The following is a 70,982-nucleotide window of genomic DNA, read 5'->3' on the forward strand; positions in this document are numbered from 1 at the left end:
AGAAAGAGAGAGAGAGAGAGAGAGAGAGAGAGAGAGAGAGAGAGAGGGAGAGAGTGAATGTGTCTGGGATCCAATACAAACACACCTTCACAGTCGGCGGGGAACAGACCTTGGTGAAGCTGAGGTGCTGGGAGGAAATGATGCAATGGTCTTAATTGACAACCTTGGTTAGTTAAATAGTCCTCCCTGTCTCCTCAGTTCTCCACATCCACTACTCGTGGTCTTATTGTCTCACCACGCTGCCTCCCTACACCAGTGGGATATAGCTTGACACTGCTAACTACAGCTGCACAACTGTTCAAGGATCACTGGCCCGGCCGGTTTCACAGCTGAGAGTAAGGTAAAAAAAAAAATAAAAAAAAATAAGGCTGCATGATTTTGAACCAATTAGTATTGTGTTTAGCTCATGTGTAAATGAGATATTGAATGTATGAACTTTGAGCGATAGAGAGACAGTCAAGTATGCACTTATCATATGCAGTCAGTGTCTGTGTCACTTTGTGGTGTAACAGTATTTATTTGTCTTTTCTGTCCAAAAATGTACTTTTTGGGGGACGTGTAGTCTGAAAGTGACACTTTGGACATTGCTAATAGTTTTCTTCACTAATGAGTTCAATATTTTGCAGTTTTTCATTTTAACAATGTTGATTGTCTGTGTTCATTGCAGAATGAAAGTTGCCATAGTGATCATTTGTCTGATGGGGGCTGTTTGTGCAAATCCAGTGAGTGCCCTTTCCTGTTTCATGTGAAAAATAGCAAATTCAAAGTAAATGTATGCAACATTCTAAGGTGATGGATGGATAATGGAATCGATATAATGTTTCAAACTGAGCATGGACCTTCAGCACATTCACATAATATGTCCTCCACATGTGGCTCTCTTTTGACAGATTTTGCACGGAGTTCAAGTTGTCTTGGACCCAAGCGAATCAGAATTAAACACAGTGAGTCATCTTATCAAAACATGCAATCAAACGCAATCTGCACTTTGAGTGGGGCGGGCACCTGGGGTGTGGGCTCTTGAAATCTCCACACAGACAGAAGTCTATTAACTGGAATCAACTTGTCTGCCCCCCTGCTCCTCCTACACGTCCCTATTTCAGCAGGAAAAGCTGGAGATTGGTGTAATTCATATGTGTGCCAAACCTCAGGTTTTGTTAGCATTTGTGGTCAGTCTTCACTGTATACACCCATATAGAACAGATTACATACTAGGTTAGCTTGTTTGGGCAATGGTGGGCTTGTTTAGATTCCAAATGAGCACAATGATTGTTGATGTTGGCATTAAGGTTTTCATTAAATGCACTGCGGTTTCTCCCATTTTTTCTGTATTTTCAGACTCAAAGTTTGTCTGCCTCTGAATCATCAGATCAAAGCGACACTTCAGAACTTCAGGTGGGTTGAATGGAGGGGGTATAAGTAGACATGTCGCCAAGGGCGAATAAACAAAAGAACAACCATAACAATTAGAAGAGTTATGAAAAATAAATGTAAAAAATATATATATTTTGTTGTAGAGCTCTGAAGAAAACACATCTGAGGTCACCTCGGAGGACCAAGTAAGGCACAGCAAAAAAAAAACATGATGATCTAAAAATGCAGCAGGACCATTCATGACAGTCATCTGTACTTTGATACAATGAAATGCCTAATCTGTGTTTTTGGTTTCAGACTTCAGAATCTGAGTCTGTGTCTGAGTCTGAATCATTGGAGACCAACTCAGAGGATGAGGTGGGTACACACCAATACACATTCAACAGCTCCACTCTTGTTTCTAATTTTGTCAAATCAAATCAACTCAAATCAAATTAAACATTTCCCCAAGGAAAAATGACATGTTCAGGTGTATTCCTACTGTATTGGTTCCCCACCAACAGAGTTCTGAAGAAAGCCAGAGCAAATCAATTGAGGACAGGGTAAGATCAATAACGTTTTTAGAGTTCAACAAACCCATAAAGTCCACATAATTAACCAAACAAACGAGTAGTGTTCAATTCACATGCAACACCGACGTGTGATGTAAGATTAGTTATCATTATTTGCTTATTACTCATCGTGTACAAAATGTGGTCATTGTTCATGGTGTCCGGAATATTTCTAAAGGCTTTCCTTTATCGTAAGTGTCAGTGTTTTTCCCACTATGTTTCAACAGTCTGCATCAGATGTCAAGGGTGTAACCAGAGACAACAGTCTGGGAAGTGAGGAGAATGTTCGGAAGGTGAGACATGGTTACTCTTGTTGCGTTTGTCATCAGAAATAACAATATCTCGTTTGTCTTTTTATACCTACCCCTATGAAGTAGGCCTATCATGACGTAACTTGTATAAAAAGCATGACCCTATCCAGTGTCTTTGCTACGCTTATTATGATGATTCCTGTTAGGCCTATATGATCATTGACTGTTTAGCAGTTAGCCTATAAGGAATGAATATTGCCCTTCTTCTAATTTATGGCTGTTTGAGACTTGATAGGTATGTTTTACCTGTCTATTCTACCTATTCTAAATGTTTTCCTGACGGGAACCCCATTTCAGTTTAAAGCACATTAATTGATCGTATCCATGTCCAGGCTTGGCTCAGGGTCTTCGCCAATGTCATCCGTGTCCAGAGCGCCGAGGACAACAGTAGCAGTGCTGAGGACAAAGTTCAGACTACCACCTCCGCGACGCCGACTTTGCCTAGCGAGACCAGTCACAGCGAGAGCAGCGAGAGCAGCGATACCACCGCTGGTGACAGCAGTGAGACCAGTGAGACCAGTGAGACCAGCGACAGCAGCGACACTAGCGAGAGCACAGAAAGCGACGCCAGCGACAGCGGAGAGAGACAGCAGATGAGAGACTGCCAGCAGGAGGGCCACAGTGACAGCATGGCCTGCAGCAGTGAAGAGTACCCGTTCCAGGACATCGGCGATGACGACCACCACCCAGTGGGCCACCTGGTGGAGTCAGAAGAGGAGCACAGGGAGTTCAGTTTACGGAGATGAGCACAGGGAGTTCAGTTTACGGAGATGAGCGACCTGTCACGGATGTCTCTGAATTGTACACTGTGCTTGAGATGCGTCACAAATACTTTCGGTGCAAAACTGTAAAGATGCATCACACATAGGTGCAAAACTGCAACGAGACGTAGCTCCTTCTTGTAATGTGTTGACTTTGGTAGTGTTGTGTTGACCTCAGTTAACTGCTGATCAGCTTTCACAAAAGTTAAAATAATCGTAGCCTATAGATAATAAATTTCCAGCTTTTTTAGAAAGCATTGCATTTTGCAATGTGATATGGATTTTTTTTCTAAAGTAGGCTACTTATGCATTTTTCAGCTATTAGGCTAATTGTCAATTTATTGCACTATTATATCATATTAAATTAATATTATATTAACTCAATTTATTTATTACTCAAGAATGGATGACATTCAATGTTACTAATCTAGCCTATCAATCAATGATGGAAAATTATTTGAAATGATTAATGAATCAATTGCCTGTCATTACTTATTTTTATAGACTTGCATTTAATTAGTGTCACAATTGTCCCTGCATAGTATCTGTTTTATTTATTGTATTCATTTAGTTCCTTTTGTACTTTTATCTGTCTTAACTAGCCTACAGTTATTGTGTAATTTTGTCTAATTTGTATAGTCTCATTTATTTGTGTCTTTCTTATGTAAGAACTATGTGCTGAATTGTTAGAGGTGGTGGAGGAGGTGTTACATAAATAAAATTATTATTATTATTCATATTATTACTCGTCCTTGAATTGAATTCTAAGAATATGAAGTCGGTGAGTCGACCACATTATCCATCGGCCGGTTAGCTCAGTTGGTTAGAGCGTGGTGCTAATAACGCCAAGGTCGCGGGTTCGATCCCCGTACTGGCCAATATCTTTTCGTAAAGTAAATTATAAATTGAATCAGCAACACATGCGAAAGTCTGGTGGATGGATAATTACTGTTAATTAATCGGAAAATGCGTCAATTGTTGCGAAACCGGCAACTTTGCAAAGCACTGTTTATGTAGTTAGACAGATAAACTAGAGTAGAGAGCTGGAGGCCATAGTTCAATTTCTGACGTCCCGTTTAGAAATGTGGTTTAAGAAAATGTCACACATGCATTGTGCGTGCGTCAAACTGGAGTATCCTGTTGCGTGATATGTGAATTTACGCACGTTACGCACTTCGGTGTTCCTTGATGAGTCCGGAAAAGTGGTCAATGCGCATGTGCAAACAAATGACGGCTACTCTGGTATAACATAATATATCATACAGAGATAATTATCCAAAGTCTAAATTGTTAGGGAAAGGATTGAGGGAATGAAAATCCCAATTGATGCTACTGTGTTTATAGAACAGCCAAAGAGTTATGAATTTACCCGACTTTTAAAGTCCGCCTTTTTGGGGAAGTCCCAAGGAAATCCCCTTCAATAGGGTATTATACATCAGTTGACCTCTTCGTTAGTTACGCTTTTCCCATGAACGTTAAACTCTGTCGAAGCAAGCCGAACTGGATCAAATAATGGAATACTGAACTATAACCTGTCCTGCCATCTCGTCCAGAAAACCCTTCACCCTCGGACATTATCGCTTGCAATGGATAGCGTAAATGTGAAAAACGATTCGTTAAAAGCCAAAATCCGGAGCTGTAACACATTGAACACTTTCTACCACGAAACGCGACAGGAGATCGACACTTTGAGTAAGCAGATCTACAAGAAGGACAATTTAATTGCAGATCTCAGAGCGAGATTGGGAAAATATGAGAGGATCAGTATATATGTCGAGGGAAACGACCCGGTTATGATTGGGCCATCCAAGTCCTTGCTTGAAAGTTTATGCAAAGAAATCTGCAAACTGAAACAACAATGGAACGAGGCAGAGCAGAACGCCTCTCGAGAAGCAGAATTGAGTCAACAAGTAAGTTTTTATTTAAGGCCTAATTTAGGCTAAGTGTCAGAATTGTAAATAAAAATATTAAATTCGTGCATGGCACTCAAAAAAATCTGTATGTACAATGTAACTCAATGTATTAATTTAGTCAATGATAGCTTTATCGTTTATCCAGGGAGTTTATTCCAAAACCTGCTGTTAAATACAGTAAAGCTAGCCCTTTTCAGGACTGAAAAGGGCTACAGTAAAGCATTCAATTAAATTCAGGCTAGAGATCATTTCATTATAGCAGTGAAATCGTAGCCAGAATACACATAGATGGGTGATGATAGCATCCAGACCACTGAGCTAGGCAGAGTGAGGCTTTAAGCTTGAAATATAATGAAATGTAAAGTGAACTAGAATGGTGATATTTCACATGGGGAATTTCAAATGCTTGTGTCAGAGACAAATGGCATGATTCATGACTTATGTCATGCTCATAGTCATAAATGTGTCACAAACTAAACTGGGCTCTGAGTATCTAAGTGCAGTAAGGTATTTCACATGTAACTTGCATAATGACCCCCCCCTACCCCCTTTTTTGTGTGAAATTGAACCATTTGATAAAATGTTGATGCCTCTAAACCACCACACCAGTACAGTGGGCGTTGTTACAGCAGTAACAGCTAACCTTACTTTTTCCATCTCAGAGTAACTGCGTGGGCGCAGGTGGCAGTGTTGCTATTCTGCTCTTTAAGACAGTCGCTTTGCAAATGCTCTGTTTTGGCAACAACCACGCACACATTGCTTTTTTGAAACCCTGTGTGTGAATTCCCACAGATGATCGCAGCAAACTTAGTAGAAAATGCTGCAGCACAGAAGCCAATGTAGGCCAACAAGATGACAACAATCTCAAATTCGCCACGGCCCCTCAAACGACTCTCTCTTTCTGCAGGAGATCCAGAGGTTGAAACAGCAGCTGAGCCAGACCGAGAGGGAGCTGGAGAGTGTCACCCGACAGCCGGACCACGAGAAGGACCAGGAGATCCACAGGCTCCGGTCGGCGTTGGAGGAGAAGGACCGCGTGCAGGCCACCAGGGCGGTGCTGTGTAACTCTCTGGCCGAGGAGGCGGACCAGCTGCGGGCGCAGCTCGGCGCCACGGTCCGGGTGTGCCAGGAGCTGCTGGGCAGGCTGGAGAGAGAGAACAAGGGAGGCGTGGTGGAGGAGGAACAGAAGCAGCAGAGGGCAAAAGAGGTGTGTTATAACGCTGTGACGGCAGAGTCCGTCTCAAGGGATGTTTCAGGACATCACACGGGGACTTGTCCAAGATGTGTACTGATATAGTAGTAACTTTGCTCTGTTGCAGCCTTTGCTATGAAAAGGATTAAAGTTAATGTAGGTAGCCTATGCTCTCTCTGTTTACTGTAAATACATTTGGTAGCCTAAGCAGGAACCAAACCAAACCCCAAAAATCCAAAACCAAGATTGGAAGGCTCTTCTAGCCCTGGAAATGTCCCTTCTTTCCACCCTCTGCTTATCAGCCGAGTTGTCAGATTACTGTCTATTAGAGTCCTCCTGGAAGATGGAGTTTTAATTTTGAGTTCTTATTCCCTTTTCCCATCAGAGGACCGGCTCCTCGGACGCGCTGGTCAGCGAACTGCGGGAGGAGAACCGCCAGCTGAAGCAGAGAGTGGCCTATGTAAGCAGAAACACCCTGCGTTTGAACTCTGACCCCTGTTTACGCGCAATGAATGAACCTTTACACGCTGCGCTGCCAGGATGATACCCTGGCATTGTTTTCATTGATAACATGAATTGACCAGGAAAATCGATGGCCCCCACCAGTTATTTTTCAGACATTCTTTTTGATTTGGGTGTCCTAACATATGTTAGCATGACAGTAGAAGGCAGACAGACACACACACACACACACACACACACAGAAAGAGCAGAATCTGACGCAATGCAAATAACTAAACAATCACTCGCTTCCTCTTTCTCCTAGGTTGAAGCTCTCAATGCCAAATGGCAGAAGTATGACTCGAGCAGGGAAGAGTACGTGAGGGGATTGTGTCAGAGGCTGAAGGAGTCAAGTGACCTGGCTCCTTCCAGCCCTAGTGCAGGTGTAGGGCCTAAGCCTCGGCAAGGGCCTGCAGATAGATTAGGCTTGGCGCCCGGTTTGGCCTCACCCAGGAGCGGGTTGCTCCAGCAGGAGATCACCAGGCTCAACGGCCTACTGGAGGAGAAGATGACAGACTGCGGGAGGCTGGGAAGAGAACTGGAGGAGACAAGGAGACGAGACCAGGAACGTATTCAAACGCTGGAGCAACAGGTCAGTTTCATATCATATCAAGACGTCTCCATCTCATCCCCCTTTCTGCCTCTCTCTCTCTCTCTTCCTCTCCTCCTTCTTTTCACCACAGTCAGTCTGCCATGCCTGTCTTGACCAAACCCTTCCTGTCCATGAAGTTGAACTTGCTCTCTCTCTCTCTTTATCTCTCTCTCTTTCTCTCTCTCTCTCTCTCTCAGGTTCTTATCTATACAGAGGACTTCAAGTCGGAGCGCGCAGACAGGGAGAGAGCGCAGGGCAGGATCCAGGATCTGAGGGAGGAGCTGTCCCGTCTACAGCAACAGCTGCACACACAGGTGAGGCCTCGTCCCACCTGTGACCAGATCTCACGGTGCCTGGATAGGTGTTAAACATATCAGCTAAGCCTGGCATATGATATAGCGGTCTGATAACTGGCCCGATTGCTCGGTAAATAGCGTAGCATACATGCCACCATGCTTGACCCCGAGATATTGGATGTGAATGAGAAAGACGTGGAAAATGTATGTGAAAGGGCAACAGTTATTTGCAGTCTAATCGTGGTTCCATTCTTTTACAGGGCGGCGGTCAAGAAGTGGCGCCCAAGTGCCGGGTGCACATCAGACACAGGGTCTCACCTCGGCGACACACGGACGCAGTCGAACCGTTGCTGAGGACCGGCGCCGACCCGCCCGTCGCTAAGCGCCAGAGCAACCAACCGGCTGCGGCGGCGTTGTTGGCCCCCGCCTGGACTCAGAGCCAGGGCCTGTCAGAACTACAATGCCCACGATGCCTCACTACGTTTGACGACGCGCAGGCAACAGAGTACCTAAACCACTGTGAGGAGTGTGCCAGGCTATAAGAGGTACAAGACAATGATCACTTCCTCCTGAACAATTACTGCTTCCTGACTGACAATGACTGAGCACTGAAGAAAAGCACTACACACCGCAGCCCAGTTTGGTATTGGGAGCTGATTTGTTTTGGACTTTAATGCACAGTCAAATGAATTTGGAATCAAAACTGACTGTGGGATTATTTGGATTTTAACTGCTTGGATAGCATGGGAAGGCTTTGGCCAAGCTGTACGAATGTCTGTCTATGGTAGATGTGAATTAGCAAGTAATACTGCATGGGTGTGTTTTGCGTGTGGGAAAGTTGATGGCGGTTTGGGTGGACAGGATGGATAGGCGATTTGGATGTCAATGCAATTTTTGAATGTCATATACCTCAATTCAATATTCTCTCCATCAAATTATAAACATGTTGCACTTTCCTAACATGTTTGCCAAAGTTAATCCTTTTAATGCACAGATTTTCAATTTATTAATTTGAAATATGTAAGCTTCTGGTCAAAGACTTAATTCTTAATATGGTGCTATTGTTTTGACATATTTTACACTTTTTGTGTCTCTGTAAATTATCTATTCTCAGTTGTACCTATAGATTATTAACTATTTGTTAGGCTGTATGCCACAGAAAATATATCACAGTATTATATATCTAATATATTTATTCCCTCCCTGTGAGTCATTTCAGAAATATTAGAGTGAAGCAACTGAAATGTACACCCCCAGCATATATTATTTTGGGTTGTTCTTAATCATGGCAACCAAGACAGGATGTTTCCTACTTCCTGTTGAGACAGCCCATGGGGGTCACCAAGGCTCAGAACACAAAAGGATGGATTTTTTTCAGATTTGAATGAACAATGAACTGACAAATGCCTTTTTATTTTTAGTCTCTTCTCTAAGAAATATCACGATGTCACAAGTTGTTACTCTAAAGCATATTTTTGTAATAAAAGCATATTGGTTTGCCTAGATCACATGGTGTCACAGTGTTTTGTGAAACAAGATTGCATCTTGGCCTGAGGGAGGCTGTTTTGGGTTTTAGTAGAAAGGAGGTAACTGCCGGTCACATACTGGTTTGGCGTGGAGAGAAGGACGTTGTGTAATAGCTGAATGACGAGGTCAGCGGTAGAAACCCACTTGAAACCCAGGTACCTTAAGTGTGTGTGTGTGTGTGCTTGTGTATTCCAGTGGCAGAGAGAGACCACGCGCCTCTGACCGTAGACAAACCATTGAGGCTCAGCGTGTGTGTGTGTGTGTGTGTGCGCGCGCGCGTGCGTGTGCATGGTGGAAACCCCCTTCCCAGAGTAGCCTGAATGGGCATGCTGTACTGTGACTGCCACATTCCCAGCTGTCCTGTGTGGCTGAAGTGAACACTGCCAAGGAGACTAAAAAGACCAGCAGCCACTCTCTAGCTCTGGTTACATTCTGCCTCCCAACAGCTGGTTTGGGATCGGCTGTCTCTTGTCAGTGTCCTCAACTGAATCATTTTGAGCGAAAGAGCACAACAGATCCAGGACCAGTTGTTGTGGTTTTAGTTGTTGTACCGCAGGGAGCTGGACATCCCCTGTTAAAAATGAAGTAGGCGGTTATTTAAAGGGGGAGTACGAAGCACTAAAGGTCTTTGTGTTTGTTTGTGTTTGTGTGTGTGTGTTTGGGTGTGTGCGTATGCACATTTCCGTCACTCATTGCTTTCTGACAGGCATGTGCACGTATGTAATGTGGGCTACATAGGCCCCCAGTGTTTCTGCAACAATAGAAACAATAGAATCCTTCTGGTTTTCAACTGTTTGCTTTGATTGTTCTCTCCTCTCAAAAGGGAATTTCTAAACCAGAGATTCCAAACATGTGTTTTTTTTACCCCGTACTCTGTCTTGACTAAAGGAACCATGGAGAGCAGGCCAACTGATTTGCAGAGTACCGTATGGTCTTGGAATGCTACTCTTGCCTCGTACCTTGGATGGGATCCACTTACAGGAAATGAGCGCCTTTTTACAAGAAAATACCTCTGCGTCTTAAACTGTGTCATGGGACTGGTAGGTGAAAGAGAAACCTTCAGAGGTGTAAAAGTCCTTAGATCAGCCATGTCACAGTTTCAGGATGACATGGGGACTGCGTGCTAACCTACTCGTACGCAGATCGGGGGAAGGTATTTGCCGCCGGACCAGCTCTCAAGCGTCTCTCCCAAGACATTTGCATGGGCTATAGGTTCAGCGTGTCCCCCTAAAACAAGACACAGCTTGTGGCTAAGTATGTAGGGCAATCATAGTCTGATAGTCACATTAGCTGTAGTGAAGTCACACACACACACACACACACACACACACACACACACACACACACACACACACACACACAGTCTTGAATAAAGTCATGGGTGGGCTGCCAGGGATTCCCCCCTCAAATGCTTATAAACACACACACCTCCACAATCTCAAATGTGAACACTACATATATGAACAAACAAACACACACACACACACACACACACACCACCCACCTTTTTACAGGGTGGAAACAATTAGGTCACAGATCCCTATATTTCACTCAGAGGGACCTTTTCTGAGAAACAATGGCCGCCTAAATGAGCAGAACCATGTAGGCCTAGTCAAATGACGGCGGCTGAACAGCCCCTGCTGGCGCCAGTTGGTTTCCGTGATGAGGTGTCTCTTAGATCTGTCCCCCTGTCATGTACTTCACAGATTGGGAAACCTTCTCTGTTCTGAGGGCCCCACACTCATCCAGACATAGGCTACACACACACAGAATGGATAGATTTGGCCTTTAATCTCGTGTGTATCCGAACAGAGCGGGAATTTCCCAAACGTCCACGCAGGGAATTCCCGAAGCGCAGACGCTCTCTCTGGGTTCAATTGAAAGAGGAGCTCGAATCTAGACTCAAGAGCTGTAGATCATTATTAGATGAAGTTTATGAAGGAGGGGTGGGGGGGGGGGGTTATCACCAACCGCTTTTATTAGTCTTTTTGATAAGCAAGGGCCGGGGCTATTGGCTTGGAGTGGATTTACCAGGCAGTCACAAAACCCCATTGTGGATTCTGGTGGAAGCTGGGGTTTCCCCCCCCTCCCCGCTCTGTAGAAGTGTATGTGTTCCTTTGGCGCTTCAGGGGCTTGGCAATGAAAATATCCCCCACTACTGATTACAAGCTGCAGGCAGCCATCTAAGAGCTCTGATCCCCCGCTAATAACCCTATTGGTACCGGGCCCCTGTCATTGCCCGGGCCCGGCCCTGCATGAACGCGGGACTGGGAGGTAAAGTATCGTGGTGCTTTCCTGCCTCAAGTCTCCACTGGGCTCGGGACAGAGGTGATACCAGTGAGGGTTGTACATGGGGAAATGCCACACGTTTAAGTGGCGTGAATAAACACCTCAGTAATGCTATCAGGGAGAATATTGAAAGGGAGCTCTGCAAAGGAATTCAGACAGCCTTTGTTCATTAGAAAGGGACCTGCCGCTGTAGATAACTAGCTACTGTAGCTAGTCATTTCACAGAGGTGGGAAATGTCAAACAGGAATACTGTATCCCATATTGTGGTTGCCCTCTCGGTTTCCGACGAGAACGACACTGTCTGTGTAGAGTGCAGGTGGTCCTTTCCAGCGTGTCCACTTAGTCATCTGGAAGCCTCGTCAAAAGCACAGAACCTCCCTCTCTGCACCGCCGCTGACTGATAGCGAGCACGCCACACCGACCCGACACTGAGGCCCATTCAATACAGAAATCAACCCTGACTCATTTCAGCTGCGGTGTCTCACACCATCCATACTTTTTTAACTCTCTGTGTATGATGGGGTGAGAAAATCCCACCCGTCTTGCATTGACCATTGTAAAATTCCAGAGGCAAGACGTGTCTCCTTGAGCAGTAACAGGAACCATGCAACAGGGGAGAATACAGTCAGTCAGATTTACAGTCATTGAAACACACTTCCCCCTCAAGTAGCTACTACATACGTAAGTGTAGTCCTACAGTCTAGCTTTAAGGGATATACAAAGGATGTATGTATGGATCAATGAATCAACATAAAAATGAATGGCTGAATGGATGTTAAACAAGGCAGACACCACAACAATCACATGACCGAACTACAGTATTTTACTAAGTGACACTGGCCAAATCATGAAGTTATCAGGGTAGGCTACTTTATTTTAAATCTGTTACCTGGGACCACCTTCTGCCACTGTAGGCCTTAAAGTTAGAGCCCATGCTTCTTCTCAGTGCACTGTGAGAAGAGAACTTAAAGCATAGCCTACATTAAAGTGTCAGTTGGTGGAAGTGTACACTAGTGTGTGACCTCATTTCTGTGTGACTGACTGAGCGGATGTGGAGTTACCCACAAAGTACAACTGGGAGCAAATATGACGCCTCGTCTGTCAGGTAGTTGGGCCTTGTATAGAAATGAAGTCACGATCATGTGCTTGTATATTCAAAGTAGTAGGGACATTTTTACGTTTCTTATTACCTGTTAAAAAAAAAAAAAAAAAAAAAGAGAGAGAGAGAAACCACCCAATGGACAAGTTTCCCCCTTGAGAACTGCCTTTTGTTCATTCAACCTCGCTCGTGTGTCATGTGACATCAAGAGCTGTTGCTCAACCGCGAGGCAAGGCCCTTTCTGGCAGGATGTGGGAAAAAAGAAAGAAAAAAAAAAAAAAAGTATAAAAAATGACAGATAGCCCCCAAAAAGTTCCCTCTCTGTAGGTGTCGTACCTAAATTGGCAAGGGAATGGTCTGTGAATGGCACGCGGTTCGCCATACCATATCTTCCTAAGGCCCCCTACGTGCAAAACCGCATATAGTTGCTCCCACAGACTTACAGAATGACATTTGGGCATTTAGGCTAAAAGTGTCAGTTGCACAACCACAGCTATTGTGCTCAATCGCCTCAGTCAAGAACTTGGCTCAACATCAACCCCTTATGTCAACGACGACACAACAGGCATTTATTAGCCTATCTAGCAACTCTAATTCTAAATAAAACAAAAACATACATAAACTTTAGTCTTACTTTAACCGGTTCACCCTCACGGGGGAGGTTACTCTCTAGGCTGTCTCCAGCCAGGCTGTCTCCCCTACCGGGTCAGAGGAGCCTATGATGAGACATGCAACTACCGGGGGCAAATACCTACTCCGATAAACAAGACACTCCTTTCAGGGGGACTTATGAGAACCTCGGGGACCCAAGGAGAATGTCATATAACACCACTACGGATTGATCAGAGACTTACAGCCAATGGGTGGTATTCCAAGAAGTCGTGTGACCTAAAGGTACAATGACTCACCTTCCCACGACTCAGCAGAGGCAGGAGGACAGCGCCTGGTGAGGCTGCAGTGATGTCATCAAGCTGACACGCGCTCTCAGAACGCATCCCGTAAACGTTACTCACCTGGGACACTTGGCCACGGTGAATATGCTGATATCCCGTGGAATATGCTAATATCCAATTGTGCTCACACTCGCCACATGGCGTGATGATGCTCCTCTCACTCAGCATCCAAGCCAGCTATGGAATAAGCCACCCCACATGTGTCAACTGTACATCAACATAAGATAGTCTGGTGAATCAGAGAGCTGGAAAGGAAAGAAGGTTTGACACAAGGCACGCATCCTGCCATTCTACTGTATTCCATCTTTCAAAAAAGAAAGACAAGATTTTAATATTATTACTTAACAATATGTTAAAAAGTAGCCAGTCTGGCTTCAGTGTTAATACAATATACACTCTATAACAGATTGATAGTGTGAGTATTGTTCTTTTTTCAATTCTGAACGTTTTCTGATACAAGCTGGCTACAAGTCAAAAAAGAAAAAAAAAAGAAGAAAAAAAAAAAGAAGAAAAAAAGAAACTGTAACTGGTACACTTACTCAACGGTGTTTTAAATGAAACAAAATAAAAAATAAAAAAGAATAATGTTTGTCAAGTATCAAGCCTTCGTCTCAATGAAGTTAAGAGCATTTGGGGCAGTTGGGACAGGGGCTGGGGGAGTGGGGCAGACCAAGCCCTTTCTCTTGTCACTTATCTGAACGGGAGGCCGTGCTAGGAGCTAGGGGGCGGGGGTGGGGGGTAACAGGGGGATTGTAAGCCACAATAACTGAATTAAAGGCTTTTTTAAATTCATCATCTCTTTTTTTATCTGCATTTTTCCCCCCACTCATTGTCTGGGGTTTTTTGTGTGTCGAAGGTTTCCATCCAAAACATTTTCAAGCATCTTTTGACTACTGGTTAAGCCAAGGAAAAAAAAAAAACAAACAGAAAAGAACAGCTGAAAACAAGTTTTCAGAACATGGCTTGAAGTCAAGAGAACCGCCCCACTCACAGACTAAAAGCACACAAGCGCGCGCGATAAATAAAAAATAAATTCAGATAGAAAGAAGTTGTGATATTTTTTTCTTTTTTGTCGGTGGTGTTCATTTCATATGACTCTTTTTTATTTTTTTCGTCTCAGGGGTTCTGCGATAGGAGGACCAGTCCAAAAACGGGGTTTGTTGTGGAACCACACAGCAACAAGAACGAGGCGAGGCGGCGCGGGGTGGGCGCGGTCCGGGCGCGGTGGGAGAGACGAGAGGCGGGAGGGTTGGGGGGGGGGGGGGGGCGGGAGGGGCGACAGTTGTTGGCGTAGAGGCGGGGGAGGGAGAAGGGGGTGGCGGTGCTGATTTCTTCCTGCTTCCGGGTCGTGGTCTCTTGGCCCCCGCTCCGGGGAACCTCAGTGGGCGGCGAACGTGGCTTTCTTCAAGCTAAAGTTGGACCAGTTGATGGACAGCCGCTGTCGCGTCTGACGGGCAGAATCCAAGCAGAACCTGCAGAGGGGGATGAAGGAGACCGGTCGGTTTTAGGATGGATCTTTTTGTTTCAAGGACGGCTAGCGCGGGAAAGCATTCCGTTGTCCTATATGAACTCGGGTGTCTGTGAATGCTGTTGTTCCGGTATATATTTTTGCGATTTGATATTTGAATCTATGGAGTCAACTGAAAGGCGTTTCTAATGAAACTTGCACCTACCTTTTGAAGTACTCCACCTCCCTCTCTGTCTCGTCCATGTCCGTACTGTCCAGGTCAATGTCTTTGGGCAGGAACACGTCATCTAAAACAGGAAGAACATGTGTTTAAAAAGAGATTCAAGTTGTTTTTCTTTCTTTTTTCCCGTTCTGGTTTTGAGACAGTTGATTAATATGAACGTGAGACAACAACATGGATCGGGGTAACTTTGCTGACAAGCTTAAACACTGACCAATGGAGTTGTTTGTTTTGTCCCCCTTCTTCTTCTTGTTCTTCTTGGCCTTGGCCTTGGGCTGTGGAGACTCTGCGCTGGGGGGCTTCCCGTTCTGCTGGGGCTGTTCCGTGTGGGGCGCCGGGGGCAGGGCCTGGACCGGGGGGGGCGGAGAGGGGTATGAACCGAGCGCCTCCTTAGCTTGGCTCACCTGCTGCTGCTGGTGCTGCAGCTGCCTCTTCCCGACTGCGCCATTGATCCTCTCCTCCCTCCTGAACTCAGGGGGGGTCTGGACCGGGTCATCGGCGGGCCGGGGCCGGGCTGCTTTGGTGTCTGATGCGGCGGGGGTGTTGGCGACGTTGGCGGTGCCGTTAGCCATCTTGGTCGCCAGGTCGGATCCCTTGAGGGTGCTCTCGGCGGGGGTTCTCTTGACCACGGAGTCGCTGGCGGCCGGTCTGCAAGGCTGCTGTTGTTGTTGTTGTTGTTGTTTGGGCTTGGCTTTGTTGTTGACCTCCGCTTGGAGAGCGGAGGTGCCGTTGTGTAGGGGGGGCAGGGCTGCGTGGTTGGGGGCGGGGGCACTGGCGCCGTAGGCCTTCTCCACGGTGCTCTTTGGGCTGTGCTGCGAGAAGGGATGGGGAGGAGGAGGAGGAGCGGGGAGCGGATTCTGGACGAGGCGCCCGTTGATGGGTGGCCGCGGGGGGGCGGGGTCCAGGCGGGGCTCCTTGTGACCCGGGAGGCGCATGAGGCTGTGGAGCAGCTGGGACTTCCCGTTCTGGAGGTTCTCCAGGACGTTCTGGGCCGTCTGCTTGAGGGGCCGGGGGTTGTTCTGCGGGGGCGGCGGCGGCAGCGGGGGGGCGGCGGCGGCGTCCTTGGCCCGCTCCTTCCTCTTCTTCTTGGCGGCGCGGAGGTGCTGCAGCTCCTGCAGCCGGAGGAGCTCCCTCTGGAGCTGCGCCTCCTCCTCCTCCTCCTGCAGCCGCCGCCGCCGCTCCTCCGCCAGCTGCTGCTCCTCGCGCTCGCGGGCCTCCGCCTCCAGCCTCGCCTTCTCCTCCATCTGAGAGAGAGAGAGAGAGAGAGAGAGAGAGAGAGAGAGACACACACACACACACACACACAGTTTAGCCTCACAAAGTAAAGTTTGTCGAGGGTAAGAACATGAGTCAGGCGCGGGTCCGCGGTGGTGTAGCGGGTTCTGGTGTAGATGTCTGCCGGAAACCGGGGGGTTGCACGCTGGTCTCTCCAGATCCTAATCCTAAATTCCCCCCCCCCCCCCCCCCCCCCAACACACACACACACACTTCTCCTCGCCTTTTTCTGTTTGTGCCGGGCCCGCTTGGCGGCCTTGGAGCTGGAGGCGGGCTTGCTGTCGGCGCTGTTGATGAACTGGAGCAGGTCCTCCACCCGCCGGTGGTCCTCCACGCCGCCGTCGCGCTCCGCCACGGGCTGCTGCTCCTCCCGCTTGGGCTGCTCCTCCTTGCGCTTGGTGAGGCGCAGGCGCAGCTTCTCCCGCATCTCGGCGTAGTTGCGACTGGTGGGGGCCGCCGGGGGCTGGGTTAGAAATTCAGATTAGGGTCGGATTACGGCACCAATCATGGTCTAGCAAAGCTCTGTTGGAAGGAGCGGATACTGATGGTCATACAGCTGTGGACATGGTGGATACTGACACCGATCAAGTCAGTGTGTGTGTGTGTGTGTGTGTATCTCTCTCTGTCTTACCCCGCCGTGACCAAAGAACTCGCAGTAGCAGCAGTCGCAGTACTTCCCCTCCTTCTGGTTGGTGGATGTGGAGGTGGAGGAGCTATGCTCCGAGCAGCTGTCCTCATCCTGGCTCTCCTCGCCGTCGTACGCCGGGTGCTCGTACGCCCCGCTGCCGTCGCACCGGTGGCCCTCGCAGTCCGGGTCACTGAGGAGGGGGGGGGGGCAAAGGGCAAACCGTGGCGGTCAACTTTTCGTGCTGGACCCCACATTTAAATCCCTTGATTGAACGGGCCCAGATTTCTCAGGCAGAAATTAAGCCTTTGAATTTACCCACAACCTTTATTCCTCCAATCCTTGATGATAATTTTACAAAAAAACAAGCTACATGTAGAGCATTTTGAACTATCCCTTTAAGGTTAACACTGAGGAGGTGGACTGATCCTGGACCTGTGAGGGAGCGCTTACCTGCAGACGCTGGGAGGGGCGCTGATGGGACCCTCGGCTGGAGGCGGCGGGGGCTCGGCTGGGGAGAGGCACAGGCCCTGGTGGGCCTCCAGGAAGCCTGAGGCTGGAGCAGCCATCTTTGGGAAGGGCTGGGAGCCCATGCTGGGGAGGTGTGTGTTTGGGGCCGGGGGCATGGCCGGGCCGGTGAGCGGGGGCAGCGAGGCCAGGCCCGTGGGGCTGTTCCTGGGGGCCATGGGGGGGACTTGCCGGTGGTCCTCTTTACCTAGATTGTGAAATACGTCACCTGAGAAGAGAGAAGGGAAAAGAGAACGGAGGCGCGTCAGAACTCTTGAAACAGCAGGCGGGTGAAAGTTGGATGACACATTGGATTACGGCTGCTTTCCAAAGCCTAACATCACAACCTCCTCCCTCACTGTAGCAGAATCAGTCACACACATCGATTAGGTCACGTTAATGTATGCTTGCCTAGCTGCCAGCCTACCCACCTGCTAGCATTGCCTAGTTTAGTCACCATCTCCCACCTAGCTGCTAGCTTAGCCTAGCCTAGCTTTTCCATTATGTCCTACCTATCTGCTAGCTTAGCCTAGCCAAGCCTAGCTCATCTCCTCCCTACCTGCTAGTTTAGCTATCTCCTACCTCCGGTTTTACCTAAGGAGTTGGGTCTTTTAGATGCTAGGTGGATGGGTGGGTTATTACTTGACTGGACAGTGGTGGCAGTGCAGGAGACTGAGGCGGTGGAGGCCGAGGTGGCCATCACCACCCTGTTGGCCTCCATGAAGGCATCCTGGAAGTTGTAGAGACACTTCTTCTTTGCTCCGCTCTTCTTCTGCTCTCTGGGCTCCGACGAGGAAAAGGAGGAGGAGGAGGAAGTGGAGGAGGAGGATGGAGGGGGGAGGAGGAGGGGAGCTTCCCCCGAGATGAGGTGGTCCCCGTGGTGGGCGGAGGAGTTGGGAGGGAGGAGGGGCACATCGGGGAGGGGCGGTCCTAGCATGTCGCCTGTTGAGGGGAAATGAGGAAGTACAGGTTATTCTGGAACCGGATAATGCCTTTGACAAACGGGTTGAAAATATGGACACATTTTTAAAACATTGGGATTTTCTGTGATTTCCAAAATGGGCACATGTGTTCCTGTAGACAGTGAGCCATTTTCTGTGATTCCCTTGTTGACTAATAGCCAGATAATAGGTGACCTATACTTGCTCAGAATGACCCTACTTCCTGTCTGGGTTTGTACATCCCTCCCTTCCTCCTTCTCTCCCTCCTTCCTTCCTTCCCTCCCTCCCTCTCTCCCTCCTTCCTTCCCTCCCTCCCTCCCTCCCTCTCTCCCTCCCTCTCTCCCTCCTTCCTTCTCTCCCTCCCACCTCCCTCCCTCCCTCCCTCCCTCCCTTTCTTCCTTCCTACCTGGCAGCGGTTCCTGAAGCAGCACGGAAGGGTTCCAGTTCTTCATCATGGCGGCGTCGCACAGGTTCTCAAACTTTAGGGACAGGCACTGAAGCGAGCTGTTCCAGTCGCCCGCCCCCCCGCCGTTCCCGGCGCTGCCGCCGAAGCAGTTCTGGTAGACGTGGTCCGGCAGGGAGGGGCTGAACGCCGGCTGTTTGGCCGCCGAGTGGTTCGACGTCGGGGCGGGTGGCGACAAAGATGGACAAAAAATGGGGATGATGTCAATGGTTATATTGGTTTAGAGATGAGATGGCGAGAAGTGTTGCTGTGTTACAGAGTGAATCATATAATCATATAACAATAACAATCATAATCATAATTCAATTGTTAATTTAATTCCATCAACCAATGGAATAAAATTATTTTATTTTATTACAATTATCTTATGTAATAGCTCTACTAATTTCAAATAAGTGTCACCACTTCCCTGTCCTATAGCTCGGTACTGACTCATAACAAAATATACTCATAACAAATTCTGAGTAAATGCATATTTGGCTGCAATCCTTCCTTGGAAGTCCGATTGCCCTTATTACAGGGAGACCCCTTGTGGTGTAAATGTGCCATTGCAGCAATGTTACAAGAATACATGTTGAATCATAATGTCACTTCCTCAGTGTAAATCCCCACATAGGCTCAGAGGAAATGTATCAATAAAAGTTCCCTTGAAACCACCCAGAATACCAGTTAAGGGAAGATGTGAGGGTGTCACATCCTCCTCACTGCAGGTCGAGGTTGCCAGGTTCTAAATGTATCCCCCCCCCCCACCCCCCTACCCTAAAATCAGAGGGTGTGCGTCTGTGGGTCGGCCGTACGTGCGTGGGGGGGGGGTGCTCACCTTGCTGTGCGAGAGCGGGGGGCTGGGGGGGTAGAGCGGGGGGTGCAGCAGGGGCCGGGGCAGGTGGGACAGGCCGTGCAGGGGCAGGTGGCCGTGGATGTGGGGGGTAGAGGTGGAGGGCCGGGTGCGCCGCGGGGGACTTGGCGTCGGGGGCGAAGAAGTGCGGGGCGGCGGCAGCGTGGAGCCGGCCGGGGGGGCCCAGGGCGGAGGAGGAGGACGAGGAGGCGGAGGGGTCCTGGCTGCACACGTGGCACTCGCAGGCGTGCTGGATCTGTTCCACCTGCGGGGAGGGGGGGGGGGGGGGGGAAGGCACACGGCGCAGACACAAGACGGCAGCCGTCACGTTTCCACTTTGCCCGCAAATACAGAGTGGGCAATGTCAAAACCAACCCCAACATCTGGGATGACAGCGGAATCATTAGAAGCCTCACATTACGACAGCTGAAATTAAATTCCTCTTGTAGACTACTTTCCCCTTGACCGTTCTCTGTCAGCCCGTGTGTGTGTGTGTGTGTGTGTGTGCGCCTCTTACCTGCTGGTGGGGGTAAGACGGCGGGGGGCTGTTGCTCTTCCTCGGGGACAGCTCCCCCTGGTGGCCCGGGGGCTCCCCGTCAGCCTCCTCCTCATCCCCCTCCGACGAACTGCTGCTGCTGATGCTGCCCGGAGGAGACTGCAGAAAAGAGAGGGAGGAGAGAGGAGGAGGAGGGAGAGAGGAGGGAGGGAAGGTTGAGGCACGAGAGAGGGGGCGAGGAGGAGGGGCAGAAAGAGAGGACGAGGCAGGGGGAGGGCAAAGACGGAGACGGAGAGAGAGTGGGGGGGGGGGGGGGGGGATGAAAGGAGAGAGGAGAGATAGAAAGAGAGCAAAGCAACTGGAATAAGCCCAAAGTGTTCTCATCGGCGGAACATTCCCTTAACTGTACTGCGCTCGGTAACCATGGACACAGGGTGTCGTCCCCCCCCCCCCCCCCCCCCCCGGACCCTCCCGAGCATAACGCCACGCGGCCAGACGGCGAACGCACCTCGTCCTTCAGCGCCATGTTCTCCCCACCGCCGCCGCCGTTGAGCTGGCCGTGCAGGCCGTTCATGGTGGCCACCACCCCGGGGTCCTCGTAGCTCATGGGGTAGATGTCCCCGAACTTGGCCGACAGCGCCGGCACCTCGTCTTCATCACTACCGCTGGGGGAGGAGAGAGAGAAGGAGAGAGAGGGGGAGAGAGAAGCAGAGAGAGGAAGGGAGAGAAGGAGAGAGAGAGGGAGATAGAGGAGAGGTAGGAAGGGAGAGAAGGAGAGAGGGAGGAAGGGAGAGAAGGAGAGAGGGAGGGAGAGAGAGAAGGGGAGAGCGAGGGAGAGAAGGAGAGAGGGGGAGAGAAAGTGAAAGAGCGGAGGTGATTACCTCACCTAGGTGTGGTTCGCTCATCAGTGGAATGCTAATCAGGAATGATGGTTTCGTTTCGTGATGGGAGCGCTTGACGCTGGATTGTGTGTCGGTGTGGAGAGATAGCACAGTACATTACACATACTGAAGAAACCAAGACACCATGCTGTCGTGTGTGACACCGCTGTTGAAAAAGACAAAATCATTACTGCGTGCGACACGGTCCCCGACCACGTTAACCACACTGGCTGGATGGCCGTCACCAAACGGACCACAGAGAGTCCAGTTTCGGTCTCTTGACTGTCTGGACACTATTCTAGGAATTAAGGATCTGAAAAGTTTCTCAAGAATTTGCTCCCCCGCCCCCCCAAAAAAACGTGCCCTGCGTAATCTGATGGCCATCGCCGGCGTCCGCTCTACTCACAAGTTGTTGGCGCCCCCCTCGGGCAGCAGGAGGCGTGGGTGCTGCTGGACGGTGATGGGGGAGCTGGAGGCGGAGCCCGAGGCGGAGCTGGCGCCGGAGGAGAGGCTGGGGGGGTGGAGCTCGGCCAGGTAGTCGCGGTGGGGGTGGGGGTGGGGCTGGGGCTGTGGGGGCGGGTGGTGGTGGCGGTGGTGGTGCGGCGGGCGGTGGTGGTGGTGGTGGGGCGGCGCCTCCGCCTGCAGGGGCAGCTTGATGTGGAGGTCCTCGGCTATGGGGGAGTCCATGATGCCGCACGTCAGGATGTGGCTGAGGCTGCAGTCATCGCAGGTGCACCTGGAAGGGTCGGACGGGGAGGGGGGTGGGGGGGTCAGGGGTCAGTAGACGTGTGGTCAAGAGGGTTTTGAAGACACGGATGGCTTTCCTACTACCTGGGTGGTGCGGTTCACGAGGATTCAAGTGGACGCATCTTAAAGCAATACATCGTGATATTTGGACCTTTACAAACATGTCTGGTGATAATTCTCCAATTAGATTTACTAAAAGTAAGCTGAATCGTCCAAACAGTTTACTCAGAAAGATAGTACATTGACATTGATTACCTTTTAAAACTCTTAAACTTAAAAGCATTCAGTCGATGTGCGCATGCGCAACATTGTGCTTAAACAACACAGTAGTAGCTAACTATTCTGGCGTCTATGGATATCATGCGTTTTTTAGCTCAATGATATCATGGCGGAGGTGAGAAAACCGAAGCGAAACATCACGGAGGAAGCCAGAAAAAGAAAAAGACAATCTGATAACGTTATGACAGTACGACAGTGCACTTATTCGCAGAGCCTGTGTGGGCGCAGTTCCGAAGAAAATCCGAGAAAACGCTATGTATTGCTTTAAGGACACAGACCTAGAAATCCCAAATTGTAACCATAACGGTTCCCTTTGACGAAAAAACAAACGCTATTCTAGGTCTAGGTGCGCGTTCGCTCCATCTGTGTACCGTCTCTCCCAGAGTTCTCTTTGTTAGATACCCCCATCCTACCTCACGGGATAAAAACAGCTTGAAAACACGCCATCGGGACAAAACACAGAAAAACCACAGAGGCGACGGGTCAGAAACATCACAGGCAAGATGACATCCCGGAGAGGACGCTGACCTTCTGCGATAGTTGCAGTTGGGGCAGTCGGGGATGCTCAGGCGGGAGGACAGCATCCTCATGGTGTCGGTGAAGTTGCTGTCTCCGGCCAGCGTCTTCTTACTGTTGGACAACTGCAGGGAAGGAATAAGAAGAGACGGCGGGATTTCACTCCACATGAAAAACACGATTGAAAAAGAAAAGAAATGGGAAAAAAAAGTCTTGGATGTGATTGATGTACGGCACCGTCGTAACGTTCAGATGATATCCCCTTCTGGTGCGTTCTACCTAATTGAAAGCATTGAGGAGTCCTACCTGTTCTTCTATAAACCTCCTCTGCTTGAAGAATTCCCAGTCCTCCTTCAGCATTCGCTGTTTAGTTTTCAAAGTCTGGAAACAAACGGGCCGTGTTAGATTAGGAGTGGAGATGCAGGCCTGGACATGCTGTGAAAGCCGTGCATCATGACATCTTACATTTTTACTAATTAAAGACTTGTGGTGTGGTTCCGTCCGTTGGTTGGTTAGATTCTGCCCCTCCACCTTAAAAAGCAGCTGCCAGACAAACAGAAAATGGTAAAAATGATCTCTTTATTTTAACAATAAAACACAAAAATGATTGTTCTGCATACGCTGGAGAGGAGAGGGGACAAGGTGTGTGTACTGCATGTGGGTGTGTACCTGTTCGTCGACGTAGTCGTCGATCCTCTTCTCACACTCCTGCCACTCCGCGGCGACGGCGGCCATCTCCTGCTCCAGTCGCTGGTAGCTCTCCAGCAGGGTCCTGTACATGTCCTCGCTGTACGAGTCATGGGAGGCCGTGCCGTGCCTGAATAAAATAGATAAATAAAATAGACATTTAGAAAAAAAGAAAATTAATAAATATCTGAAGACCAAAGCTGAAGCTGTGGTTTTCTTCAGTTGAGGGAATTGCAGAGAGCGGATTCTTACCTCAGCTGTGCAACCAGTGCAGGTAAACTGCTGTGCAAGATGGGTTCAGAGAACACCAGGTTCTCGAAAAGGTGCTTGTTGTGCAGCTCCCACGTCACCTGGAACTTCTGAAGGTGCTCGTTCTCCTGTGGAACCCAGAGGAACAGAGGTCACATATTAAAGATGGTGCAAAGAGCAAGAAACGCTTACATGTGCTTTTCCAAAAGTCTCTCATATCCAAATACTGAAGTCACACCACTATAAACAGGTGATAACACACGATAAACAGGTGATAACACACGATAAACAGGTGATAACAGACTATAAACAGGTGATAACACACTATAAACAGGTGATAACACACGATAAACAGGTGATAACACACTATAAACAGGTGATAACAGACTATAAACAGGTGATAACAGACTATAAACAGGTGATAACACACTACAAACAGGTGCCAACACACTATACAAAGGTGATAACACACTATAAACAGGTGATACACTATAAAAAAGGTGTTAACACACTATAAATAGGTGCCAACACACTATAAGGATAAAAGTGATAACACACTATAAAAAGGTGATGACACACAATATCAGTTGACCGCTTAGTCAAAAGGAGTATCTATATGGCTGACACACCATGACATCACCCTAGCCCCCCCCCCCCCCCACACACACACACACACTCACACTCACACTCTCACACACACACACACACACACACAACCACCGTCCTACCAGGGTGAGTAGGATGACACACCATGACATCACCCTAACCCCCCCCCCCCCCCCACACACACACACACACACACACACACACACACACACACACACAACCACCGTCCTACCAGGGTGAGTAGGATGACACACCATGACATCACCCTAACCCCCCCTCCACACACACACACACACACAACCACCATCCTACCAGGGTGAGTAGGAAGCCGCTGATGGTGCGCGCGGCCTGACAGAGGGCGCTGTACTCCTCCAGCAGCAGGGAGACGAACTGGTGGGCCTGGGGGGGCCCCTGGGTGGCCCCCACCCCGGCCCCCACGCCCGCCGCCGCCTTGGAGCCAGCCGAAAGGTGCTTGAGGAGGTGCACCTTCATCTCCAGGACGTACTCCCTGGCCTGCTGCTCCAGACGCTGGTATAGCTGGTAGGGGTCCTTCTCACACAGCCTGGCGGGGTTGGGGGGGTGGTAGGAATGTTAGCATACCGTTACTGCTGCTGGGCAACGATAACAACAACAACAACAACAACGTCTGCCGGTGCTGTCCTCAGGGCTGATCGTTCAGATCGAGGGAGAGGAGTTAATGAATGCCAGGGATGGAGAGATCAGGAGACAGGAGGGATGGAGAGATCAGGATACGGGAGGGATGGAGAGATCAGGAGACGGGAGGGATGGAGAGATCAGGAGACGGGAGGGATGGAGAGATCAGGAGACGGGAGGGATGGAGAGATCAGGAGACGGGAGGGATGGAGAGATCAGGAGACAGGAGAGATCAGGAGACGGGAGGGATGGAGAGATCAGGAGACGAGAGGGATGGAGAGATCAGGAGACGGAGGAGTGTGGAAAAGACTAATCTGACTCAATGGATGTAGGTTTTGGGGATAAGCCTTGCCTTGTTAACCCCCAATCAGAGGTGCCAATTCATGTGGTCGGCCAATCCAGACTACGTGAAACAACAACAACAATCTAGCAACCGCTCCACCAAAGACGATTGTGATTGGTTTAAAGAAATACAGTTTTTTTCCCCCCTATCCACAAATGCTAATGAGTTCAGCCAGACCTTTCTCCAGCGCACGAGCGAGAGGGGTCCTTCCAGGTCTGCAGTGTGTACACGTGTGTGTGTGTGTGTGTGTGTGTGTGTGTGTGCGCGCAGCGCAATCTGACCTGTCCACCAGCTCCTTCATGCCCTCCTGGTCGCGGTCCAGGGGCTGGTCGTGGCCGTCCGCCAGGGGCATGCCCGTCTGCCGGTAGATGCAGCGCACCAGGTACCGCACCTCCGACCAGTGGTTCTGCAGCTGCTGGGACTCGCGCTCCGACTCCGCCGAGATCTCCCTAGGGGGCGGGGGGGGGGGGGGTTAGCAGTCAGCTCACCGGAGATGGGTCGAAACGCTATTGGGAATCCGCCCAAATACTTTTAGCGTTTGATCGCGTCTGCCTGGGGTGTCTGGGGGAGGGAGGGGGGGGGGCAGGGCGGAGTGTGGGCCCTGTTTTGAGAACAGCCTGTTGGCTCTGTTGTACCAGACAAGACCAATAAGGCAAAGAAATCATTCTGACCCAGGTTGGGAAATTCACCTCAAGGTCGACAGTAGGTTAAGGCGGGGGTCACTGTGATTTCTGATTACTGCTCGACACTCTTCACGAGAAGCACGTCTCGCATGAGAAGCACAGGTAGTTAGCACCGGGGGCCGTGCTTCAAAGCATTCCTGCTCACAGTTATTCACACATGGACTTAACTGGGTGCGTGGAAAGCGCTAAGCCTCAACGCTATGCGCCGAACACAACATCTAGGCTAATGTACTTACGCAGCTTATTAAGGCTTCATGCGAATGCGGCGTAACTATAAAAGCGGCCGCCGGGCCACGGCGGTGCCGTCGTCGCGCTCACCGTCTCTCGTTGCAGGCCTCACAGCTGCAGGCCGTGTCGGCGGTCAGCGGGGAGCCGAGGTCGGGGGCGGGGAGCGTGGGCAGGGCGGGCGCGGCGCCGGTCGGACGGCCCCCCGCCGTCGGGTCCGCGCCCAGGCCTCCGTTACCCACCGGCATGTGCAGCAGGAAGTCCTGGCTCTGGAGACAGGCGACGGGTTTAAAAAATAAATAAATAAACACAATGTTAAATCCATGTCGCAATGAAAGCTTTATGAGTCATTCACAGAGATTATTCACGAATCATTTAGAGGGTGGCAAAAATATGTTTTTTAAGTTAGGCCTTCACATTGGACACCCTGGATGTAGAACTAGACACCACTATCGCTGCAATTTGACAGAGCGGGGTACAGAATGCACATCATCGACAGCTGAAGAACGTCCACCAGCTCAATAGCGATAGCAAACAGTAAAACACGGTCACAGGCAGAGGTGCAATTTGCAGCTGTTATCAACCTGTGTCTGCCATGCATTTCCTTATAGTCAGGCACGACGTGACCAGGTTCATTACCGGATGTCAAAATGTATGACGAAGGTGCGGTGTATATACAGTATAGTATATACAGTGACTGTCACTGAATCCACAGTATCCTTGTCTGTGTCACACACTTAAAGCTAAAAAAAATGCTTCTGACAATCCGGAGACCCAGACAAAACCGTACAACTCTTAGTCACAATTCAAATCAATTAGCTTTCCCCATTATGAAGACTCTCGATCACAGTAGCCGGCACTTTGATACCACTCAATAAAACAAGATGCCGACTGTGGCGCGCCATCGGCTCGGAGGAGCGCTACACCTCCAGCCATCTGCCGTTGTGAACGTCTCTGGTAGGTGAAAAGAGGAAGTAAGCCTCTGTGATGCTGGAGTGAGTCATCACCTGGAACCTAATGTCCACCTGAGAGGTGGTGAGAAGCTGCTTTGTACCCTGCTGTGGTATTCCTAAAGCTGTACAGTATACCATATCTATCTATCTATCTATCTATCTATCTATCTATCTATCTATCTCTATACATCTATACATATATATATATAAATAAAATGTTGGAGCAAAGTAGAGTGTTGGTCCAGTACCATAGCATGAGGTGATGGACACGCAGCTTCTCACACAAATCAAACAAACAAAACCGCGGCAGGACCCCTCACCCCCAGCGAGTGCTCCAGGGCGGCGTGGCGGTCCTCCTTCTCCACCGTGCGCCTGCAGTCAGGGCACACCCACAGCGGCAGCTGCAGGGCGCTGGGCGGCGGCTTGGCGGACGCCGCCGTACCGTTCTGGTCGTGGAGCCCCGCCTCCTGCTGGAGGGCGCTGTCCTTGCGCTCGCTCCGACACAGGAGGCAGCGGTCGCCGGTGGTGTAGGGCGCCCGCTGGTTGAGGCCGAAGGTGAACGGGGTCTGGAGGTCGGAGAGGGGAAGAGAGAGGTGCGCTGAAGTTCGATGAGTCGGTACAGTGTATAGATTAAACTGCCACTGAACTAAACCTGTGGTCAACTAAAGCGTTTCCATTCCAGAGTATGGCACAAATTAGCAGGAAATGCACTGAAAAACCGTCGGAAGTCAATTGTTCCTCACTTCAGAAAACATTTGCTCACAACCTCGAAGGGCTGCAGAAATGACACAGTGGGGCTGCTGAGCTGACACTCCCGGGAGACAAAACTGGGACACACGGGGTGCTTCTCAGAGACCCGTGTTAAGATAACTGGAGCCGTAGAGTTTTTTACCTGGAGGACTCCGGAGAAGTCGGAATTCACTGGCCCCTCCGTAAACTGTGGTGTGACGTTCCTGTTCATTGGGACCTGGGAGACACAAAGATGCCCGACGTGAACTCACAGCCGCCACCAATCACACTCACTTCTGATCAGCCGATGGGATAGGATTCAATAAGAAGAAGTCTAAATCTGAGGAACGTTGGCTCATAGCACTCAACCCTGGATCGTCTCTGAATTTGGTTTTGGAGAACAGATCATCTTGTGAAGCAGCCAGGATAATGTATTACTGCACATTTCGTTTTCATGCACAGATAGGCAGTATATTCACAAGGTCAATAAGTTTACCTGCAGTGTGTGTGTTCACGTGTGTATGCACTATGCAGCTAATCGTTACATACTGTATTCACGATGTAGCCTGGAATAGCTGTTGATAGATTTAATTCAGATAATATAGACCTAAAGGCCTTGATAAGCCTTAAAATAATTTTGACTTTTTTAGTTTACTTGCACAGAGGAAAAAACATTTGCAATATCAATATAACATCTATAAGAACTAATGTAAGAATATTAATCAGCATTTTGAAATCAATAACAACAACAACAGCAGAGCGGGACAGGTCCTCTTCGCCCAACAATATTAGTCACTGCTTAAAACGATCAGTGGCTATACTTGTTATATTATGCAATCACGTGCATTGCTACAATTTGATTCCTCTTCTGAAAAACTTCAGTGTTTTCAAAGTCGAGCTTGAATCCATCCATGTTTGTCTACTGTCTAAGACTACTCCCTGGAGACTGGCAGCAGATGCCAAGTGAGAAACATCTTGGCAGAAGGTTCCAGATGACACCACAGTACCACCGAAGATTACCTCCACTACAAAACTACTAGTTGGACAAGTTATTGTATTGAGGCTATGGTATAGATAAAGGCCGAAAGTCAAAAGACTAATTTAAGGATAGAATAGTATTTTTTTTTTCATAATCTCAACCAGTGAGAAGAAATAGGACCTGTGCACTAAAACTCGCCAAATCCTCACCATTTATCATAACTACACTCTGCATGTTGTAGCCTGACACATTACAATGTGACCTATTTTGCTAAAATCACCCCTTCTCTGGGTTTCGTTTAGAATTTGGCGTGCAAGTTATTTCCAATAGGTGCAATACTTTTAGGCCAGTAAACATGTGAGAGGGCCCTACAATTTGAAGGATGGCCTTTACGCTAGCTGTATGACACACACACAATCATCTTTGTTGGTTTCAGGTTATTGTTTCCCTGACTACAAGTAGACACGAGAACAACCAAAAACTCAACTGGAGAAGGTTAGCCACTCATTGACGTCCACAAATGTGATGATGAAATGTTGATTATATCACATTGGTAAAACTGACAGGAGATTAGGTTATTTAGTTGCCTGTCTGTGTATGACTGACAGGTTCTTGGGTTGGATCTTCTCCGTTTGTGAACACCAATGCCAAGCTAGTGATACAGCTGGATGGCTACCTATTAAATCATCTGTGTGAGTAAACATGAACTAAATTTATCAGGCCAATCCGATGACGACTGACTCCTGCGGATACTTCCTCTTTAAAGGTATACACATATAAATTAGACGTTCAGTGGTTAGTGGAACCAACATTGGCCAACGTTAGCTAGCTGCTTAGCTCTTTCAAAAGCTGGTAGCTTAGCTGTCTAGCTTATGACCATGAAACCTCACCAGAAATTGTACTGATAAGGCCACCGCCATCTAGCTAGCAAGTTACATGCCCCGAAGACGACGCAAGTACTGGCTAGCTACAGTATGCAAGCAAAATTAAATACTAAGGTTAGCTAGCTAACGTTAGCCAGGTAGTCGGCTATCTTGCTAACGTTAGCTGGGCAGCTGTCAAAATCGTAAACAGAGACTGCAAGCTAGTGTCAACGTTACTGTTGCAAGGCAAAACACCGTGGCCAAGATGATGAGCAAGAATGTCCAAGCGTTAGATAGCCAGCTATCCAGGGGGACAAGTTAGTTAGCTACCTGTCTAGCACATTATTATGATTCAGCTGGCTAGCAGGGGCTCGCTAGCTAGCCTTCTGCTCTCAAGAATGTCAGGCCCAGATCTCTGTCGTTGATGTGTGAGCTAGCAGACTAGCTAGCTAGCTATGGCTAACGTTACTTCGGCTTGATATCTAATCGCAATCTCGTTCAGCGCTCAGCCTTTGAGCTTCCACGCACTTGACGTCGACTGCCGCATTCTTACCTCTCCGTTAAGGCCCGTGATGGAGCCCATGTTTCCATTCCCAGTGCTCCCTGGTGTCAGAAAGCCCATGACAGACGCGGGTGTTGCCGTGGTTTGAGGACTGAGGGCCGAGGCAGAAACCCCGGCCTTGCCACTGGTATTGCAGACAGTGCTGCAGCTGCCACCGCCCCGCTTGTTCTTCCTGCGTTTAGCTCCCCTTTTAGCATCAGTTGGACTCATTTTTCCACGGAAATCAGAGACAACTTGCCGTCCAGAAAAGGCAGGGTCTCAGGTGGAATGACTGACCCAAATCCCCTGATATAAATAGAGGATAATAATATTTTAGAGACTCCCAATATGACAGCCACACAGAATCTTCAGAGCACTGGACTTGAGATTTCAATATGGCCACTGACTGTACACTAGAGCTCGAGCTTGCATGCGGGTTGCCAGGTATTTTTGTATCCCCCTATCAAGGTATGCCAAATCCCTGTGAAGCCCTTCCCATTGATTTCTCCCTAGTTCTCAAAGTCAACCCATGGTGTGTGACACACCCTAAAATATTGTTTAACCCTTGTGTGGCAGGTAAAACATTAATGTTTTCCAAATACTATAAAGTTGTAGGCTATAGAAACACATCTTGAGAATATCAAGAGGCTAATATGCATGCAACATTTTCACGTAGCTGTGGCTAGTGTGGCATTGTTCTATAGCCTACACATAAACTCTTAGTCAATATGTATAGACAACACAACACATTTAACTGTCTTGAATTGCCCTGTCTGGTATGATCTTGTATTCTGGATGATGCTAAAGTGTGTTCTTCGGAGCTAGTATGCTTTGAGCAAGATTAGTAGAACTGATCACTTGCCCGTAATAAGTCAGAATATTCTATCAAAGTTTAACCAACCTGAATCAGTTCCTAAATTGAAATACCTGCTACCCGCATCATCAAACTGCTACAGTAGCATTCCAGTGGAGAAGCTAACCTGGTAGAGCAGCCTGATCTCTTGACCTCGTATTCTGTTTCACTCTACAGATAAATCCCACCAACAGGCCTATACCACGACGGGCCAATCAGATCTAGTCTTGGAAACCCATTGGCTACCCAAATCTCACATGAGTGCTGGTGTCTGGCTAGTCTCTTCACCCCTTAAGCATTGAAAAAAAAAAAATTCTGCTAATTTAGAATATGATTGAAATCCCTGCACTACCATTGCCAAATCACAACACGTCCAAATAACCAGTGATGAGAAACATGCACATCGGACCAATTGGCCAAATTGACCAATGTAACAAGTAAATCTTGTCCTAAGAGCCTATAGCTAAATTATATATAGACTGGGGTTACTCTAGTTGAATGCAAAAAAATATTGAGGTCCGCACTGACAGCTGCTCCAAGATATATTTATTTTAGGACAAAAAAACGTTTCGACCCAAGGTAGGTCCACCTGACGAAGACACACCTTGGGTCGAAACGTTGTTTTTTGTCCTCAAGCAGTGGTTTTAGGAGGTGGTCACAAATAAGCCTCTTAGATCGAGGCCTGGGTAAGGCTCATTAGGTGGGGGGCACTACTGACGAACTCCACAGTGAACGAAGGTGTGTCTAGCTCCCAGATATTCTTTATTTATTCCCTTGTACCCCCTAATTAATGGAGCTTCTATTCATGCATGATCGAGAGCCTCACGACTGGGAATATCACCACCTGGTATGGGAACAGCAGCACACAGGAGGCCCTACAGAGAGTGGTAGGTCAGCTAAACGTACTTTAGGGGCTACTCCCCCACCTTGAGGACATTTACACCAGAAAATGAAGGACCGTTCTCTCTGCTTTGGTCAGGGAAAAGTTACCGCACACATGGCACACACAGAGAGAATCAGCAAGAGCTTCTTCCCCCAAGCCATCCGGCACCTGAATGACTCTAACTAAAGTATACAGTGCCACTCTATCTAGTAGGTCAGAATATCTAGTGTATATTATATCTAGTGTATATAACACCACCACCATTTATATCCATATATAACATGTACATATTCCATTCCGGTATCTTATCATAATACTGTTTAGATTGGTACGTATTGTGTAGTTTGTAAATTGTGTATTCATAGTTATCTGTAATGAACACATCTCGGAGCCGGCAGTAATATTTCACTGTGACTGAACAGTGAACATTGTACATTTCATGTGGGAAATAAAATAATTGAATCTGAATCTGAGAGAAGGGGGAGGGGAAGACTATCAAATCTGGCAACCCTTATTGCTTCCACTCAGGCTGATGGGAAATTGTGTTTATTAGTCAGGTCAAAGAAACTAGAACTTCATGAAGTTAAGTGAAATCATGAAACATTTTAAATTAAAGCTACCAGCCATGAACCATTAGCATTAGGTTCATATACCTCTGTCATTCTCTCGGTATTTGGCTAGTGGCGACTGTCAGCAATGCAAGAAACTTCTGCAATCGAACAGCAGGGGGAGAGGGAGTTGTCTTGGCCAGGGTGTAGCTATGTTATTCGTTTTGTTGTAATCTGTCGATCCGCTTCCCTGGTGGGAACGGCAGAATCTCGGTTTGCCCAGTGCCCACTTGATAAACTTGTGGTTCTACACAATGACCAAAAGGATATCCGTCATGGTCTGAGATAGCCTTTTGGTCTGAACGTGACAGCGTAGCTGCACCTCTGCGTTTTCGGCCGAGTGTGTCAAATTCAAATACAAAAAGATCGAGCGATACTATTCGGCGCACCGCGGGGTGGTTCGGGAACAGTGAACGAGGGACATCAAGAGTTTGCAGTTTGGAGTGGACGCTGCACTGGATGCAGTAAACAAACTAACGTTGCACTCGTCTTTCCGGGGTCTGGTCGACTTCATTGAGGGAACTCAATGGGCGCGGAATACTAGTGAACTTATCTGCTGTGCTGTGTTTGCAGTTTCCCATCGAGAAGACGGGAGTGGGACATTTTGCAACCAGAAACGCCGATTTGGGACTACTTTCTAGCTTGGTTGCTAACACGTTACAGGTAAGTTTCCCAGACATCACCTCACACCAGCCCACCATGTCAGGGTGGTTCGATAGCTAGTGCTAGGTAGTTAGGGTTAATGTTAGGTAGCTAATGTGTCACTTTTGCTACCTAATAGTGGTTAGCGGCGCAATACTAGAGTTACATTACCTTAGTCTTGTTTCACCAAGTTAGCTAACCTACCTAATAGCTGTTATTTAACTAACTACGTAAGCTAGCTAACATCTAAAATTAGTAGCTAAAGTAAGCAGCTTCCTAGCGAGCTATCTGTGTAGAACTTCCTAGTTAGCACTAGCTACCTAGGCTAGCCCATTTATGCGCAATTTGTCGCTAGCTATTTAGCTCGCTAGCAAGTCAAACATTTGTAACGTTAAATCTGCTTTATTTGTTTTTGTCACTACACCGAAATGAAGCTCATGAAATGTAGTTAGCATAGCAAACCTGCGGTTCTAACACAGGTCACCAGCTAGCAGCCACAGGTGTTTGATAGCTAGCTAGCTACCACAGCCAGCTAACAGACCAACATACGGGGATTGCGTTTTACACGCAGTCAGCTTGTTAACGTTCGCTAACTTGGCTGACGTTAAGTCAGTTGCATGTGTATTGTTAGCTCATTATTTTTAATTAAGTATTAAGGACTTAAGGCTAAGAACAACTCACTACCGTTTACGTGTCCATTGACATTCTATCCCTATCTATGTTTCATGTTTTATCCTTAAAGGAACAGTGACACTGGCTTGAGACCATCATGAGTTGCGTTGATCAATACAACCAGGTCGACCTACTAGTATTTCATGGAATGTTCATATTCAAAACAGTAATATCACAGTTTACCAAGAAGTCGTTGTCCTAGTCACCAAAAGTTCCATTGGTTCCATTGAAAGGGTCTATAAAGCAAATGTAATAAATACATTAAAAGGTTCTTTATTGTAATTATCTATACTTTTCACAAGAAGTCATGCCATTTTCAACAAATAACAAATAATGTTACTTCTAAAATAGAGTTCTGAGAGGAAGCTGCGTTAAATGGCTGAGATAGGCTATATGCAACCAAAGTTTCTTTTAAATCATACATAATTTAAATCAATACAAATAATTGATTGACTCTGAAAATGGAGGAAGTTCTGCTAGTATGTTGCACTGGTAGTAACTAAAAGGTTAAAAAGCGGCCAAGAGGAAGAGATCCTATACCAGCCATAAAAAGTCATAAAACAGTCCTTTGACATAGAACTGATGACTAGTTCAAAGAGCCAATAGACAGTCTGCACGTAGGAAACAAAACGGCTTGCAAACTGACACATTCTTCGGCTTGCAAACTGAGAATTTCATTGAGTTCATCTGCAGCTTCAGTGCTTGGTTTCTTGTGATCAGATGCAGGATATTCATCTAGTCATGACCTCTCTAGTCCTTCCAGTTCTATTTCGTGGAGCTCCGCCCCACAGGGCTAGCTCCTATTGGCTAGCGAAACCCAGCTAGCTACATTGACTGAAGAAAAAAACATACACGCACCTGTGTCCAACCAGGTCCGGTGCACCACTGTATAAGCGGGCTACGCCCGCACATCTGCTCCTTCGAAATTTTCAGCTCGCATTGCTACTGGAGAAGATCAGAAGATGTCTACTCAGCGGACCCAAGCGGACCTGGCGGCGTCCCTAGATGACCCCCTGCCGGTGCCGATGGATCCGCCGGATCGTTTCTGTGTCTGCGGCTCCCGCTACAGCGACGTGGGACACCACCTCTGCTTCCGCTGTCTGGGGCCGCAGCACGCCAGAGCGGGTCTGGCTCCGTCCCCCGCCTGCGAGATCTGCGCCCTCCTGGACCCCATGGAGAGGATGCTCCGGGCGCATTTCTTCGCTCCGCCGCCGCTGGAGACTGAAGGTCTGGTCCAGCTGGTCGGCGAGGACATCGGCGCGCCCCCGCAACAACCGGCGGCCCCGATTACCTCCCTCGCGCCTACGGATGATGAGGATGAGCTCTCCGGGGAAGACGAGGTTCTCTCTGCGTCGGAGGCCACTACGGCTAGTGGCGCCTCCTTCCCGGGGCGGGGTTCCTTCGATCGCGACCTGCCCCGGCTGCTGGAGAGAGCCGCGCATCACCTCGGTATCTCCGTCCCGGAGGTTGCTGCGACTACGGGGCTCCCACTGTGGAGCTCCGTCTGCTACGGGCGTCCCTCTCAGCCTGCTCCTCGTCTCCTGCCGGCTATGCCTGACCTGGAGGCGTTCGTCGAGGCTGAATGGGAGCGGCCGTTGGCCATCAGAGGTCCGCTTCGCCAGTTCAGCAGAGCTACGAGGGTAACCGGCTGGACTGACGTAGCAGCTATCGGCTCTCCTCCTCTGGAACCCGACATTGCAGCGGTCCTGGTGCCTGGTTCCTCCGCCTGGGGCTCGGCCAGGAAGCCTCTCATGCCGGACGTCAAAGACAAGACAACCCTGTCCTTGGCCGACAAAGGTTTTTCTCTGGCCGCGCAGGCCGTGGCTGCCTCCTCCTCCATTGCTATGCTGGCCATTTACATCGGCCAGCTAGCTACGGAGCAAACCCCCCCCTCTATGGATGAAGACAGGAGAGCGGAGATGGCCGAAGCCGCCGGAGCAGTGGCTCAGCTTGTGAGAATCTCCGCCTCCTGTCTGGGTGGAGTGATGGCCACGTCGGTGGTGCAGCAGCGCCACCTATGGCTCTCCCTGACTCGTCTGCGCGAGGAAAGCAAGAGTGTCCTCCTCAACTCACCGGTCAGTAGGGAGGGGTTGTTTGGGGCAGCTGTGTCTAAGATCCTGGAGCAGTGTCGCAGCCAGGAGCAGGACCGGCTCCTCCTCGCTCGCCACCTCGCGGCTCCGGGGGAGCGCAGTGTGCCGGCACGTCCGCGTGCTCCGGCTGATGCTGCCGCGACTGGGAGCAAGCGCCGGCGGACACACAAGACTAAACAACCTGCCACGGGGTCCCGCCCCGCTACGGCCCATGGACCGGCTCGCCCGGGCTCCTGGACTGCGCACGCGGCTCCTCCCCCGCGACCTCCCCCTGCCTACCCCGCCCAGGGTGCCGGGACCGGTCCGGCGTCTTCAAGCGCGCCCACCGCTCCGCCTCCGGCTTGGGGTAGGAAGAGGCGCACCTATTGACGGTGCGTGAAGATGCGTGACTGTGTTGTGTCCACACCACGCTCTGTTAAGAGCGGCGGTGAGCAAGTTTCCCTGTTCAATAAAACAAACACGATGCAACGTTATCAAGCTGGTTGTAATGTGCAGTCCGCATCTCCTCCCTTTTTCAACTACTGTAATGTTCTCGGCTAGAGCCGCTGGGTCTTCTGTGAAAGAGTCAGAATTGACCACGGCAGGTCTCGCCGCAGCTGGGAGACCGGCTCGAGCCGCGGAGTCTTTTCCTGCTAAAGCAGACGTGACTCACGCGGGGCTCGCCGGCTCAGCTGATGTGATGTATTCGGCTAGAGCCACCGGGTCTTCCGTGAAAAAGTCGGAATTGACCATGGCAGGTCTCGCCGCAGCTGAAAAACCGACTCGAGCCGCGGAGTTTTTTCCTGCAAAGAGAGCAGACGTGACGCGCGCAGCTCTCGCCGGTTCAGCGAATGTAATATATTCGGCTAGAGCCGCCGGGTCCTCTGTGAGAAAGTCAGATTTGACCACGGCAGGTCTCGCCGCCCCTGTTCTAAACAGACCGGTTGGGTTTTTAACAGAGGGGATGTGTGCGCCCAGGCCAAGTGCTATGGCTGTACTGCCCTGTTCGGAGTTTTCTCGGGACCGACCGCTGGCGGGGTTTAGCGGCGAAAAAGATGCGCTAGACCCCCAGACGGCGTTCGTTCATTCGGGCCGAGCGTTCGAGCCTCTCCCTGTGTGTTCGACAGGTAGAGAGTTTTCACGCTCACCGGTCAGTGAGAATACTTCCGTGTTTACTGCCTCGGCTGGCTATTTAACACTGCCCGCCTCTCATGTCCCGTCTGGTCGGTCTGCGAAAGACGGCACCTTGCCAGATCATGCAAATGAGAAGGCGGGGCTTCCCGCATTGCAACACTCCGCCGTTTTCTCTCAATGGGATGAGCGACGGCGGCTTGTTAGCAATGCGGACGGTGTCGGCTCACTTCCTCTTTTTGTGAATGAAGTGCTTCTTGACAGGAATGCCATTCATTCTCGCGCTGTTCAGGGACATGGAACTCCCAATGGGGATTTTTCATCTCCCTTTCGAGGGTGGCCCGCCTTGGGCCAGGACAGCAGAGTTTCTCAGCTGTCCGGTGGCGGTCAGGGCCAAATTGAACTATGGCAGGTTCCTCGATCTGTTCCCGCGATCTCCGGCACAACCTCTTTCCAACCGCTTCACAGTCTGGCAGGAGAGATGTCTCCTGGACAGCTGGTTGCAGCGTGTTCTACGGGAAGGGTATCTCATTCAGTTTTGTTGCCCCCCACCGCCCTTCATGGGCGTAGTGGAGACAGTGATACCGCGTCCCGCTCAGGCTGCCGCTCTGTCAGCAGAGATTGCAGAACTGATGGCGAAGGGAGCGGTAACTGTGGTCCCGTCAGGCCAGAGGGACGAGGGATTTTATTCCCGCTACTTCCTCGTGCCAAAGAAGACGGGGGGCGTGAGGCCAATTTTGGACCTCCGCCTTTTCAACAAAACGGTGGCGAATCTGAAGTTCCATATGCTTACGGTGCGACAAATGCTGGAGGCATTCCTTCCCGGCGATTTTTGCACCAGCATAGACCTCAAGGACGCTTACTTCCACATACCGATAGCTCATCGGCATCGGAAGTTTTTGCGTTTCGCCTACCTGGGTGTGGCGTACGAATATACCAGACTCCCGTTTGGATATGCGCTCGCCCCCAGAACCTTCTCCAATTGTGTGGAGGCGGCGTTGAGGCCACTGCGCCGGCAGGGCATCAGGATCCTGGCGTACCTGGACGACCTGCTGGTACTGGCTCCGTCGCCTTTGTTGGCTCTGATGCATACCGCCACGGTGGTGCGGCATCTCACCGACCTGGGGTTTGCGATCAACTGGGAGAAGAGTGCTCTGTGGCCGGCCCGTCAGATTGTTTACCTAGGTATCAATCTGGACACGAGCGCCATGAGAGCACGGCTATCCGATTCAAGGAGGGAAACACTGGAGAAGAGTCTCAGTGTTTGCCGTCCTTCTCGAAAGATCGCGGTTCTGTCGATCATGCGCCTTCTGGGTCTCATGGCAGCCGCCCATGTGGTAGTGTCACTGGGCCTTCTTCACATGAGGTGCGTGCAGAGATGGTTCGCGCGGCTTCGTCTGGACCCTGTGAGGCACAGACGGCGCCTTGTGCGGATGCCGGGGTCGTTGTCAGCAGACCTCGACTATTGGAGGGACCGGCGCGTAATAGCGCACGGTGTTCCAATAGGCAGGGTGTCGGCTCACGTCGCTGTCTTCACAGACGCGTCTCTAAGCGGCTGGGGTGGTACATGTCTGTCCCAGGCCGTAGGTGGTTTGTGGGCCGTCGGAGAACGGCGCCACATCAACCTCCTGGAGTTGGAGACGGTGCTACTGACATTGCGCCACTTTGTACACCTGGTACAGGGGCGCGATGTGCTGGTGCGGTCAGACAACCAGACCACAGTAGCTTACATCAACCGACAAGGGGGAGTCCGCTCGCCAGCGCTTCACCGTCTGGCGGTAACGCTGTGGCGATGGGCTCATGTCAATCTCCGGTCACTGACAGCGCGGCACATTGCCGGCCGTCTGAACGTCGGGGCGGACCTGATGTCTCGGGGCGGGCCTCACCCGGACGAGTGGAGCCTACATCCTCAGGTAGTGGCTCAGCTCTGGACCCGGTTCGGCAGAGCAGGGGTGGATCTCTTTGCTTCGAGAGAGAACGCGAAGTGTCCCCTCTGGTTCTCTCTGAGACAGCAGGACCAGCCTCCGCTGGGCGTGGATGCGTTCGCGCATGCCCCCTGGCCGGGGGCGCTGCTGTATGCTTTCCCGCCGATGGGGCTGATTTTACCATTGTTGGCCAGGGTGCGGTCAGAGGGTGCATCAGTGATACTGATAGCGCCGGACCGCCACTGGGCGAGATGGTATGCAGAAGTGATGGCCATGACTACTGTAGAACCGTGGCACATCCCTCATTGGCCGAACGCTCTGTCCCAGGCGGAGGGCTCAATTTGCGCACCTCCAGTCTTGGGACGGCCGCTGGTGGCCTGGCTCTTGAACGGCGGAGATTGTCTGATAGGGGACTCTCTCCGGCCGTGATCTGTACAATTCAGAGCGCGCGCGCGGCTTCCACTGCCTTGGTTTACTCTGGCAAATGGGCTGCTTTTGCGCGTTGGTGTGAGGAAAGGGACTTCGCTCCCGAGTCATGCTCGGTCGAGGCGATTTTGGAATTCCTTCAGCACCTGATGGGTCATGGTGGCGGTTTGGCAGCATCCACTATCAAGGTGTATGCGTGTGCTATTTCCGCATGCCATGAGGGGTTCGCCAAAACTACGGTTTTCGGGCATCCCCTGGTTAAACGCTTCCTGGCCGGCACGCGCCGTCTTCGCCCTGTGCGTAAGGCTGCGGCGCCGCCTTGGGATTTGCTCTTGGTTCTGGATGCGCTATGTAAAGCGCCGTTCGAACCAATGGAGCGGATATCTCTCAAGTGGCTGTCGATTAAGACCGCGCTGCTCCTTGCTCTGACGTCGGGCAAGCGGGTCAGTGATCTGAGGGCGTTGACAGTTTTTCTCATCACGGGTGATGGGAGCAAAGCTGTGTTGCGCACGGATCCATCTTTCGTTCCGAAGGTGGTCCGGGGCGCCTATAGGGCACGGGATTTGGAGCTGGGAGCCTTCTATCCTCCGCCTCATGCGAGCGAGGAAGAGGCCCGCCTGCATTTGTTGTGTCCTGTGCGTGCGTTGATGTGTTACGTCCAGCGCACGGCTGCGGTCCGCACCACCCCCCAGTTGTTGGTTTGCCACGGCCCTGGGAAGGTGGGTTCTCCGTTGTCGAAACAGCGTCTCTCCCATTGGATCTGTGAGGGCATCGCCCAGTCTTACGTGACTGCGGGTCGTCCTCTGCCTGGTGCTGTTCGGGCACACTCCACAAGGGGTGTGGCCACGTCAGTTGCCCTGTTCAATGGTGTGTCAGTGGAGGACATCTGTGCGGCGGCGACTTGGTCGTCCCCGTCTCCTTTTGTCCGTTATTACCTTTTATCCATGTCCTCTGTCTCTGTGGCGTCATCTGTGCTAAACACAGCCGCCGGTGCGAGCCAGCGTTAGACAGGATTTTTCATGTAGGTGTTCGGCTCGAGTCGCCGGGTCTTCTGTGAAAGAGTCAGAATTGACCATGGCAGGTCTCGCCGCTACTGGAGAACCGGTTTGAGCCGCGGGGTCTTTTCCTGCTAGGAAAGCAGACGTGACTCACTCAGGTCTCACCGGTTCAGCTAAGGTAGGAGCGGGCCCGTCTAGTGACGTTCCGTTCCTGTTTATGTGTGAGGCTGGGACGGGCTTGTTACGGAGTAACCGCTTTGGTCCAGCTCTCGCCCCACGTACCTCTCCTTGCCCTCGGCTGTGATAGACTGAGTGTGGCGGGGTGGGGCCAGTGCTTGGGTCGGATCAACTGTTAGTATGGTCTCGCCTTGGAGCCCTGGCTTGTGTCCTGACTGGTTCCCTTACTGGGGCCAGCAAGAGTGTATGGTGCGGTCGTGTAGCTCCGCTTATGCCAATAGGAGCTAGCCCTGTGGGGCGGAGCTCCACGAAATAGAACGATGGTTACGTATTGTAACCCTAGTTCTATGAGTGGAGCGGAGCCCCACAGGGAACAGACTTGCTGCCCCGCAGTCTGCTCGCTGAAAATTTCGGTTAGGAGCAGATGTGCGGGCGTAGCCCGCTTATACAGTGGTGCACCGGACCTGGTTGGACACAGGTGCGTGTATGTTTTTTTCTTCAGTCAATGTAGCTAGCTGGGTTTCGCTAGCCAATAGGAGCTAGCCCTGTGGGGCTCCGCTCCACTCATAGAACTAGGGTTACAATACGTAACCATCGTTTTTCTTGATATGGCACAACCTCTGTTTCCAGACAGAGGGCAAAACCGCTGCAGGTAAGTGCAATTTGGGTTTTGAACCACTCAGTAGGTCTGTCAGCAGGATAAAAACGGTGGTAAACTGATTTGTAAATTTTCTGTTGCATGCTAGAATGTGTGTATTGACTGTTTCTCAGGGGTGATGGCCGAATAACCTAGCAATAGTCTTGTAAAGTTCCATTCAGATTAGGAAGATAATGTTTATGGTTCAAGTATAGTGATATTTAGAAATATATTTGTTAAACTGACTTATTCTCCAGGGTATCCGCGCAGGTCCTTTAAACAGTCTTAAATTAGCCGTATTTAACTAAATAAAAGACCTTAAATTGTCTTAAATTCATTACTCAAAGGTCTTAAAAAATGGCTTGGCAGAGGACCAGGCCTATTTGTTAGTATATTCTTTGTTGTATAGAGGTGCTGGTAAAGAATGGGTGATTGTGGGAAGATGGGCTATGTCCTTATATCTACAACTCGAATCTCAAAACAAACCTATCATGTGGTTCTATCATGGAAAGCGAGGCCTACATGCTCAACAGCTGCCTCGGAGCCTCTATCATACAGACCCGCAAACTGGCCCATCCACCAGCCGCCACTGCAGTAGACTACCTATCTAAAGTTTGCAAAGTAATTTGTTTTTAAATCAAATGTGGATTATTTGAAACACAAGTGTCATAATCTGACGATTTTACCCTTAAAAATATACTAGCAGCTCTTGGGCATTAGGTATTACCGCCCATTTAAAAAAAAAAAAAAAAAAAAATTGGCCTTAAATTGCATTCCAAGTGACATTAAAAAGGTCTTGAGTCTTAAATTTAACTTGTTAGAACCTGCAAATACCCTGTTTTCAGTGGAACACAAAACGGTGCCATGAGCTGTGTCCACTCACCCAGCAAATGAATGTAAGTTTAAAGGACTGCGACTGAGGTGTTGTTGGCAACCCTGGAAGCAGCCCAGATCGATGCCCTTCTTGGCCTCCCTGCTGCAGTGCTGGACCTATTCATGCCCTCCTGTCTGTCTGTTCACAGGAATGTCTGAAGCTAGCATTGAGGCTGAGCCTGGGAAGGCCTCAGCCGAGGACTTGCAAATGGATTCTAAGGAGGAGGTTGGAATTGGGAACACTGAGGAATCTCAGAGTGAGAAAGAGGAGGATGCTGGCAGCTATGCTAGCACTGATCATAACAGATATGAGGAAGAGGAAGTGCCTACTGAAAGGGTTGATATTGCAGAGGAAGATAATGTGCAAAGTGACAACGATTATCCGGGAAAGAGTGACGGGTTACACAATGAGGAGGAGGAGGAGGATGATGGTGATGGTGATGATGTTCAGAGTCACAACAGTGAGATTCTGTACGACAGCGAGATTCCTGAGCACAGTGCTGATGCTCCAACAACCCCTGTAGTCAGTGTTAACTCTGTCAGTGATGGTGCGCAAAGGGGGGAGTACCGTACTGAGAAAGCTGAACAGAACGCAACACCAATGGGAAATATCCAGAAGGAAAATGAAGATTCGGGCACTTGCACAAAGGTGACCATTATCTTTGTCGTTGGCAATCAGCCATGTCAAATTCTTCAAATCATTCATTGCAGCACTCTGGTTCATGACACTTAATAGGCTACATCTTACAAAACATAGCCTGCAGGTACTGTAGTTTCACCACATCTTTGATCAAAATGTCAAAAATAATGTCCAATGGAAACACAACATGAACTCGAGTGAAAGCTTTGAACCAAATTCTGTAATTTGAGCTTTTCTGCTCTCTGGTGAACCTTTCTGTGGTTGGTAGCTGTGTGTCGATGGTTGGGACTAGTGGCTTGCGGTAGTAGGAATGGTTGTTGATGTTGTGCTTGTGCTTTTTCCATCTTCGCTTGGTGGGGTTCTTCTTCCTGATAAATGCGCTGTGTTTTGTGACCTTGAAACAAGTGATTTTTACGTTTGTGAAAGTTTTGTAATTGCTGCATGCTTTCTTTGCCTCATCACCAATGTTATTTCCCTAACCCATTGACTTCCATAATATCATCTAGATTCCACCGACCGTTATAGATGCTGACTTCCACTTGCCGGCCCGTGTAGCCTCAGCGTGGCTTATCACGGGGTTGACTGCCCAGGGGCCTGTTCGTGTGACTGATCCCAGCAGTGATAAGAATCACTCCCAGTGTGTCCTGTGTGTGTGTGTGTGTGCGCGTGCATGTGTGTCTGATTGTGTGTGTGGATACAACTCTTGTATTCAATAGGCTGTCACATGGCCGGGTAATCGCTGTAGGCAGAGGGATTTGGCCCACGGTGTGTTTCCCATGCAATGCCATATCTGCTGCCAGTGCATCTGGCCCCACCACGCTGACAGCACGGAGCACATTCCCTTTGGGCTAGTTCCCAAATCAGCGTTGCATCACAGGTTGTTTAGAATTGGATTTATGGAATGGGACTTTTGTCGGCAGTACACAGTCTACAGTACTCAGTCAGATAGGCTAGGGAGTAGGGACATAACTCCTTTTGGCTTTAGAGTATTTTATGACACCTAACGTCCGCTACAGGCCGCATAGCACACAATACCTGTTCTCATTTTGCATCCCTTGTTGTTGGGTGTGTCACTCTCTTCATATTCATGGAGAGGAGAGCGACACGCTTTCCTTCTTACGTCAGCCGATCGTCTGGCTGCTTTTCTCGTCCCCTCCCCCTCCTGTTAGCTGGTTTCCAGGCTACTGAACTCCAGGGGGCTGAGCTCCCTGACATGCCACACCTTGCCCCGTGATCACATCACCCTAGGTGGATGATTCGAAGTCACTAAACCAGTTTCGGTTCTTCGAACCCGATCATGGGTTCATGCACAGTCCAATCGGACCGTGCAGGACTATAAGGCTGCGGTTTACTGGCTTTTGAGATGGAAAATAAATGAAACGAAACACCAGTTGAGGATGATTGGGTTATAATGGCCGGTAAAAGATACGTTTGGTAATTTTCTAGACAAGTAGACTCAACACCCTGTTCTGCCTGTATACTTTCCTCACAGAGGAACTTGACAGGAAAAACCTGTGGATGTCTGTTGCCCGCCTGCATACGGGCGTCGTGTGGCCCTAAACTATTTATGTTGTGTGTTGTTACCTGATAGCTGTGACTGTCTGCACTGCTGGCACACTCCTCTGCCAAGGCAATCTTGAATCATCTCATGAATAACGGCTTTGGTCAAGGAGCCTCTCAGACTAAGAAATCGGATGTTCGCATACACAAAGAATGTAGGTCTATTTTTCTCAGGGAATACGTATTCCCGGAAAACGCCAAATAGCACACTAGTTTTATTTTTTGTCCGCGGCACTTCATGAACTCTCAGATGACAGACATGAACAAAGCAGTGCTCTATACGCCATTGCTTATAATGGTTTGTCCCATTTGTATGCTATGGGAAACAGTTGTTAACTAAGGATAGACTAGGCTAGATTATAGATAACCTAGTCCGATTGAGTTACTTGCACCTCAATGAACTATTTCCTGTCTGGCTCACCTGATGAGGCAACACTGAAACCTTCCTGACTCATTTAGTGTCTGATGTAAATCTCCTTAAAGGCTTGGTGGAGTTGGCCTGCTCTCACATTTTGGTGTGTTAGTTAGCCTCAAGTCAGCTTGATCTCGTTTGCTACCACGCTCTGTTAGCGTTCCAACTCAAATTAGCTTTTTTAACCAAGAGCCTGTGTGTAAGTCTAGCTATCTGGTGGCTAACTGCATTTTTTTTAGACCTCAGTCCAAGGCCATAGAAAAATGGTGCCCAGAGAGCAAATGGTATTTCCTGCTAGTTATAAACCTTTTGACAATGGCAGGCCAGGAGGAGATTCTACCAACCCTCGAACTCTGGCCACGCATAGTTCAGAAACGCTGCGCTGATATTGTTGCATAGCAGCGGCTATCAGTCGTTTTTTTGTTTTTGTTTACACAGTGCCATAAAAGCTGTACATGTCCACATCCGGACCCATGTGTTTCGTGGCACTGGAATTATGCAAAGCTCTTGCCGCTTGGTAGACGTTTGTTTGTTTGAGTGAATGGCGTTGTGTGTTCAACACAACACTACAGGAGTGGGAATCGGACAGGTCGAAGCTCGCCGTCCTGGTTGCATTTCGGCATATGCTCAGGAACAGTTAGTTGGCTGCAAAGGGAGAATGATTAACCACAGGGGCTTCCTCATGGTTCCCGTCATTGCAGTTAATGAGGACACCTTCAGTGCGTGTGTCACTATGGTCTTTTTATCACGTTTTTATTATGTATATTGTAAAAAAAATTGGACAGGACATAATTATTGTGAAGTTGTGTTTTTCTAGGCACAGACTTACCATGATGCACAAATGGCTTTTTTTCCTTTAGGCTTTATAAGCCTACGGGCAAAGTCGCTCTGGTGACGCGTTAGTTTGATGTGGGCGATCCTTGAGACTGCGGTTTTAGCCTAGAACCAAATCCTTCAGCCTACACAAAGCCAACGGACACGACGTATGCATCAGTCACAAAGGATGATGACTGAACAGGCTGTGTTGATGTTACTCCCTTATAGCATGTACGCCCATGTGTGTTTTTAGCCTGGTCCTGGCGGTGACTCAGACGGATGGAGTGTGAGTGTGTGGTGCGCGCCGCTACCCCCTCCCAGTAGTCCTGCTGGTGTGACGCACCTGAGGAGTCTCACAATGCAGACCGTATTCAAAACGCAGCAACCAGATCCTATGGTTCTTTCCACTTGGCTGTAGGCGGATAAGCCAAATGCTCTCTGGTCACTGTGTCTTGGAGTGAGTGAGAGAGAGTGAGAGAGATTGCTGCATCTGCCTTGCCCAGATTGCTTTGGGTAAGGCCTCTATAGAAGCAGACTGTGTATGGAACTGCGTGACCCACATAGTTCAGCTCTGTCTGAGGCAGTGGCCGTCAATTTAAGAAGTATGTCACTTAGGCGCCGCTGCCGTGTGAATAGTCGAGTCTGCGGGAAGAAGATTTGTTCCCTCCTGACAGGCCGACGTCCGACAGCCTGGAAACTGTCGGGAGAGCCTGGATAATGCATTGCCATGGAGACCGTTGTGTTTTTGGAACGAGCAAAGCTCTGGGGCTTTGATTACTGTTCTATTTATGTTGAGTAACATGACGATCACTCTCAATACACTTAACAATATGATGCTGGAGCCCAGCTCTTCGTCACAGTAGTTAAAAATAACCACACTTTGTGATGGAGAAAGTGACTGCACTTCCAAGACTATGGTGGCCAGACTAACTCATGTTGAATCATGAGATGCAGTAAGTACAGTGGACTGGAACTCAGCAGGCTTGGTCCAAACTGATCATACTGACTTTGAATCTGTTTTTAAATGGCCTAAAAGATCACATTGAAATCCTTGCAAATGACTTATGTTCTCTTAATGAAGGTGTCTATCTCCATATGAAGGTGTCTATCTCCATATCAGTAAAGTGTGACCGTCCTGGCCACAAGATGGCAGCCCACAACTGCCAGACTTCGGGGAAGAACTTGAGCCCTTCTCTCTTTTTTTCCCCCGTTCAAATCTAAACAATACAACATTCAAGGAAACTGCAGCTTGTCCCTTTGAGATACGGTATTCAGCACAGTGTTTATAAATGGGGTTTTCCCCTCTCATTGCAGGAGGACACGATGACAGAGGAGGCCCATAGAAGCACCGCAGCAGAGATCTCAGTCACCAGCAATGGAGAGTTGGAGGAGAGCCACGAGGACATGTTTAAAAGGGTACGGACGCACACACACACCTGTTCCATAAACAACTGATACAGTACGCACACACACACCAAACGACCTTTTGTTCAACATGTCCCTATACACACAGATCAGCACTTACAGTGCAAACTGTCGGCTAATTCTGAATGTACAGGACACAAGTGCACACTACATGTCATGCCCTCTGTAAAGACGTCGCAAAGCTCAGTCATTCTTGAGCAATTACATTGCTCTTGAATACGTGTTGTGAAACCCCATGACAGTCAGTTTGAATGTAGGCTTAATCACAGGCAATGATTGGTACAATGCAATGATCGATGGGGCAAGTAGATACAGAGACTGTTTCCTGAAATGTGTCGAAATCAGCAATTTGCCCGACAAGTCCGAGCCACACTACTCCACCTTAACCATAATGAGCAGTCCTGACTGGTTGAGTTTCTAATGTTATTTATAATAGAGTGCAGTGGAAGGCTTTGATAGATGGGGCCAATTTCAGCTTCAAGGAACGCCCATGAAATCCTTGCAAATTAACTGCCATAGATGTAAACTCCTTTTTTATTTATTCTACCCACCCTCCGTCCCGTGCAAGGCCAGTCTAGCCTACAGCCCATTCCATATAATTATTCAGTGATTCATTCATTTCAGCCCTGTTTTCAAGTAGCCGTCAACTGTAGCTGCACCACTGTCTCTAATCAGTACGACCAGCAGGTGTAGACGCCGTTTCATTTCCCGCTCGCCCAGGAGAGATGATTATTTGCCGGCCGTGGCGTGAAACTTTCTGTCACAGCTCCCACCTGGTGCAGCCAGTGCGATACGGCCAGGTGTCTGTCTACAGTAGACTACCTACTACAGTCGACTGCAATAAAGGGGTCCAGTCAGATCGCGAAAATCCAAACTCCTCTGAAATTTCGGCGGCTGTGCAGCGGAGAGTTCATTCTGACACGGGGGAGCCGCGTGGCGCCGCACTCCCCTCGTCTCGTCTGTCAGACCGGGGCGCGGGCGGCGGCTCCAGACGCCCCACTGCTAACCCCAACCGCTCTCGGCCCCCCACTGCCGGACACTGGCTGGCCGACGCACCAGGCTAGACGCCAGCCCTGCAGGCATAGAGGATGGAGAGTTCACCATTTGGTAGAGAGGATCTTAAAGAGCTGGCCGAAAGCACCGTAACCCTCAGTACAAAATGCAGACAGATGGTAGCCTTACATGGTATTGACATGTTACATTGTAAGTGGGTAAGTCACATTTAAAGTTCACAAATTGCTGCAATCCCTAATTTTTATTTTATTTTATTGGAAAGGGCATATAGATCATTGCCCTCTTGAGGTGTGGCTGTCTAACTGATGATTTGGACATAGGCTGTTGATATACTGTGTTAATTTAATAAGGCTTTATCTTTGGCAAGTGTGATATGCTATATATTTTTACTAGGATGATCACTTTTATGGGCAAATAAATGTAATATTTTGTATAAATCTTGCTTTGCTTAACCCGTTTGGCTGGCTTGAATATTTTATGCCATGGAAACATGATTGAGTTACTATGCAGGCTGACAAGATGACAGTACAGGCCTGCGCTTTGTGATGGATCCTGATTGATTTCTCTCATTCCATTGTACAATCCTACCGCAGCATGTGTTGCTCGGCTGGTGGTGGCAACTTGATCTCCTGCCCTGGAAGTCGGCCAACAGCTTCAAGGTCACCCACGTGATTGATAGTGATTGAGAGGAAGCAGTCACAACGTACTGTACTCGAGGAGAAAATCAATCCTTGTAAAAATGTGGCGGAAGGGCTGTTCCTTTTAAGTCCGACTGACAGGTGTGATTACTGACCACGGCGTTGAGTAGCAGGTTGCTATCGAGTTGGCTACGCGCCAGTTTGTGGTGCTTGATGTGATCTGTGCGGAACCGAAAATGATGTGGGCGCTGTACCCACAGGGGCACACGCCTCGCCCCTAACCGGTGTCGCTCTCTCCCCTTCTCCCCCCAGGACTCCTCCTCTCTGGGCGTCCCCGGAGCCCTGAACCTGTCCGAACCACACGTCCCCTCCAGCGCCTTCGCCTCCACAACAGAGGGCATCATCGAATCGGGACCATACAGAGGTTAGCAGCGATATCTAGTCAGCTTCGTTGAACTTGAAAGTGTACTTGCTAACCCTCAACTCTCATTGGTTCACTGGTTCGTGACATCCACTCCGCGTCACAACAGTGTGGCTTTGTGCTCAGATTGAAACGGCCGTGTGCGCACACAGCATACTGTCATTATTCTGTCATGTCACTGAAGAGACCGCGTTGGCCTCTCGACAACTGCGCGTTCAAACGGAGAACCTCATAGTAGCGAGTTGAGACTTTTTAATCAAGGTGTATTGCGGTGTTTTGCATGCTTTGCATTTCGCCGTAATTGAGAACCCCGTTCCCACTCGCTCAGCCGCGGCGCTCCCGTTTTGGCCGCGTTCAACAGGGAAACGTGAGAGGCTTCGTTTGTGCTCGCCGATAAAATCCCCTGTCCAAGAAGTATATGGAAAGGGTGTGACATTTGAATTTATAAAGGAGGCTGCCTAATTGAGTTTTAATGAATCTGAAGCCTCTGATCTTCATGTCGTTGCCACGGTTTCCCTTTCATTATCACTTCCTTGTTAGCCATGCAAATAAATTAACTCCTTAACGCCTTGGCAACGGGACGGGTCATTGTTTCTGCCTGATGCGGCCGTGTGAAGTCGCCTCTGTCCCCACCCCTTTGTCACGTCGGTGATCGTCTAGCACTCGAAATTAATCAGGAGCTATACGAATTAGGGCAACCGTTTTCAATTCGATGCCACACGGGTACTTCATAAAATAATACTGTACAGCTGCATTGGTCGCTTTCAGCAACCAAAATGCACCACTCTGCTGTCTATACATGACCCATCGCGCAGCACAGACATTCACATACACACTTTGGCATATCCTTCAGACAACCAGTCATGTCCTGATTGCACCCCTGTTTTGGACCTGGCAGGTGGGCCACCCCACCCAGAGTTATATGAAATTCCAAGGAGCTCCAATCGGAGGAAGACTCCGCTAGGCAGCTTTAAATGGGGCGATGCTAACTAATCCATGGCCGCTCTGACTGTTTCCAGGGTCAGCCAGCCTGCCCACATCTCCCGTGGCATCTGTGGCTCCCAGCTCGGCCGTGGCTAGCCGCCTGGCGCGCTCCGCCAGCGATAGTCAGGCTGAGACAGGTATCCACAGCGAGTGGGAGGAGAGGAGACGCTATAGACCCTGTCGCTAGCCGCTGCACACAGCACTAACAATGCCTATAGTATAGCCTATTCTCTCTTTCTGCTTGTTATCGGGCCTCTCTCTCTCGCTCTCTCTCTCTCTCTCTCTCTCCATCTATCCTTCCGTCCGGGTCGTTCCTTAATAAGCAATCCCGTCTTCCTCTCCTTCCTCGTTTCTTCTCACCTTCTCTCTCCCGGTTTGGTGTTTCCGTCCTGTGAGGGATGCTCTCACTTCAGGCAGCTCGACAGCCCTCTGCTTTGCACTCCCTGATGGAATCCCTTACTAATATCACAGGTTGAGTATCGCCAGTGTTTGTCATGCTGTAATTCACGTAGCGCACTGTTGGGTCCATCAAGCTTGCTTTCTTTTACAGGATAACCCAACCTCCCAACCCCCTTCCCACAGCACCCCTTACAGCTATTCCTTGCAGGTTTTTCTCTGCTTCTCTCAAATGAAAGCTCTTTGTGTTATGGAACTCATTGTAATCTCTCCAATTCTTTTAAAAATGTAAATTGATAATCTCATGTATTTCTTCAGGTTTCCCCACCTTCCCATACCTGTAACATTCCCTCAGGGTAGCAGCAATGTGCCGTGCAGTCACACATGATATCATAATCCCCGGTTGGAAGTCTTTAAATTAGAATCCCCCTTTAGTCTGGCATTGCCTGTCAGTCCTAATCTAATGCTGGTAATCTCTGTCACAACTCCCTTGGTAAGAGATATTGTTCTCAGTCACTCCCATAGTTAATGCCTGTCCTCTTTTCCATCAGGCAATATGAGAGAACAGCCACAGAGCGGGCCGGTGGTCCTAGCTGATGATCTGAAGAACCCGGCCTTGGAGAAGCTGGACCTAGTGAGGAAGTGGAGCATCAACACATATAAAGTAATTCTCTCTCTCCCTCTCCCTCTCCCTCTCCCTCTCCCTCTCCCTCTCCCTCTCCCTCTCCCTCTCCCTCTCCCTCTCCCCATCTATTTGGATCTCAGCAGGGGGACTGACTGCACCCCAACCTGGCAAGCATCTGCAACTGGCATCTCACACACACTCTTACACACACTCTCACACACACACACACACACTCTCTCTCTCTCTCTTTCATACACAGCCGGTTCGCTGTGCTCCAGTCGAGTCTCATTTGTTCATTATTCCCTATTGTGTTCTCAATGTTTACTGATGGGTTGGCTAGCCTTGTTTGTGTGTCTACTAAAAGCAGAGAATAGAATAGATGCCCAATGTCTAGTATTACTGAGATGCCCAATATCTAGTATTAGGAGTATTCCTCCTGCCTGCCTACATGCATGTCATATTAATTTAAAGCGCATGGTGTTGCCTGTGTGTATGAAATGTACGATACAAATACAGTTTGATTTGATTAAATCAATCAATCAAAGCTTTATTTGTATAGCGCATTTCATACCCAGAGGCAACACAATGCGCTCTACAGAGAACAAGGGAGGTGGGCATACGACCCACTCTCTACATATTCCAGAGGGAAGCAAAAAAACAGTATCACCCCGGGGGCCTGAAAAGTGAGCTGTAAAAATTCTTCCCTGACCCCTCTCAACAAGGCGATCGAGCAAGCTCCTGGAGTATGTTTGTCTACCGCAGGCATTCCCAAACTGTGAGGCGGGCCTCCCCTGGGGGGCTCCAAAGAAATTCAGGGGAGGTGCGGATGGATGGTTAGAAAGAAAATATAAAAAAAATAAGGAAAAACATGTTTTTTATTTTTGAAATGTCTATGGTTTTTATAAATGAAACGTGATTTTAAAGGTCAGAAGATTGAAATAAATAATGGGAGAGATGTATACTAAATTTGTGGATAGTGCAGAGAGAGCCTCCCCCCGCAGGCATGAATGTATTGTGCGAAAACGTCATAACGTTAACTAGCAACAGGTGCCACCGAGCTAACTTAGCTGTGTAAAGTTATGGGCTAGCTAACGCTGCCTTGCAAAATGGACAAATTTGGGGGGTTGGGGGGGCGCGGGTGTGTCACTGTTTTCAGAGGGGAGGCCCACATTGATGGAGTTTGGGAACCCATGGTCTACAGGCTACAAGAACATTTATAAAGCAATAAATTACATTAAAATACATTTTCAGAGTAAGAGAGGCTAAAAACATCATTAAAGGATTAAAGGGTGTTAGTTGGTTGAAATGATTCATTGTGATTCCAGAGATTGATTGTTTGCATTTCGAAGAACCTTGAAGGTTTTCAGAGCTGTAGATAACCTTTAGATCGAAAATGAATACAGCTGGTTTGAACTGCCCTGCCTCTTTACCCACTGTAATTAATCAATACTGAGTACTTGGAATCAGTATTGTTCAATTCCACAGTATTTTTTTTATCTGATATACTCTGTACTTAGCAATTATTTGATTATCAATCACCCAAATTGGTGTACTGAATTTTTCCGGTTGACATCAAATTTATTTATTTCTGTTTATTCTGCTAAAACGCTTCCTTGCTCTGCCAATATCAACCTCTTGGTCGATAGCAACAGGATCAATGCCAACACTAACCTGTCCCCTCTCTCCCTGCCCCCCACCATCCCCACCCACTCACTCCAGTGCACCAGGCAGATCCTGTCGGAGAAGCTGGGTCGGGGCTCGCGGACGGTGGACCTGGAGCTGGAGGCCCAGATCGAGGTGCTGCGCGACAACAAGCGGAAGTATGAGAACGTGGTGAGGCTGGCGCAGACGCTGGCCAACCAGCTGTCCCAGATGATGCAGACGCAGCGGCAGCTGGGCGACGCCTTCGCCGACCTCAGCCTCAAGACGCCCGAGCTCCACGTGAGTCGGCCGCCGCCACGCCATCACACTCTTTTTTTTTTCCCCCCCGCGGCGTCTTTCTCCCTGGGATTATTTTCCACACGTTAAACCCTGAATCGGGTTTCGTGTTTACTGGATCAACAACTTGCCGGCCATATACAGCAGTCAGGCTTCATGATGTGTGATATTAAAGTCTCATACGAGTCTGTGTCTTTGATTTGTTGTTCTCCTGTAGTGGGTCCCATGGCATTCCCCATGGCAACTCTGTAGAAACGCACAACTGAAATACGAGCTGCGCCCGCTTCACCCCTTCATTTCTCTCATGGCCCTGGGTTTACTCTGTTGTTATGGAGCAGATGTGTTATTGACGCACTACTACACCCATGTTTCATTCCAGTGTAGATTAGTGTATAAATGACATCCAGTGTTTATGGTTGCTGTGGACTCCGGGTTGTCAGTTGTAAAGGTGATTATGGGCAGGAAACTGGGTGGGACCTGTTCGACATGTTCCTCCTGTGTTGTTATGGGATTTCTGCACATCCCCACCTGCTTAATGATATATGTGTGTGACTTACAGCATTGTTTATTCGCCAGCAAGACTGTCATGTTTCATGTTACCTTTTTACGAGTCCCCTGTTAATGATTATCCTATGATTTTTTTTTTATGATGAGAATGTTTTTCCAGGATTGTCATATTCGAACTGGGCGAAGAATATGAAATTATACTTTTATATGAAATAATACTTAAGTCTATTAGTTTTTTTTTTAATTATTGCTCAAAAGGAGCTCTATGATTGAATATTTAATGAATGATTGAATATTTAAATCTCCTCTAAACCAAAAGTGACATTGAAGGATTCATAAACTTTCCAACAGAAGCTCTGGTACATTCTAATAGACATACCAAAACCGTTCACAACTGAAAGGATTTTCATGTTATAGTTCAATGCCCAGGTGGTCACATGTAATTGAAAGGTGTCACTTTAAATCTCTGTTGAAGACCCTGTTACAATAATGTGTTTGATTTGTGTCTTTCAGGAGGAGTTTGGCTACAATGCTGACACCCAAAAGCTCCTGTCCAAAAACGGAGAGACACTACTAGGAGCCATCCGATTCTTCATCAGCAGCGTGAACACGCTGGTGGACAAGACCATCGAAGACACCATGGTCAACATCAAACAGTATGAGACTGCCAGGTGAGGCCAGTGTGCTTGGACCGTCCTGCCCTCGCATTGTCTGAATGCCGTATGGACACAGCCGCCTGCGCGCGTCACAAAGACGTGTGGATGTGCACGTATGCATGCGTTTATATATAGTCATCTTTTACACGCCTAAAACTAGGATTTTCATGTTATTCTGCAAAAACGGTCTGTTGACCTCTGCCTGACCTCATGCCCACCCCCCCTTCCCGCTAGGATTGAGTATGACGCGTACCGCACAGACCTGGAGGAGCTGAACCTGGGCCCGCGCGACGCCACCACCCTGCCCAAGATAGAGCACTCCCAGCTGCAGTTCCAGATCCACCGCGAGAAGTACGAGAAGATGCGCAGCGACGTGTCCGTCAAGCTCAAGTTTCTGGAGGAGAACAAGGTAGGCGTGGTGGATTTCGCAGAGGAGATTCCTTGTACCCTGGTACATTATTTGTTATTATTTATTATTGTTGACCTTTGAACACGCTCTGAATGTAAGTCAGCAGAAGAGTTCTTTTCATTTTGCTCCTGTCGTGAAATATGAATATAGCTCCCATGTAAAGCATGCCTGAGAAGCCGAGTACATGCGCCTGCCTGCCACCTTCTGTCTCCAGAGGAAAGCTCCTTATTTTGAGTATTAACATCCCAGCCGCTGATTGTATTAATCCTTCCCCGTTTGTTTCTCCCCCTCTCAAGGTGAAGGTATTGCACAACCAGCTCACCCTCTTCCACAACGCCATAGCAGCGTACTATGCAGGGAACCAGCAGCAGTTGGAACAGACGCTCAAGCAGTTCCACATTAAATTGAAAATGCCTGGCGGTGACACTCCATCTTGGCTTGAGGAGCACTAATCACTCTCCCCAGCCTCCCACCAACTGCTCCACCAAAAGCATCTCCAATGGTTCAGTCCAGAGTTTTTGGCGGGAAGTGAAGATTCCAGAATTCCGGGGAAGCAATTTGAAAACCTCCCCAAGCCTAGCCTCTCCTTCTATTCATTCAGGGTTGTAAACCTTTTAGGCAAGTCAAAAGAAAAGACAAACAAATAATAAAAAAACAAAAACTAATATTTATCCATATTTCAAAGTCAACTGAAAGTTCCTTTCTTTTTTTTTCTTTTTTTTACAATACTCATGCACTCTCCTAGTTGTTATACACTCTCTCTCTTTTTTTCTCGTCTTTTTTACTTGAACTGCGACAATTCTTTCGAATCCGAACTGGTCAGAAGCAGAGGAGGAGGCTAAATACATTTGGAAAGTGTAAAGGCGTTTTATTCCAGCATATGAATGTTGTATGTCAGCACAGCAGAGAGGTCTTCTAGTTCTTCAATGGAACAAAACGTCTGCCATCATTTTTGGCATCTGTTTGATTACGTTCTATCTCCGCTTTTGGAGATTTACATTTTGTAAAGCTCAGACCACCCCTCTGTGAGTTATACTTGTGACAGGCATCATTATGGTCTTATCATGGATCGTAACCATGATATGGCACATAATATCACCAGTACTGTATATGACAATAGGAAGTTCTCATAAATTCTCAAACAATCACTGTTTATAGTGCCAGCTAAACTGGTAAACCAATAATTTATTGGTACGTTTTCCCAAGTATCAATATCATGTTTATGATGCATAACAACTTAATTATGATGGATTCCCAGGCGTGTTTAGCCTTTTGGTCTGTAGGACTTTAATCACCAGGGTATGATTGAATTTATGAAATTGTTGATTTTGGACATTTTCTAGTTCCAGAGAAATTGAAGGACCAGCCTTATCTTTGTAACTTGATGTGCCTTGTTCTATATGTCTCTCCAGCTGATCTATGTTGCACTCTGATACCAATCCTCACACTGCCAGCATCACACTGATGCACAAGGACCAAACACACACAAATGGATTTTCTTAGAAGGAACTTTATAAACATCTTTGAGCAGTGGAGCACAAATATGAACCAGATTTTTCGATGGCTTGATTTTTCAAATTATGATGCATCTTCCTCCTCTCAATATTACACTGCACATGTATGTATTTGTGACTTATGACGAAACAATCTAAGAACTTTGTATAAATATGTAAACCAAAATGGAATGGAGTTGAGACAACTGCTTGTTTGTACATATAGGAACGACCAGCAGCATCCTCTGCCTGAGCTGCTAACTTCCTTTCTTTGGTGTGGGCAGAATATTTTTTGAGAGGAACACTCGTATTCTAAACCAGCTGTCAAGTTCCTTTGATGTTGTTTTGTTACCCATCAGTTCCTCCAGCATAGCGAACATGTGACTGAGCGTGTCTGTGGGTGTATTTTACATTATTCTGTTCACAGACATTCTGATAATAGTTGAATATATATATATACATATATGTATGTATATGTGTGTGTGTGTATATATATATATATATATATATATATATATATAATTTCCTCTATTTTGCCAGGGATATATACAGTATATCGATGCTGCCGTTGGGCATTCTCTACCTTCAGACTTTACTAGTGGAGTTCCACCTTTGTAATAATGACACATTGCTGATTAACAGATGTTTAGTTCCAAAACTGCTTTCTGTATGTTGTGTTATATCTTTTGGAAAGTAATAATTAAAAAAGTTTTTTTTTCCCATTACAAAAAATGTCTCCTTTGTTTCCAGTAGAATTCTATGAGTAGTTAAAGTGTATTTGGGAGCATTGCTCCATTTTGCCTTGCCACTAGGGGGCAGTGTTATCAAATCATATACACAGTATAAAGGACAAAAGGTAGACCAAAGGTTCATTGTTGTTGGTATTCAGGTCTGGCCCTTCATGTTACATTAGTATTAGCCTTTTCCCTGTTGACACAATGATTCAATGTAGCATTGTGGGGGTATAGCTACAACCATACAAGATAGTACTGCCCTTGGAGCTCTTCCAGCGCCTCCCCTTTGAGTTGAGGCTTTTCCAGGTGGAAACCGTTTTTCTTTTATCATTACCACACCCATCACCTTTATACACTTCAAAAGGGTCTTGATTATCCACTCAAATACAGATAGGATGTGGAGCGCAAGCTCCTTGTAAATGTAATGTAAACCACCATTGTAATGTGAAGATATAAGAGCATATAAACCTGTTCCTGCAGCTAGAGACGGTCTGCCAAAGCATTGCCTTAGGCTCTGCAGTTTATCAACTATTGTGCTGCTTTGGGGCTTGGTAAACTATGAACTGAATAGATTCCCAGAGCACTCTGTTGTTTCTCATATTTATGATTCTGCCATTTCAAAAGGCAGAAACTATCCCTATTCTGTATATTACCCCTATATACTGTATATTGTGGATGTCAGACTGAAGTGACAATGTCAATTATTTATGTACATCTAGGCTCTTTGTCTCCACTCTATAAGAGTTCTTAGCGTTCTTTAACTGTATAATACTGTAGGATTTGCCCTGTGAGGACATGTGAAAGCCCTTCCTAATCACAATATTTTGAGAGCCCCATCTAGCCCATTCATGGTTTCAAAAGGCAATAGCAATGAAAAAGTAAGAAGTTAACCCTGTCATTACCAGTGCCACCCTTGACGTCAGCAGCTCCCAGCATGTTTACGATGCCACGGGGACACGGTCAACCCCCGCAAACACACACCCATCAAGACCACCCTCATGGCCATTCCTTTAGAGTGGGGTATCCGGGATAATTACCACCATTACCACTAATATATAAAGGTGAAGAACACAAGTTGATGCTGAATTCTAGAACATTCTCTAATCACATGCTGTCCTATGCCTTAGTGCATTTAGCCCACTACTGTATGTTGTGTTATAATTATCAATTAGCATGATCAAAGCTAATTATCCCTACATTTACTTGGCTTGGCTGGACTGGCTGTGATGTACTATATGTGTTGAGTCTGAGGCGGACTGTGTGTTTGGGGTAGGTGCTTAGGGAGATGCCTGCATTGACCACTTACCAGAGAGGATTGGAGCAGAGAGGATGTCACTGTCAATTACATCCAACCAGTTGACTGTGAGCATATGCTTTGACACATGCTGTGTATGTGCTCTGAATATCACCACTACTGTACATGTAGGCTTGTTGGCCCCACAGTATGTTTTCACAGTGAGTGCTTATTCAGCACAGCATCCACAGTGACAGCCTATATGGGCTACACCATTACACAGGTCCATCAGCCAAAGTGCTTATTGAGCAATTATACAGCACACTCGCAAGACATCCACTTCCCCTAGGGACCTCGAACCAAGGAAATGGGATTGTCAATTGTCATGAAGACTCACAGCAGCAGCTGATGGGTTGAATTTGTTGTTGTATAACTTGTGCTATCCGTCAAACATGCGTTGTTCCACTTGGAAATAGGCTATAACACAAAAATCTGACAGTCAACTCGCCTGAGTAGAGGCAAATACAGACGTACTGTAAGGCTTTCAGACAATTTGGAAATGTTGGACCATTTAAATCAAATCAAATAAACAACAACCTTAATAAACAACCTAATTACAAACCTAATTTCTAAGCCTGATTTCAAAGGGAATAAAATGTCCACCGCAAGGGCACTTCTAATCATCCAATGTCAATAACAGTGTTCAATGCTCTCCCAGGAGAGTTGCTCTGTTTTCCATAATTGTTCTTAATCTCCTGTTGAGTAAATGTTTATTAGATATGCCACCTCACCAAGAGGAAGAGGTGTCTGTCATTTAGAAATTAGGCTTTGCATGGAAGGACTGAGAACTACTACATTCATGCTTTCATGAATGGATCCCCTGTAGGTTTTCACTTATTTATGCATTTCTGTCTGGCCGATGACTAGCTAATTATTATAACTGCGTGTCTATGTCTATCATTTGCATTAAGAGGTTGGATTATCAGGATATTAGCCACCATGGCTGCATCACCAACAGAGGTGAGTGGATATTATCTAACCTTTAGACTTGCCTATTTCGAAAATGTCCATTCTTAACTTTCCTAGTGTCAACTTCTAAATCAATTTAGAAAAAAATGTAGAGCTTACATTTATGTTGAATATCCGCCATAATAGTCTGCGTTTCTTCATTAGGCATCAAAACCCCCTGTCACATGGTCGCTTATATAAATCAATAGGCTACAGTGGGAAGAGGCGTTGCACCATCATAGTATCTGTCGCGCGGCTGACCGCGAGCGAAGGGCGGACGCGTCGGGTTCACCTGCACCAATCAGGTTTGAGAGAGTGCTCGCCATCGCCTGGCTCGCGGCTGTGACGCTGCTGCCGCCCCTCAGTGGATCCTGCAGGTCTCTGAGCACGGAGCGGAGGACACCGATGCTGCACTGACAACCAGATATTAACGCTGCTACAACATCTTTTCTTTCTCTGAAAAGTATTCCGACTAACCACTATGCTATGCGTGCGGATTATTTAGTATGTGTCCTACCCTCCTCCTGTCACTGACGGTAAGTCATATGATTGGTATAGGTTATTTGCCCTGATTGGTATAGGCTATTTGCCCATTCTGAATATGAGGGCAGGGTGTGCAGTCAAGTAGTATTAACTCATTGCAGCTGTGGATGTGTGTAAAATTACCATTAATTAGCCAACGGTTATGTTGAAGTGTTTGCATGTGAAGTTCATGTAGTCTATTAGAATTAACCTTTCTGGATTCTCCAACCTGTATTTGTCCTCTATCATAGAGTCTACGCACTGTAGTTGTTGCTACAGCATGAAGTACTAGCTGGTTGTAGCTATTGTGTCCAGCAGTGAAAGGATACCTTAACACTAACACTTAATACTACTAAATAGTAGCAACATTGCTGTCATGCTTGAAAACAAACATACATAATAACAGTAACACAATAATTATATATTTTTAGAATAATCAGATGTTTGTATTTATTTGTTAGGATGGCTTGTGCATGCCTTAAACTCTGACTATATTGAATTCACACACTCATTCCACAAAGGCTAATTCTTCAATTAGGCTAAAACAAAACAGTGATCAGTTTCAGTCATTATTGATCTAGCCTAGTCTACCGCTCTGCCTCTGATTGATTGTGTTGGCTGGTGACTGTATTTTGTCCCTTTTAAATACATTTTGAAGTTGAACTCATATACCATTGCCACCAATTGCAATCGCATTAACTCAAAGGGACACATTACATTTATGAATTAAATTCTATTTCTGTACTACAGTGTCAGTAGTGTATAACCGAGACAAAGGCAGTAACAGCAGTGGGCCTGTTTAGCTATAGTAAACAGCTGTTACCTTGTCGCCCAACCATCATTCCATTGCTGTAGCCTCTGATAGTTGCAGTACACCCAGACTCTTTTCACCAGAGCGAAAAGAAATGACGATAACCTAGACATCATTAGTGTGTGAGCGCAAGACTGCAATGTGTGCGCAAGACTGTGTGCGTTCTCGTGTCAACCAGTTGCTGCTTTGTGAACCTTCAACCCCTGGGTCTTCATGTAAGGCTTTGTAACTGTGCCTGTGCAGGTTTGTACTAACCCCCCTCCCCAACCACCCCTGGCTTCCTTGGGCTTTGTATTCCACTCCTCATGCTGGGATGAATTAGGGGGCGACGCATTCAAGTGCTAGGGAACAATGTCTCGGAGAGAGAGAAAAAAGTTGCTCCAAGGGTCAGGTCAGGGGGGAGGATGGTATCGCCCCCGTTACCCTGGAGACTGAGACTAACAGGGAGAACTCAATTTTGTGACGACATCTTGAGGAGGACGGGTTCGGGGGGCAACTTGATTTATTTGTGTGGGAGCAGGACTTTTGAAAAGGGGGTTGAATAGTTGACGATGGACGTCTTCAGCTGGCTCAAATGTTGTTTTTTTGTTCTAAGACTAGTGTTAAAAGTGTTCTCACCTGTTTATTTAATCTGGAACGGACCAAGCAAAAAACAGGGTGTTTGTTTTGAAGGTGATTTCTGACAATGGGCCAGTGCTGCTGATGTTATATAGCCAGATCAAGTCTGCTCTTCCCTTATAGTTGGAAATGTAAACGACTGCTGGACTGCAGTGTCATGGCAATGGAAAGGTCAGTGTTGTAAACTGTGAGGAGTGCACAGAGCACAAAAAAGTCAAGACTACTGTCTCTGCTGACAGTCTGGAAGCCAAGACCCATCACAATTACTGTGTTCAGTGTTCAGAAGACATGCCTTTAGTAAAACCGCCCACTGGCATCAGGACAGCAGAGTCTATCTTTCGCTGCAGGCTCAAAACTCACCTCTTCAAGAGGTACTACCAGGATCCTCCCTCAAGCGCCTATTGTATTTATATTTTGCTGCTCTGCTCACTTAGGCATTAGCACTAGATCATGCTCTTAGTCACTTCTTTAGAAGGGAGATGCACTTGTGAGTTCTGCTGAGTGGTACAGTAGTACACTGACTAAATGCAATTATAGTAAGTCGCTTTGGATAAAAGTGTCTGCTAAATGACTGTGATGTAAATATTCCTTGTTTTGATTTCAGTAAAAAAAAAATGCTAGACTGAAATGAGATGTCTCACCTGTATTTATGCAGGGGTGGGAAAGGCTTAGAATTGGACAAAGTCGTCCAAAATGTTCCTATTAATATTGCTATTGGGGGTTCACAGTTAAGTGACATGGGAGCGTCCCGCACCCAAAGGCACTACTATATCCTACTATCTCACTCCGATTATTCTCTTTCGGTTTGCGGTGAGTGAGCCTTTTTACTCCCTGCCTCCCTCCCACCTGTTATCTCTATGGTAACTCAACTGCCTTACCTTCTCTCCTCCACATATGCCTACGCCAATGCCTGCTGTTGGCGGTTGAAGTCATTTTCAAACTCACTCAGAACTTAAGTGTTTCTCTATGGCCTTGCGGTTGTCCTGTATGGCTGTCGCTGTGAATATGCCTGGCATATTGTTTCTATCTTTTAAGGGTTCACTGTAATAGCTTTAGGAATCATCTAAAAGAAGGACCCTGAATCTGGGACCAGGAAAATGTTGTTCTATTGAACTTAAAAATGAGTACTGACCCAGCTGCAGGCCAGATAACCACCTGTTTACAGCAGAACACAGGAGAAGGATTCAAACAAAATCTCAATTTACCCTTTCCTTTTCTGTTCCCTGTAGTCACAGCCATCTTTGAATGAGGCGTGTACCGGAGCTGTTGTGTTCAGGCCACAGTGTGTACCACTGTATCTCTGTGTCATCCCCATGTTGTTTATTGCGCCAGATAACAGATAACACTGTGATTTGACACATTTCTGTTGTGCTATCATGATTCTAATTACAATTTCAGGATGACAGTGAACCTCAAATTACCCTAGGGATTTTCTGTTATGACACTATATATATATATTATATATTTTTTATTTTTTTATTTTTTATTTTATTTATTTCCCGCCCCCAGTTATGGAGGTTGCCCTTGGGTGGCACTGGCAGTTGTGTGTTTCATTGCTGTAATACAAGTCTTACTGTATGTTTGGGGCACCTTACACCAAATTGGTGTTGTGGGGACTTTAGCACTCTGGTTGTTGAATCCTCAGACTTGCTGTGGCATGTCAAGTGATATTACAATAGAATTGATGTTCAGCAACATCATGATATGGGTATACGATGGGAAAGATTAAACTATAAGCCTACTATTTTAATCCATTTCAGGGTTACCATAGGCTGAGTAGACTGAAATACTGTAGTGAATAGCCTACTTTCAGCTAAGTTTTAGTGTTATCTCCATATTAACTCCTACACTTGAACTCAACAATGACAGAGCAGAACTGGAACCACCACTGTACCCGTCCAGCTTTAATCTTTCAATTCTGCACCCCCCCCCCCCCCCCCCCCCTCTCTCTCCTCCTTCTCTTCTCAGGCTCACAGGCTACGATTAAGGGATTGGTGCTAAGCTCATGGATAGGTTATGTGGAGGCCCTCTGTGGTCTGCCTGGTACACACTGTAGCCTGAACACAGCAGCCCCGCTTACTCCAAGCTGCAGGTGTTTGTGTTGCCGTCAGGATCAGAGAGGAGCAGGGATGGCCGTCACAGCGAGCGTCAGGCATAAGGGAAGTGGGGGGACGATATCTGGTGTCTGTATGTCGTTTCCCAGTCAATACCTTAGCGACGTGTCGGCTATGTGACGGAAGCCTGCAGTCATTTATGTGAAGCTGACGTACGCTATTTGCATGATTTGCAGCGGTGTCCTACCATCTCCACACTTGAACTGTAGTCCTTGTGTTACGGGTCCATACTGTATATAATCATGTCCCCCTGGGTGGCAGTGGCAGAAATAACCAAGAGGCTGGTCATTTGATGTAGTCTGAAGGTTCAGTGTGTGCACTAGAGGAACAGGACACAACAAAGTGGTTAAGACACACACAAAACAAAAACATTTGGTTGGTACACCAGAGCTTCCCTAATACTCATTTTACATACTCTCTAATGTCTGAATTGTCGTCGGAAGGGAAATGCCCCAATTATTGAGTCGCCATCGTTCGACATAGACTCTGTAACCCAGAAACCCACTTTCCTACCATAAGCACCCACTGTTTGGTTAAATCTTAAGGCCAGCCACACACAGCAAGGGTGTCAGCTCAATCACATACTCATCTCACACTAAATATCAACAATCAGCCCATTATAATATATTAAATGTGCATGAGCGTGAAAGCTAACTCTCACCCCAGTCGATTCCGGTCAAACTTGGCAACCCTGCACACATGCATGATTCTGACCAACTGACCAACTGTGGGCCTGCAGTAGATGTACCTCCTGTAATGACCCAGAGGGATCGATAAAGAGAGGCAGACTTGATGGGGCTGCGATTAGCCGCCACACTCCTCCCTGGCACACACGGTCAGCCTCTGGCATGCAGGCTGACTGACCTCCAGGAGCTGCCGGCTAGATGACAGATATGGAGAACTGTTTTTGCACAAATGCATAATAGCTAACAGAATTAGTACTGTAAGTTGTTGCAGTCACTGCCCAGTCTAGTTCTAGTCTTTCTTTGTTGCCTTTCTTTCTTTCTTTCTTTCTTTCTTTCTTTCTTTCTTTCTTTCTTTCTTTCTTTCTTTCTTTCTTTCTTTCTTTCTTTCTTTCTTTCTTTCTTTCTTTCTTTCTTTCTTTCTTTCTTTCTCTCCCACATCCTCTATTCAGTGTCTACTTGCCAACAGCTGGATGAGAGACAGCTAATTGGGCTGCAGGCTGATATAGAATAGAGATGAATGAATATGAATGAAGTGTTATTGCTGTCACCTGCAGATGGACTCTTCTTTCACAGTGAATGGCTTGATGAAGCAGAGAGTGAAATGTGGTGTATTAATAGCAGAGTTTGAAAAAGCTTTATAGGACACAGTTGAGTCACGACGGGGAGGTAGTACAGTTGGGAATAGAAATTATTTTTGCTTGTTCCACGATGGCAGATTACAGACCGAGCTGTAGTGCGTTCGTATAACAATAAACGGATACTGGCTGTGCTTGCACACATCGGTGTGTTAGGCTATAGCTGCTAGGCCTACAGTATACCTTAAATCTGTAAGCAGTGACTGGAGAATTCGCTTAGTAAGACACAATCTTAGCCTGAGCAACATGCCAATCTCTAATTACCACACAGATCAACAGATGTTTTAGGATTAATATGAGTTAAGAGCAATAGCAATTCATTTTTTTAACTCAAAGAAGAAAACAGCAAGGTGCTAATCTGACCGGAGCTCATTAACAGATTTGTGAATGAGGAAACCCAAATACTGTGGATCGGTTACACCCAGTGGCTGTGGCTGTTTGGTTCCCTGTTGTTGCTGCAGCTGCAAATATGTATACAGTACTGGCTGACCTCTTGTCATACTGGTCAATTTAAATTCCTTCCTGTTACTCATGGTAATGCCATTCTTATTTTTTGTGACGCAATATTATCACTGCATCCCCTGGAGGGACACTGTATCAGATGAAAACGGTGTAGGCATGGATGGTGTTTGAACACTTGAGTCAAGAAATGAAAGCAGAGGAAAGGTGGGAGATGAGAGAGGGAGGGAGGGAAGGAAGGAAGTGGGCTTTCACTCGATCAGAAGTGTATTTGGTAGATGGTAGGGCTAGACTAGCCACACAACCATTGATGAGTTTGCTCAGTTCGGGCTAAGTTATTTGTCCGCAGAAATGAGATCCAAAGCTGGGCGGTATGGAACCAGGATTGGAGATTAAGGGAGTTTTGTGTGTGTGTGTGCGTGTGTGTGTGTGTGTGCGCGTGTGTGTGTGTTGTGTGTGTGTGTGTGTGTGTACAATGCTTTGTTCGGTATGTTTGTAGAAGTTCTAAAGATGACTCACAGCAGACAGAGTTCTCCTGAGAAAGCAGTGACGAGCTAATTCAAAGGATATTAGCTACATTCTTACTCTTAATGTGTTTTTTGTTCCCAAAGCTTAGGATAGCTTTGCTACTAAAGCTTATATGATGAACCATTAACCTAACCGGAAGAGATTATGTTGTAGAAAGATTTAGTTAGATCAAAGTTAGATCAAAAGTACAACTCATTATGAACTAAGACATGTTACTCATTGTACACACTACTTTACCTACGTCACTTTACGCCAAAAGTGTCATTGAAAGTGATGGAAAGAGATAGAAGTTAGTTATTTATGCTAGTTAGTAATATTGGATTATTGTTTTTTTGGGTCATGGACCAGGTATTACCCATAAACTTATGTAAGATGTCTCTGGTACTCTGAGGGGAGTGAGACTCTCTGCTGAGGACAACAGGTTAGACAGGGTCTCCTAAATTTGGGCTGGAAGACGGATTATTTCATTCATGGGGACCATGTGAATATTCAGTCAGCCTCCAACTAGGGCTACTTTTCTATAACAAAGTTCAATTAGAAAAAATACACATGCAAGCACTGGCTAAGCTTTCAATCTTATAAAGTATTTGATAAGCCCTTTTTTCCTTTGAATCCGGACAGGATTTCTCATATAAAAGCTTTGTTGCCCAACATTTATTTGTTATTTTGAACTGTATGTGTTGTGTAAGTGCACGTGTTGTGTAGCCAGTGGTCTGCAAAAGTGAATGTGACGAGTATTGTAAGACAAAACACTGTAGAATTGTGATAAGTATTGTAAGACTATGATGATGTCTCAGCCCGCTCTGCGAACAAGTCCTGTCTCATCATGCGAGCCTATAGTGAGACTTTTAGTCTGAGTTCCACAGAGACACCCCAGCAGAAGTGAACCCAGTGAGGGAGCAGACCACAGTGACTGAGGGACATGTCGGCGATGGCCTGAGGTAGACGAGGAGGCACTGCTGATGCAGTCTGTCTTTCGTATGAATGATGTCATCCCTGCAGTTTCCAGGGACTGACGTACTGTACAGGTTCTGTGTGTCTGTGTACCCAAAAAGATTCATTTCATAAAGATTTTTCATTTTGGGAGATTATTTTGCCTGGGTCACTGGGTACATGTAAGGTGGGACTGTGTGTGTGTGTGTGTGTGTGTGTGTGTGTGTGTGTGTGTGTGTGTGTTTGTGTGTGTGTGTGTGTGTGTGTGTGTGTCTTCGCTCCTGGGTATCTGTTTGTGTTTGAGTTCTGCCAGCCGCCCAGTTTGATGTGTCAACAGACTGAGTCAGTGCAGGGGGTCAGAGGAGAGGAGCCAGGCAGTGCATCACTGAGCCAGCCCTGCTTTAGTTGGCGTACAGACCTACAGCTCAGAGAGCACACAGATTAAGACAGACGCTAACTATAATAGCCCAGGGAACCAGGGGGATGGATGAATAAAAATAATTTTTTATTTAACCGCCATTATAGAATTCATTTCTACGACTGAATAGTAAATGTTTAAGCTGCTAATTAGGCAAATTGTATTTAACCATTGTTTTATGGGGAGTCCTTCAATAATACATGTAGGCCATGTGCTTCACCATCGAAGAGGCAAACTCTTCTTAAAAAGATATGATCACACAAAAGATAATCGCCGGTCATTTGATTGTCATCTTTCAACCATCACTTGTCACGCCCCCCCCCCACCCCTTTAACTTTGTCCCCAGCTGTAAAAGACCAGTGTGCCCCACATAAGCCCCACCATTTATTAGACAGCTTGGAGGGATCAAAAACAAACAGGTTCAAGAGCAGCGGAACTGTCCCCCACCGAGCCGTCCACAAAGCCGCCCTCTCTCCTAACAAGCGTTTCCTTGGCGATGATGACGGAGCAGGATTGGCCAAACCCCCACCCTTGACGGATGCACCCCTCTGGTCCCGTTGCGTGAATGAAAAGACCAACAGTTCCCCGGGGGGCGCGGGATTACAGCTTTCGCTCCTTGATTTGGGCGAGGAAGTGGCTCTTTGACCCCCTCAAACATGGAGGTGTGTGTGTGCAGGTCGGGGATGGTGTCGGCTCAGCCCTGTAGAAATGTAGTTGTGATTGAGACACATGCATGTTTGCACGCGCGCACACACACACACACACTTGTTGGACCTGACCCCCCCTCCCATCCCACTGTGTGTAGATACAGTACCATAAAGCTACACCTACCATGGATGGCCGCCACCCCTCCCTTTACAGACCAGCAATAGAGACCCATTGTCCGTCTGTCTTAACACCCCCCCCCCCCCCCCCCAGGGTAATAAGAAGTCTAAAGCCCCATTACCTCCATAGACCCCCCTATCAGAACTGGGTGGGGCAGCCCTGTCACTAATGGAGACTGATGGCAGTGGGAAACGCTGTAGGGTAGGACAACAGGTGGACTCTCCACAATACACACCCGCTATCTGTCTGTCTCATACACACACACACCTCGCACGCCAGGCGGGCAGACGGACGGAGGACGAGACGCTCATTCAGGAACTCACCGTCTGCTCCCCCCCCCTCTCCATCCCCCTCTCCATCCCCCGGGGCCACTCTCTAGTGTTACACATTCATGTTTCTTTGAGGGGAACATACTCCTGTGGTATTTTTTGGAGGATTTCCCTGGCTTTTGTCTCCAGCTGCCTCCAGGCTATGTCTGCTTTATGTTGCTTGCCGTCTAACTGTCACTGACACTCACCATTATCCGCGTCTGTGGGAGTGAGGTTTGAGCAAATCGTCCGTCGTCGACTGTGGCGGCGATGGGTGAGTTCGAACGCTTTGCTTCGTCACTGAATGTGAAGCAATTTCTGTCACTGGGAATGATACTTCAGCGATAGCAGTATATGCGTATTGGCATTATAGTATTAAGTTTGGTCTGTATGCTTGTAGCATTTCTGTCACATACTGCGGTGACAATAGCCATGTGTCTTTCTCTCTCACATCAACACACAGCCTGCAGTGCCAGGGTGTGTGCGCGTACACACTGTACGTGTGTGTGCCTGTACACCATGCGACTCGAAGACAGCTGACTTTGCAGCAAAGCGAGAGAGAGGGAGAGAGAGAGGGAGAGAGAGAGGGAGAGGGAGAGGAGCAATGAACAAGCCAGCCGACGGACTTAACCCTTTACCTCCTCGCTACCATTACATCTCATCACGTCATCCTGCAATCGAAGCTCGACTCCGCAAGACTGTTACACCCCGGCCGGAAAAGCACCCCATACACGGGTCATGTCGCCCTTGTGAGAGGCTGAGTGACTCATTACAATTGTTGATCATCTCTGCGGAGCGCGGCCCTTCACGGTGTACCGCCCCTGCTCCGTGACGCCGCGGGGGTCCAGGAGGTCACACCCCGGGCGATCGGGCGCTCGTCCTCACAGTCCTGGGATGAATTAGACATGAGCGACCACGACCCGCGCGCCATGGGGGAGGGGGGGGGGGGTTAGAGAGCGGCCCGCGGTCAAGCCGGGCAACACGAGGCCGCTCGTGACGTCAGAGGCGTTAATTAGTAAAAAACCCTCAGTGCCAGCTATCGGGTTGGATAGGGGCCCTAACGGACGCCGCCGTGACACGGCAGAATCCGCTCCCGGGGGAGTCGGGCGCGCGGGAGGCACGGCGGCAGGGCGCGTCCTCCCCGTTGTCCCAACCCCGCAACCCGTAGAGATGAATACAAGCACGGTGTTAATATCTGTGCCCTGAACCCTCGGTGAAGGGCGAACGTCTAACCCTCTCCCACGTTTCCACTCCAGCCCCATCAGGCCTTGTATCCAGTTCCTTGTTTTTTTGTCAGGTCACCTATCCATTTCCTTGTTTAGACAGGAGGGGGTATCACATGACCGGGGCCCTGCCAGCTGCAGGAGAGGGGTGATGCGTCCATCTGAGAGGGAACCAGTTAGTCATGATCAAACGGCTGTGGGGCACGGGTTTGACAAGGGGGGCGGGGGGGGACTCAACTCGTCCTCCTCCTCGACGGCTGTGGTGTGTCCTTTATCATGAGAAAACAAAGGGGTTGGGATGAAAAGACTTGGGATTGAGCCTTCCCGCTTCCCTTTCCCTAGAGACTATTGTCAGTCGTAGCAATTCATCCCACGGACAGTTTATTCGGTGTCCCACACTGCATATGTTGTTTACGATTTAGACTTTCTCACTCTTAAACTTCAGCGCATGATAGAATAGTTTGTTGCGGTGATGCAAGGCGTCAGAATCACTGATGTGACGGGTATGATAAGAAACAGGTTGTGAAGTCCCTTTCCTTTATTGACTTTTAGGGACTTCCTTCTAAAAAAAATATTAAAAAAAAATAGAGTCATTTAGTTTGGTCCTGTGATCCTGGTAACCACCGGCCTGGTGCTTTCCATATTGAAATGTGTTATGTGGACATGGTTGGAGTACTTCTCATGTCATGCAATACTCTGTGATAGTGAAACATGTTAGTTAGCCTGATCCTATTGATCCACCTACTCTGATCATTGCATACTGTAGGTAAACAGATACAGGTAATGAGTCACGTAGATGGCTGCATTATCCCTGCCAATCAATGAAACAACCTGTGAACTAATTACTTGCATTTTCCTATCGTCTCATATGACCTCAGATATGAGTGACTCAACCAATGGAAATGTACAGCGACCTCAATGATTCGGTGTTAGTCAACAATGTTAAACAGAGGATGTTTTCTAAGCGTTCCCTCATGAAGTTGTAGACAAACTCTGCTTCAGTCGTAAACTCGGCTCCAGTTCCCTGACGCCGCGTCTCCTGAAACTCTGAAGAGAGCGTCATGTTGTGCGCAGGGCAGAGAGAGTCTCCCACCATTTTACACCCTACAGGTCGACTTCAAGGACTTCGAAAAGAAACAATGGAGTCTGCCACTTCCTCTATTGTGGTTTCCCTTGACTGGGTACCTCAACCCTTTTGATGTATTGCACCCCTTAATTCCAACCCCCTCTATCCCTTAATTTCAGATTGCCCCGGTGCCGCACGCATGACTGCCCCTGGATAATCCTGTCCTGTGTTGTTTTTGTTCCCCCTGCAGCTCCATGGCGACTCCCCCCACCCCTTCCCCCATAGGAGGTGCCCTCAGAAGGCACCGCTCGGCATGATGGGATACCTGCTGAACGATGGACGCGGACAGAAGTGGAGAGCGTGCTGACGTCACTGTGGCAGGAACATACGGACGGCCTAGCCTATCTCAACTCAGGGAAGGGTCACAGTCATTTGGAAGCTCTCTGACCCGCTGACCCCAGCCTACTCCTTCACACGTAGATCGATGTACCCGAGGGAAACTGTGGCGAGGTTTAGAACAGTTAGTAAAAACGTATAATTGCCTAGTTTCATCCAGGTTCTGATCTCCAAAATCAGCATGTCTGGCCGCCGCCCCTGCTAGGCCCCGCCCTGCCTCTCTCACCGGCCTGGGCGCTGTGATGCGTGTTATGAGTAGCCCGTCCCCGACCAATGAGACCGAGAGCTGCAGCAGCGAGGGCAGCAGCAGCGCCGCCACCTCCTCCTCCACCACCGCCACCACCGCCTCTGACCCCTCCCCTATGTCCGGACACACCCCCTCCTCCTCCTCCTCTGCCGTCGCCGCCGAACCCCCCCTCGCCCCCCGTCGGCGCGACGACGCCCCTCCTCCCCCTCCGCTCCCGCCGCCGCCGCCGCCCCCCACCGCCCCGCCCCCGCCGCCCCTGCCGCC

At 48.2% G+C, this 70,982-nt stretch overlaps 4 protein-coding genes across 6 annotated transcripts in view; 3 read left to right on the forward strand and 1 right to left on the reverse strand.

Moving 5' to 3' along the window:
- Positions 1–4,709: 4,709 nt before the first annotated feature.
- tnip2 (TNFAIP3 interacting protein 2) lies at positions 4,710–8,739 on the forward strand. The gene is made up of 6 exons (XM_084454381.1): positions 4,710–4,907; positions 5,818–6,117; positions 6,488–6,562; positions 6,869–7,195; positions 7,393–7,509; positions 7,752–8,739. Exons 1-6 carry the CDS (start codon positions 4,791–4,793, stop codon positions 8,031–8,033), a joined length of 1,218 nt encoding a protein of 405 aa, XP_084310507.1. The 5' UTR covers positions 4,710–4,790; the 3' UTR covers positions 8,034–8,739.
- A 5,745-nt stretch (positions 8,740–14,484) lies between these two features.
- fam193a (family with sequence similarity 193 member A) lies at positions 14,485–30,472 on the reverse strand. Its single transcript, XM_084454382.1, is given in 24 exon segments — positions 14,485–14,832; positions 15,034–15,115; positions 15,263–16,292; positions 16,547–16,786; positions 16,955–17,141; positions 17,402–17,684; positions 18,050–18,397; positions 18,803–19,037; positions 19,680–19,784; positions 19,786–19,959; positions 20,212–20,349; positions 20,699–20,855; positions 21,478–21,807; positions 22,626–22,738; positions 22,920–22,994; positions 23,079–23,156; positions 23,283–23,430; positions 23,553–23,677; positions 24,468–24,717; positions 25,434–25,601; positions 26,154–26,329; positions 27,334–27,579; positions 27,906–27,980; positions 30,138–30,472. Coding segments are annotated over 24 exon segments (5,076 nt in total). The 5' UTR covers positions 30,357–30,472; the 3' UTR covers positions 14,485–14,738.
- Positions 30,473–32,992: 2,520 nt separating this feature from the next.
- On the forward strand, positions 32,993–56,606 carry arfip1 (ADP-ribosylation factor interacting protein 1 (arfaptin 1)). Of its 3 annotated transcripts, XM_084454378.1 has the most exons (10): positions 32,993–33,132; positions 42,169–42,668; positions 46,762–46,863; positions 48,837–48,948; positions 49,965–50,066; positions 50,877–50,989; positions 52,670–52,891; positions 53,909–54,066; positions 54,286–54,460; positions 54,757–56,606. In XM_084454378.1, exons 2-10 carry the CDS (start codon positions 42,171–42,173, stop codon positions 54,910–54,912), a joined length of 1,638 nt encoding a protein of 545 aa, XP_084310504.1. In that variant the 5' UTR covers positions 32,993–33,132; positions 42,169–42,170; the 3' UTR covers positions 54,913–56,606. The 3 variants fall into 3 exon arrangements, with proteins under 3 accessions (XP_084310504.1, XP_084310505.1, XP_084310506.1); XM_084454379.1 differs by lacking the exon at positions 49,965–50,066; XM_084454380.1 differs by lacking the exon at positions 42,169–42,668 and having other exon boundaries at positions 33,048–33,132.
- A 14,107-nt stretch (positions 56,607–70,713) lies between these two features.
- Positions 70,714–70,982, forward strand: part of fhdc1 (FH2 domain containing 1) — a gene marked incomplete at both ends in the record, with an annotated part of 19,429 nt that continues 19,160 nt past the window's right edge. Inside the window, one exon of the mRNA XM_084454507.1 lies at positions 70,714–70,982. This exon is cut by the window's right edge and continues 280 nt beyond it. Coding sequence (XP_084310633.1) covers positions 70,714–70,982 — 269 coding nt within the window.

Source organism: Borostomias antarcticus (genome assembly GCF_949987555.1).
Source record: "Borostomias antarcticus genome assembly, chromosome: 20".
Classification (NCBI taxonomy): Eukaryota; Metazoa; Chordata; class Actinopteri; order Stomiiformes; family Stomiidae; genus Borostomias; species Borostomias antarcticus.

Bases quoted from the DNA above. Each gene is read 5' to 3' on its own strand.
- tnip2 (XM_084454381.1), top strand. From the start codon at position 4,791: ATGATTGGGCCATCCAAGTCCTTGCTTGAAAGTTTATGCAAAGAAATC. The intron at 4,908-5,817 runs GTAAGTTTTTAT...CTCTTTCTGCAG, and splicing joins AAGCAGAATTGAGTCAACAA to GAGATCCAGAGGTTGAAACA. The intron at 7,196-7,392 runs GTCAGTTTCATA...TCTCTCTCTCAG, and splicing joins TTCAAACGCTGGAGCAACAG to GTTCTTATCTATACAGAGGA.
- arfip1 (XM_084454378.1), top strand. From the start codon at position 42,171: ATGTCTGAAGCTAGCATTGAGGCTGAGCCTGGGAAGGCCTCAGCCGAG. The intron at 42,669-46,761 runs GTGACCATTATC...CTCTCATTGCAG, and splicing joins ATTCGGGCACTTGCACAAAG to GAGGACACGATGACAGAGGA. The intron at 54,461-54,756 runs GTAGGCGTGGTG...CCCCCTCTCAAG, and splicing joins AGTTTCTGGAGGAGAACAAG to GTGAAGGTATTGCACAACCA.